The 64,381-nt window shown below is 29.4% G+C and overlaps 1 protein-coding gene across 1 annotated transcript; it reads left to right on the top strand.

The window, feature by feature from the left end:
- Positions 1-9,095: 9,095 nt before the first annotated feature.
- On the top strand, positions 9,096-27,992 carry LOC113515419 (myrosinase 1-like). The gene is made up of 10 exons (XM_026899613.3): positions 9,096-9,252; positions 14,682-14,815; positions 16,342-16,510; positions 17,523-17,793; positions 20,053-20,188; positions 20,537-20,634; positions 21,145-21,276; positions 24,255-24,428; positions 25,070-25,311; positions 27,763-27,992. The coding sequence occupies exons 1-10, from the start codon at positions 9,200-9,202 to the stop codon at positions 27,938-27,940; spliced, it is 1,587 nt and encodes a 528-aa protein (XP_026755414.1). The 5' UTR covers positions 9,096-9,199; the 3' UTR covers positions 27,941-27,992.
- The last annotated feature ends 36,389 nt before the right edge of the window (positions 27,993-64,381 follow it).

The raw sequence follows: 64,381 nt of genomic DNA, 5'->3' as shown, positions 1-64,381 counted from the left end.
GATTTAAATTTCTATGAGATTAATCTGTAAGTATTACCTTTCAAATAAAAAAATAATTTTCCAAATCGGTTTTGAACTAACCGAGTTATGAGGTAACAAACAAAAAAAGATATGAGAGAATTGAAAACTATTTTAAATATTTTGAAGTCTGTTAAAAACGTCCATTAATACCTATAATTTAATTCCGATTACACGGAACAAAACCAAAGGTTATGTGCAGTTATGTTGAACTCGAAAACGCATTTATCAATAGAGATTTAGAATATCGGTTGACTGTGAAACCCATAAATCTTGTTCGAGTTTTCGCTAACACAGATCTGTGTTGTCCTAGTAAGTTTATTTCCGGAGGACGATTGATGTACTAAAAGCGATAGAAATCTGCTACAGCGAGCTTTTAGTTGCATTTTGCTTGACATTGTATCCTTAATGGAAGAGTGGAATTAAGAAACTGAACTGTTTTCTGTTCCATATTAAATACGTATTCATTAGAAGTATATTGTTTTATATTAGATGTATTCCACGATTTGTTTGCATTAAATAAGATAAAGGATATCCTATATTATGGTCTGTAGTACTCAGATTATGGTCTATCCCAGAATCAAATTTTGTTCAAAACATTTCAGCGATTTCAGTGTGATTGAGTAGGCAATAAATATATTCAAATCAAATTTTTCAATTTTTATTTTTTAATAATACATACATAATAAAAATTATACATTAGCAGTATGTTAAAAATGTATATTTGTTAAAAATTATGTATTATTAGTATTTAAAACAATCTTATCTGCATTATTTCTTGGGGAAATAAAAATATTTCCATTTTATTTGTACATGTGTATGTATAAACTAGTACACATTTTATAACAACAATTATAAAACTGAATCGCTGAGCAAATTATCACAACAATTTAAGACTGTATTATATAACTATATTATTATCACCCAACTTTGTTTATTTGCTATATAACAAACTTATCTGTTACATTTTATATGTACTTGCATATCGAGTGAATCTATCTTTTTGCATAATTGTTTTTTTTTCTTAAACAATAATTAACCTAGGTTATAATAAAAAAAATAAAGTATCTAAATAATTTATTTTATTAGTGAGCTTTACAGATTTACCAATGTACTCACCAAAAATCAATAATTTAACATTAATAGAAATAATCATAATAAAAATCCTAATTATACTATAAAAATAAACATTAAAAGCGCAATTTTGCATACTTTGTTTAATATGTAGCATAGAAACAATATGCATATAAAAATCTCATCATAACTCCTCTGAATGACAAACCGTCTATAGCTATTTCTTAGCAACCAAATCGTAAGCTACATCTGATACCGATTCACCAGCTATATTAAAACGAGGGACAAATTCAATCTTGTAGAAAAACTTTGTGTTAAAAGTGTCTCATCTCCCAATAAAATTGAAAAGCTTACCAGCTCAAGTCTGTAACTTATAGCCAGATTACCATAACTTACTTTTGCAACCGATGCAAATCTCTGCAAAATTCTCGGCCCATCTGCATGTCTGCCATCGGACTGAAGTGCAAAATTGGAATTTAAAATATCCTCATTTCAAAGCGTTGTGGAAAAAATATTAATTCTTTCATAAGTTTTATTTGTCTTTCTTAAGTTATAACGTTGCTTTTGAATTCAAAGTTCTGCTAATTAAAATTGTGCCTCCTAATTTTGCATTCCGAATAGGTGATAGAATCGTAAAATATGTTTATTTAAAATGCCTAAATTTAAATTACTTAAATAAAAATAATATCTTTCTTTCTTAATAAATAAAACTTGAAATAGTAGCACCATAATTTCATGAAACTAATTACATAATAATGCAATTTTCTAATATATTAAATGTAATTTAATTTTTTTTAACTATGCATATCATTAGACGAATTGACCTATGGATATGAATGAGTTAAATTAAGGCAGATTTTTAACTAAAAATTATAATATAAACATTTTGAAAACGGGTTATATTGATTTTATTTATAATATAACAAACTAGTTCATCAGTTCTCCTAATGGTTACCACTCCATATGTTGCTGTTGCCAAGGACTAAGATATTATGCCTTCCTTTCCTATATTTTTTCTGCCATGTACATATATTATAAATATATTTATATATCCATAAATAAATTTCCCAATATATATCCATATATTGAGAAAACATTATGATGACAGAAAGTTCGGCTTGCCACAGAAACCATATAACATGTGTCTTATATGTCATTGCATGTTTTATGTTATAAACCATACAACTGTAGTAACTGAACTGTAATAAACTTAAATTAAAACCTCACCTAAACCGCTTGGGCAGAAAAATATTAATCGTTTGATATTGTTTTCAAACAGAAAGAGTTTTTTGCCCAACAGTGCAGCATTAATAAGTTGAGTACTTTTAGTCCATCAATTTTGGAACTACATACCTAAATTATATTTGACTTTAATTTTACGATCATTAAAATAATTATTATCAAAATGTCAACAGCATTATTATAATGTTATTGAGTGGAGTATAATATCTGGAAACAGACACAAGTTCACGCCATAAACAGTATTGGACCGATTCCAAGATAAGAAAACAGACTGAATAGTTTTAAAGTATTATTGAAACGTATCAGTTTATAATACTTTTTGGATCGACCTCACAAAAAAGGAGGAATCCCTATATGATTGTATATTTTTTTAATTATTTTATTTTTGTTTTATTTTGAATAAAATATGCGCAGTGATATTTCTGTATTCATAATAGCATCGAAGTGTTTACTATTTAAATAATACAGTGCATTTACCGTACATTTTATCTTGAGTATTATGCGAATTCATTTATTTTTTATGAATTAATTACTTGGACGAAAACAAAAAAATTCGGCCCCGTAGTTAATTTTAGATTACTTTTCGATTAATTAATTCGCCATTCAATTACGTGTTCATTTATTTATTTATTAATACATTTTTTTCATTCTATCATTCATTCATTCATTCATCTATGTTGTACGTATGTTTACTTTTAGAGTTTCGTGTTACATAACTTGTGGTCTATAAGAGTTAAAAATTAGCATTTTATTCCTTATATCCAATGGAATCATGCTTAAAACTGTTTTCATCGATTAGGTCTGTATAGTCTGCGAAGTTCAAAGTGTCGATTTCCATTGTCACGCTCGTGATCTTGGCAAACTTTGTCCGAACCGGTTTCATTTCTTCCGACATACTCGTATTTGTTCCTTATTCGATACAAGCGTACTAGCTTTGCATGCAAAAGTTGTTTCATTCGGAAGTAAATGTGTATTATTATTTATTTTAATTATACCTTAACAGTTGGACATGCAACCGATACGTTTGTACCACATTTTTATTATGAAGTCATATATGATCTTTTTTTATACTCGTAAAATAAACGTATCTCAAGTATATGGTCCATTTGAATAGTAAACGGTTAGCATACTCTATGGACGCTTGCAATATCAGAGTTATCACGTGAGGCGTTGTCGACTCCTAAGAAAGATTTTACGCTCTTTTAGAAAAACCCATGATAAACTCTTTAGGAAAATTCTTGGCTTTAATAATACTACTATTAAAACATTATTTAAAATACAATTTCCTTACTAACTGCAATCTGTAGCCCCATTAACTATAATTTGTAATTAATTGTTTATTTTATTTGCACATTAAAAACCTGTATGATATGCGTTGAAAAAAAAAATAAAAGACAATGCTGCAATATAATTACATATATCAGGTGTATAATATGAACATCAGTCCTACATAATGACGAATGTCTACTATAATTACCTACTGTAAATCTAAATCTATATTATCACCACTCACCGAAACGCTAAAGTAATGAATTAGATATACTTTTTTTTTTTATTAAAATAGTATTATATTCAATGCCAATCTAAATCTCTCAAAGTACGTATCCCGACATTGGTCTCAACAGACTTTCTTTAGTTTATTTTCTTGATTAGCATTTTTTCTACGTCAATGGATCTCATTTTTATGGCTTTAAGAAAATAAATCTTTCCAATCAAGATTTGTTTAGGTTTCACTCAACTGTGTACAAAAGAACGTGGCCTGAATTCTTTTAAAAATACTGTAATCATTTAGTTCGAAGCTTTTGTAATAAGAATTCATAAATTTGTATGATAAACTTACTTATAGATTTATCGATCGCTATTGATAATTTGCTAATCCTTCTTATATTATAAATGTGAAAGTTTGTAATGTTTGGGTATTTATTTGAATGTTTGTTTGTTTATAACACTTTATTGTACAGTCTTAAATTATAGAATACCTATGTATTCTCAATAACATAATAAGTACAATGGCGGATTTATCTCACAAAACGGATTTCTACCAGTCAACGTAAAAATGTCTGATAGAATTGGTAAATTGATAGAGACAAAAAAATAGCTAATTATGTTTGTTACTCAATTACAAATAAATAATTAAGCACTTGATATAATTTACTTTACGAGCTATTCCTCAGATCTCAAGTCTATTTATTAATTTATATACATACTTTAATTCACACTATAATAATACATTAATGAAGTTTTTAAATGATTTTTTAAAAGTACATAAAGTGTCTGAGGCTTTGTTTTTAGATTACAATACTAAACAATAGTAGATAAAAAAAAATTATGAATAGTTTTTACTCAAGTTAATTAAAATAATTTTTGATAGTATTTTTTTACGATTTTGCTGCCCTTTTCTTTTTCAATTTAGAAGAAACTTTCAATAACTCTTAACTGATAACAAATGTACGTAAGCGCCTGTGAAAAATATCTGACTCCAATACCATTACTTGTGAGTGCACAACTGTTTCAGTAATTCTAATAATATCGATATATATTGATGAATATACATATATTATATATTTACACACCCACACACACACACACACATACATATATATGAAATATATATAAAATTTTCTTTATTTTAACGATTTCAAAACTACCAACTTCTATTCTCCAGTACTAATAAGCGAAAAAATACTCACTGACTTGTTAAATATCAAATTATCTACTGGTGACTCGTAACTTCGTCCACATAACCAAGTCATATTACTTGACCAGGATAAAAAACATCCTATATCCTTTTACATAATACGTATACGTATGTGCCTGACGATATCATTGATTGAGCCTTTAAAGTAGCTAGAAATAAAAGACAAACAAACAGATAATCTAACATTCGCATATACATAGGATTATCACACTAAGAAAAGTTTTCTGAAATCTGCTACAGGAACAAAAGATAAGGGGTTCCATTCCACGCAGATAAAACACTATAGTAATATATAAAGTAAAAGTAAAGTAAAGTATAGTAACACACGGTAGTTCGTAAAATGAGTATCTATTTGAGTTTTTAAATAAAAATACTCACTAAAGTAATGAAGAATAAGATCCGATTTCCGCAAAGCGGTGGAGTTGAATATAAATCATTACATCAACGCCTTCTCTGATTTATTTGCATGCCACGTGAGGGAGTGTCAGACACACCTACTGGATGTCTATGGGTTATTTATAACGCTTATTTTTCTCGTCTCATAGAAAAAACATTTTATCTAAACCACGTTGATCATTAATACATTAAACTGACTTAAGACGAATGTATTTCAGTATAGCATACGATATGTGTGCATATTTCAATAATGATCTGGTTCTAAGGATTAGGTTTATCTATTATATTTGCTTTATCTTTTGTTGCTGGTAAGTATTTTTGATATTATAATCAGTTAAGCTATGTTATATAATAACTATTACAGTTATATAAAGTAACAATTATAATTATCTATGTTTGTTTTATAATATGTCAGTAATGCCCGTGACTTGATCCGCATACTATTCGAAATAAAATACACTTGTTTTACAAATTAGTTATATTTTATAAGATCTTATTTTACTACTATACAATAAAAATGTAACTAGACGATGTCTGCACATGAGAGATATTTAAGGAAAATTAATAAGCGAAATCCTATTAAGATCAATAGATATCAATGATTTTTTTATTTATTTTTTTTTATTTTGTCTATCTATCCGTATCTTTATTCTGGCACAAAAACAACTGCATCAAATTGTATCTTTACAGTTGTATTTATGAATGTCTAATTTAAAAATTGCTTATATTTTTCATGTTGTTATCCCAGCTAGAAGCAATCTTATTTTTTTTATTATATATCATTATATCGCCTATTTTTGAAATCCGCGCATACGAATTAGTGAGCAAAAAATTAGTAAATTATAAATATACTTATTTTAAAACAATATCTATTTAGATTATTTTATAGAGTATTATATCTTAAAAAATCTGTGTGAGAGATTAATCTCAAATCAAGAATAATTACAACATAAACAATGAGAATTCAAAACCGATAGGTTAGTATGAATATGCATATATAAATTATTATAAGTTAAATTAATGATAATTATCAATGAGTTTATTTTACTTTATATAGATAGAATATATATTTATATGAATATAAGACGGTCTGCGGTATTACTGAAAGGAATCTTTTTAAAACATACTAAGTATAACGGATTTAATTATTGCACAAGTAGGTATGCAAATAAATGGATATAATAATTAATTAAAATAAGAAAAATGAATATAATTATATGTTAATGAAAGAATTTAAATTATGTATATTATTATGTCTCCAACAAATGCAAGTTTAATCACCTCCATGTTTTTTTTTTTTTATAAATTTAATATTGCCTAGAACAGGTCTCAATTTAGCGATAAGACCGCCCATTCGTGCCTCTTTATTTTGTAATGCTATATATTTTATATAACTACAATTTTCTTTAGTAGAATAATAAATGATATTAGTTCTGTCGGAAAGTAAATATTTTCAATGATAATGAATAATTATAATACATCGTTAACACTTGTGTTATAAATAAATAGTGTATTTTATTGTTTAATATTTTGTAGTAGTACATATTACATTTTGATTGTAAAAAATAACTAGACTAGCTGACATATCGTCATAGTCATAGAATACTGACGGATCTGACGAATGTTACGTATATAGATCCGTCAGTATTCTACGACTATGACGATATATGAGTATTGTTGTTGGAAATGCTTAAGTCCATATACTTAAACTATTAAGAGTTAGAAAATGTACCTTGTAAGAATATGATCTGACAGGATTTAAATACACATCTCTGTAGTATCCGGAATAAGTATGAACTTAGTTACACAGCAGAAAGAAGCTCATCAATCAATAAATATTTCAACTACTTTTTTTAGTTGTCTCCACACCTGCTAGATGTACCTTCGAATCCCATTAGATCGAGTTGTCACAAAGTAAAATTTTTATTATAATTTGACAATAATTTCGGCCTCTCAAATTTAGAAATGCGCATTTAAAACATATTTCGATATACCTAATCTTACTCGTATCTTTAATCCAATCTATAATAAATAATCACGAGAAACGAAAACATATTGTAATCTCATTTCTTGTGTCTACCTTTTCTAGACTTTTCGATACTAATAATTTTCATTTTCAAACTTCAATATACGAATAGATATATTAAATCTCTTTTCAGACCCTTAGGTTTAATTAATTTAATGTAGCAAGAATTAATCCATTAAATTCTTGTCATCACTCAAGAGAAAATTAGAAGATTTTTTTCCATTTAAATGACTTTTTTGTCATTAAACATTAATTAAATATAATACTAGTTATACTTAGTTCTTTCTTTGTATTATTACTACAATTAGTTGAACAAAAGTCAAGAGCAGCCTTGAGGTAGTAACCAAACATGCAAACTCACTTTTACATTTGTATTATCATCTCATTTATATTTGTGTATTTATGTAGTACGTTAACATTTATTAAATACATTTTATTGTTATTTTTATTTATTACTTTTGACGTAGACAAATTTCAAATTTCGTAAATTTTATATCTGATATGAAGTTATTGAAATTCATCAACTCTATTTGAATTTAAACTCCCTACATAATTATATTAATATTATTTAAAATGTTAACAATACACAAAATAAATATGAAAGAAAATGTATTTACAATAAATATTTTTCATTTGTGAATGGTTGATCAAAAGCACCGTTCAAATGGCTATAGTTGTGTCGTCATTCATCATATTGAATCATATCCAAGGAAGTTTTTAAAGAATTTTTATATTTGTTCAATTTATTGATGCCCTGCTTCAAAAAACTCATTACAAATAGAGAATGATCTATGTGAATGAAAAACTCCGTTAAACCAACTAACGTGACTTCTTTTCCAATTATCTATCATAACCTCACTGAAACAACATATGCCATTACTGTAAGTTGAGTGAGGGAATTATCAGTAACAGAATCTAATAGTCACATTGCTAGCAATAAACCTTTTTAGCTCAAGTTTAATGCGGTTCCGCCTGGAAACCATAATGGTCATTTCTGTAATGGTCACGATGAGCTAACTGGCCTTCATCCTATCCTACTAACACCCAGTGGCACAGACGAGGTTATCTCTATTCCATTCTCATGTCTTGAAAAATACTATCAAGTAGATTTTTTGTTGTTTAAGGGAAAATAATGTCTCATGGTCGTGTGGCACTCTCATAAAATGAGTAACCCTTTCCTTTCACGTGGGTGTCATAAGAGGCGACTAAGAGAACTTAATGAATAGTCAGAAGCGTCCCTCTTATAAGCATAACTGCTGTTGCTATTCCACCTGCCAAGCGTGGTAAAATCCCCTCCAAAGGGGAAGGTTATGTTCAGCAGTAAAAAATTCACAACTATCAATATCCCATTGTTATCTTCTATTTAGCATACCTAACTAAGAAATTGTTCCTATTTAAGAAATTTACTTTCACACTTCCTATGCAAATTAAATGCAGATAAAGACTTAATGAACAACAAAATGTATTAATTTTAACAAGCCGACTATAGAAACCGGTAAATTCAACAGGTTTTGATTGTAAATTCCATAACAAAGTAGGCGGAAATAACTACGAAATGTCTCTAGTTGTCTCAGCTCTCGGAAATGTGACGTCATTAATCAAAATTATCTATAAGCAAAGTGCGAGCAAACCATATTCCTAGATAGGGAAACCCAAGAAGGTTATACCGTAATTTAAAAACACTAATTAACCTTAACGAACGATTAATCGGTAACAAATGCACCTGAGTCAAGTTAGTTCATAAAATGCGGAGCTCGAGTAAAGTCGCCAAGATCGGAGCAGTTCTTGTGAGCTTTAGGTGAGAATTTATCGACACAACAATACTGTTACGATAAGTGAAAACGATATTGGAAATCACAAAATGTTTTACTAGCGTTATTATTTGTTCACTACGTTTAGTGTTTTGTAATTTTAAAATATAATTGCAAAAATAGTAACTATTTTTTTATGCTAATTTATTACACTATATTATATTTACTGGAACACGCATTTTTTTTTTTTCAAATAAATATGTTCATGTGAATGTAATATGATTTAATTATCTCTCGAGTTATTGTGCTTTTGTTTCGTATTTAGTTTGACTTTTTTATTATATTGTGTACTATATATAATTGCTACTTTTTGGCTATATGGTCCTATATAGTTTTATTTGAATAATACTACCAGTATATTAGCTATTTTTTTCTGTTTAATTTACATTTTAGGTGATTGTGCGCTTATAGTATATTTATGTGGCATAAAGACAACAATTCACATATTGTGCTTCTCCTCACTTCATATTAGTCATAGCCGTGAAAATATTTATTTTTACATTATGTAATTCACTAAGTATAAATTTGACTATACGTAGGTATTAGACAGATTACTTTTTCTACCTTTTATAAAAATAAAAATACCCATAAATTACTCAAAAAATCAATAATAAAAGCAATAAAAAAATAAAATTTGACATGATTAATTTTTTTCTGTTTCATTTTTTATTTCATTATTTACTACTTTTTACCTTCGACTTCATTGGTATGATTGGGATATTATTAATTGTCCGAAATAAAAAAGTAGCCTATATTGTTCTTCATCTCAAATAATACAATGTTAAATTTCATGAATTTTAAATATCATTAGTTGAGCTATTAAGGCACTAATAACAACAAATATAACACAATAATATCAATAAGTATAAACATAGGTTCTTTGTTGTAGGTAAACGTATTCATATTTATTTTTATATTATAAAAGTACATTTGTATAAGCACAAAGTTTAATATTGATCCCTACACTAGGCTGAGTCCGTCCTGTAGGAAACAAGAATCGTATTGTCAAATACATGCTTACAGAAATTATATTTATATATAATTTCTGTAACCATGTATAATATATTTACTATACTAAACTTTATAATCCAATTATTGTTCAACACGGCGTATTTTTATATCTTATATTTGATTTATTATCCATTTGATTGTTTTATTACCAGTCCCTATACTGATCTATTTAATTTATCTTCTAGGCAAGTGCCTTCACACTTTATGCAGCTATATTGCTGTATTCAACAACTAAATTGAATGAAATAATTAAACAACAATAAAACGACTTTAAATACCATTTTGTAAGTTACAAACCATTTAAATACTAAACAACCAACTAAATAGAATATCTAGATTTCTCAATAACATTGTGTCAAAATCGTTACAGTTGTTTAGTTTTGAAATCAACTGGTTTTGCCTCAAATTTATATTATATATATATATATATATATATATATATATATATATATATATATATATATATATATATATATATATATATAATCTTTTCTATTATTAGTTAAAAAAGACTTCAAGGTTTTGATTACCAGAGGGCCTACCATTAAAATATTTTCCGAAATTTCGGGCACGAACGATATATATATATATATATATATATATATATATATATATATATATATATATATATATATATATATTCCTCTGGACTATTAGGATAGGATTTATGATGAACGTAACGTTAAGCTCCATTTACTGGGTCGATTTAGGTACGAACAAAAACACGAAATTGAGCCCGAAAATTCGGATTTTTATTTCATGGTAGACTACCAGTATCCTGCACAATGAAAAAAACAAAAGTTTTGTTTTTTTTTTCATTATTTTTCTTACGGAACAGTAGAGTTTATATTTTATAGTTATGAACCAAACAAACCCTTGCTATCTTACATGAAGATCACACGGGAAATACTCTCAATGACTGTTTTTTCTTAACACGCAATATTATATACGCAACATAATATAATATAATAGGAATTATGACAGTGAAATTACAGGGTACGAAGTATCTTAGTCTACAAGAAAGGTAACACATGAAAAGGTAACATTTTGTAATTCATAATTTTTGTCATATCTATATATGATGGTTATCATTTTTCATTAAGTGAAAATAAGATTTAAAACAAGCCGTCGGCTTGTTTTCCTAATATGTTATAAAATGGCAGTGCATTTTTTATGACAGTCTCACTGTCATAAAAAATGCACTGCAGATGTTTCGAATAAGATTAAAACTATTAAAATTGTATTTATTATTAGCTTTTTGCCCGCTACTTCGTACGCATGGATTTCAGAAGTAGGAAAACCACTAAAATAAACTACTTCTAAATGGTGTATCATACCAGATTTTGAGTTAGACCTTCGAGAACACAAGTGTGATAACAGCATCCAATTTGGTGCAATAGTTTCTGTGTGATGCTGGAACAAAGATAGAAATAGGTAAAGAGACATACAGATAAAATTTTTAAAAATTATTGTTTTGAAATCTATTAGTACAACCATCGGCTAGTGAAAATTTTAATAATTTATTATTATTATTATAATAGATAATTTTGAATAAACTGATGAATATGTAGCGAAATAGTTATGTTTAAGTCGAAGTATTATGGTTTCCATTATTTTCGCATATATTATGAGAGGCAGGCATGATATACATGTATATATGTATACATGTATATGTATGTGCGCGCTTAGATCCCGCTGGCTTTGAAATTTTTTCTTTAAAATATGTTACATTTATTTATATAAATATATTTCATTAATATTTCTATAATAAAAAATTTGGATGCGTTTTACTCGCAAACAACAACGGATTTAAAACTTTATAAATTTGTTACACTAAAAAAACACCTAAACGAATAAGCTTGTTATTAATATTCCGTATACCTATACTACCTACAGTTCAGTACAATAAAAAAAATCAGTATAGCTGTGTACGCAAAGTAAATATACCTACACAAAATGTTTAGATACCATGATCTAGAGTTTATGTTAGTAATTACAGTAACTTAATAATAATAATAACAATATACATATCGAAATAATAAATAAACGAAATCATCCCAATCGTTATATCGGTCAATGATATTTTCCCAACCAGTCTAGAACAACATCTCAGACGGTTGGGATTCCGAGGCAGTTCACATCACTAGAAGTGTTTTTTTTATACAACTTAGAATGGCAAAATAGCTGACGGCCCACCTGGTGGAAAGTGGTAATCGTCGCCTATAGACATGAGCAGTACCATGGACATAACAGAGTGCAAAAAGCGGTGCTCTTAGGAACTGCCCGTATAATACGCCGGTTTCTCTCCATGAGGCCCTGAACCCCGTTTGACTGTGATAATTTACTACCTCCTCGCCTTAAGAGAGGAAATTTGAATTTTTTTCAAAAAAAAACTTTTATTTATAATACATTCAATAATAATCATTTTTGAATAGTCATTTCTTAAGAATGTTTATGGCTGGGCAGCAATTGCTTTTATTACATATATAAAGTTATTTAAATAATTTTCCTTTTGTAACCTATAGATACTACTTTAAAAGATTTCTATTTCAAAAGATAAAAATAAATTCTATAAAGTACTACATTATTATCCGCCTACACCTGTCTAGACCGGTTTCAAGATTTTCTGTGAAATCCAATAGCATTTCCTGAGAAATATCAGACTCAGTTAAAGATACGAATCTTGGAGTAAATAAATCTTATTATTATATATAAATACTTTGTAGGCCATGCAGACATTAAGTCTATGATAGTACACGTATTGAATGATTGATTATAAAACTTAGACATAGGTTAATATGCCCGTGATATAATGCCCGTTGATATAGTGTGATAGAAAATGTGTATGGGAAAAGATTTCGTACACTACGATAGAACTTTTTTTATATAATTAAGTAAATGTTTGCCAAAATTAAATAGAAATGACACCACTAAGATGTTTATGCTAATATTTTATAATTGGGCGTTTGTTAACTCTTAACGCTTTAATAGCTCGACCAATTGTCATTGTTTAACAAAAAGATATATTATATTACTAATTTTAGCACCTGTCAGGTGACACTAACTGCAATAGTCGGAAACGAAAACTAAATATGCATTGGAATACTGAAATACTCAATATCCTGATCGTCCATTAAAAAATGCTCGACATTGTTCAATCTCATTAATCAACATCAAAATATGGATGTTAATAGAGTATGAGCGCCAAAAATCACAGCTGATAATCATATTATTATCGCTATTATTTCTCGTCCTAAGCTCTGTAAGCAAAAAGATACTTTGTCGCGGTAGAAAACTATTGTACAATCTTCTGCCTGACCTGGTTCTCCGCAATATGGTAGTACGTATAAAGGCATCTGTTGGAGCCATCTATCTGTACAAAGGTTTTAATGTCACCTACGAATGTCTGTTCTGTTCCAACCTTCTATAAGTATCACAGCCTGACCAACAAATATCTATTTTAAAATGATTATTTGAGTAATCATCAACTCCCACAGTTTTGAATATCTTTGAATAATTATCACAGAAAAATACTATCGCTATTAAGGAAAACGGAGAAGGAAACCCTCGCTCTAGTTAACATTTTAGTTAGCCCTTGACTTTTATCGTAGGTTATATTATTTATTACTAGGGAAATATAAAATCAAAGTTATGAAATCCAGATAAAATAAAACGATTAAGCAAAACACTGTAAACAATATGAAAATCATATTAGGGTATATTTTTATTCGAGTAATAACATTTCTACACGGGTCTTTTGATACTTGTATTTATTTTATATTATAGGAGATAAACTAGCAAGTGACTCACCTGATTGTAAGTGATCACTGCTGTCCACAGGAACTCGCTACATCAGAGAAATTGCAAATATATTGCCGGCCTTAAAAGGTCTTTTAACTTTTTGTTATACTAAGGACATTATTAAAATCAGTAAATGACTTTTTAATGTTCATAATATTTTCTATTAAAAATTATGCTTGATGAATAGGTTATTAACTATCTAATTATTAATAATTATTAGTTGAGCATAATTTTTAATACAAAATATTATGATATATTATAATTTTTATATTGTAAAATAATAAAATCATATTTTAAAGTCTCTCATTTGACTAAAATATCTTCTTTATTCTCTAATTGAGTCAAGAAAAAGACAAAACAGATACGAGTTTGTATTTTGCCTAAAAATTTGTCTAAATAGATTTACATTAAATTATGCATATCTGTAAATCGGTGCATTTATCTATTATAATTGTTCTTGAGTGCATTATTACTTATATAGTATATTGTTGGTTTGCAATTTAAATTAATAAATAATGTTTTCTATAGCAATTATGTGCAACTAATAGATAATTGCTATGTGTTTAACGATGATAAATGTAAAATGATTATGTTATCATTCTAGCTTATTGTGCTTGGCACATAGAGCTATAGCCATTGAAGGCTTCGGTAATAAGGAAGACTACGAGTTTCCAGAAAACTTTAAATTTGGTGTTTCGACGGCCGCATTTCAAATAGAGGGAGCATGGAATGAAGGAGGTAAATTATACTCAGTAATATTTTTTATAATTAATTTTAATACGATGTTATTTCTTTACCTTATATATACAACCATCTATAATACCATTATTTATGAAGAGAATAATACATTTTACTTGTAGGTAGTCTAACTTATGTAAAATTACATTATAAAATAAATATTAAATTTACAAATTTATCCGATGTTATTAATGTACATAAGACAACCCATGATAACTGTTGTAGGCCTCAGAAATTTTATTTTTAAATACTTATATAGGTACATACATAAAAACCCACTTAACAAGTTTAGTTTTTTATTTAACAAGTTTTTGTATATTATTATTTTACATACCACAATTACAAGTGTACTTCCACATTGGCATAATTAAAAAAAGGTAATTTAAATAAATCTTATCGTTCTTATGTGTTATCTGTGCTCTATATTTGTTAAAGATAAACAATGTTAAGTGTCCTACTATCTATTTACAGATTATAGTAATATTTTAATTTTCATCTGAATAAACCATAAAACATATAAACTATACATGATTATAATACTCGTATGTAATAGTCGATGATCCCAAGCTCACAGGTGGTGTCAAACCCTTAAGTCTAAGACGAGACTTTTCCTTCCTTTGTGTGTTCTACTACTTGTGTAACAGATTGTGTTCTGAGGAATTGTTTGAAATGATGCCCACTTTTTATCATCGCACCGCTCGTTTTCAAAAGGATTTTATCCTCATACGCTTGAACCTAAATGGTCACGAATAATGCAAAATTTCAAAGAATTGTTCTCCCGCAAACGCTCAGGCTGTGGAAAGAGCTTCCTGCCTAGGTTTCTTCTAGAGGCTACAGTATAGGGTTCTTCAAAAAGGATATGTTAAGGGTCGACAACGCGCATGTTACACTCCTAATGTTGCAGGCGGCCATAGGCTACAGTAACCGTTTACCATCAGACGACCTGTGTCTTTGTTTATCACCTTCATGGTATAAAAAAAATCTGTCAAGTGCGAGTTGAACTCACACTCTGAGGGTTCCACACATAAAATAAAATCTGTACAAAAACTGGTTTTGTTACACCTCGTTGAGTTTTTATGAAAATTCTTTTTCTTCCATTTAAATATTTAAGGACTTTTTCAAAATTCCCGCAGGAACGAAAGATGACAAATTCGCGAATATATTACCGCTGTTATAATTTATTACAATTAATTGAAATTAGGGGCAACTACATTTTAAAATAAAACATTAACTCTTTTAATTATAAAAATCACTTTATTCATTAATCAATAACTAATTATAAAATCCATACAAGAAATAGTATATGAATACCATACCATAGAAAAAACAAATTTCTTTTGCAATTTCGATACATAAATACCATGCAATTCTGCTTTGTTTATTTTTCTTCATTCCGATTTTTTCAATACTCATATTTCTGGTTCGTGCATGTTCAAAAAAAGGTTATTGACCGTTTTGGTATTCAGTAAGATATTTTATTATGAACATATATGTAAATATGAGAATAATTCTTATATTGTTTACAGGTAAAGGAGAAAGTATGTGGGACACTTATCTCCATCAACACCCAGAATATACTCTAGATCATTCTAATGGTGACATCGCAGCTGATTCATACCACAAATATGCTGAAGATGTTAAATTAGTTAAAGATCTTGGAGTACAATACTATAGATTCTCATTTTCATGGCCACGGTAAGTTATTTCAATTTTGTTACATTTATGTTAATTACGTATACCATATGTATGAAAAAGGTATGTGAACTAAATAAATAATACTGAATAGCAAATATCTTGAAATATTACTCCAAAATATATATTGACCAATTAGCTATAAAATTGGCAGCAAAAACTCATATTGTTTAAAATCTAATTTGAAAAAAGAGACTAAATTGGTAAATATATCTAAAATTATTTTTATTAATTACTTTTTAAAAAAATTTACTTAGCAGCAAATAAACATTTTTTCTTGTCGCTAAGCTGAAATCTTACTCTTAAATACTCAGTACTATTATTGTTCTAATGCATAATGTTACTGCCTATAATAAAGTATTCAATGTTACCGTGCTAAGGTCAATAATATTTAATAGTGGAATGCTAAGAATCGTTTTTAAATATTATTTGTTGTTAACTAAAATAGTATGAGTTTTATTAATATTTTATTTCTTTATAAATGTACTGTGCAAATTCATTTCGGTCAAAAAAAAATAAGCGACATATTTTTTTCTTAACATACGAACGGGAGCAAACGAGATTTGGAGTCACCTGATGGTGATCAATCTCTGGCACAAAGAACAAAAAAATATGTCTGTATTCCTATAAACAAGAACAGATGATTAGAGATCCCATGTAAAATCAAAATACTTTTCGGACATAAAAAAATAGAGCGAAAATTACAAAAAAAAATTGTTTTTCATCAAGTTCACTGTCAATTTTGCTACCGTTTCTAATACATAGTATAAAATACTTAAATACATAAATATATTAAAGTCTAGTTTTAAATTTAAAAGCCCATATGAATCTATCTTATCTATATTGGAAGATTGTCAAGGATAAAATGTACAATTCAGAACGAATTTAATAATGTACCTCTTACATTATGAATTCTTATCTGATATAATCTAAATACATATAGATAAGCTTTTCATCTTATTTGTGACATTAGATTAGTAATTAAATATTTTTGTTTTATTCTCTTTTTACACAGTTTACTACCTAAAGGGACTGACAATAAAAAAAATAAAGATGGCATAGACTACTACCATAGACTATTAAAAGAACTCAGAAAAGCTAATCTAACCGCAATGGTCACTTTATTTCATTGGGATATGCCTACTCCATTAATGGATCTTGGAGGATGGAGCAATCCAAAAATGGTTGATTACTTCTTGGACTACGCAAGATTTGTATTTACGGAATTTGGTGATGAAGTCAAAATCTGGACTACTATGAATGAACCACAGCAACATTGTTATAATGTACGTATTAAAAAAAACTGATAAATTCTGCATCAGTTGTTGTATCTTGGCTTTTTAGAAAAAAATATTCTAAATGAGTTAGCGGGCTGTAGTTTTTCATTGCCCTAAAACTAGTTTAGCTAGCTGAAGACCCATATCTTAGAGCATTTATGAATAAGACACCAAAAGTAAAATATATATTAAATTATTAATCATGCTAAAATAGATGACAAACATAATGTCCGTAAACAAAAGAACAGAAAGTAAAATAAAGTTTAAAGTATTAGAACAATACAGAAAAAGAATTCTGCGGCCTTCTAACTTGGCATGGTTGTTTATTATTGCTACACCAAAACAATATTATTTTGAAATAACGTATATTTGTACTGATATCACGCAAAAACTATTGCACTAAATTGAATTCCTTTTTTAAAGTTGTATTTCTGAATGTATACCTTAAAAACTGGTGTACGTTTGATCTTAATACATCAAGTGTATTAATGACTTATTTCCTTGGTTTTCCTATTTCTAAAATCCACGCGTACTAAATAGTGGGCAAAAAACTAACTATACTCGTATATAGATATAGTCAGTCAAAAAATATTTTTTATCCTTATAATGTGAACTTATAATTATGAATATTGTATGTTAATATCTAAGGTATACATATATATAAATTAATCTTAACATAAAGTATAAAATATATATAAACGAGTAAGACTGACTGCGTAATTGGTAAAAAGTAGACACGTTTTTCAGTTACACAATAAATTGAGTTATATCAAAAAATATATTACATTCTAAAAAAGTAAAAAATAAAAATATAGAAAATGTTGCCATTAGCAATAATAGTGATGTTATCATGTAGCACATTTGTTTGTGATACAATGCAAATTTTATGGTGCACGTTTTAGCCTTGTGAACTGGTAATACAAGAAATCCAATACTCCGGAGACTAGTTGACGCTATCTTTTTTACCTGATTATCGACTTATTTAAAAATCTAATTTCAATCCGCTGTTGCAATGTACAAATATAAGTATACATATATTATTAACTGTTTACCATGAATCTGAGGTGTCTTGTTCTTCTTGGAGTTTCTATAGTTTCTTTCTTATCAAATTTAGGAATAATCAGATAAAAAAAATATTATATAGTAATATATATTTTGAAATATGTTCTAATTATGAAATACCTAGTAGAATGGCTATATCATAAAAAAACTGTATTCAAAATTTCCATTTTCTAACCAAAACGGTTCTGGTATACATTCATAGATTAATCAGTCGATCAGAACAAACCTATACATTTAAGAAATTACCATTCACAGTATTTCAACCACTTTCTTATATCTATTTGAGGTCGACGTAACATATTTTTCTTTTATATTTATTTTATGCAGATGATAGATTTTCAATATTTTTTACAGAAAAGATTAATTTTAATATTATAATATTATTTTACATACTAAATAAACATTAAAATTATAAACCTAACAAAAATATATCTTTTCTGTTATGCCATAATAATAGCATTCAATTAATAATGAACAATCATTAATTCTATGCATGACCAAAATATCAATTCCTCTCTGGAATTTTATGCTAAGCTAAATCAGTGTAAATTATAAAATATAATCTACCAACGATGTTTCTTACTGTAAATTCTCTAAGATGTATATCAATACAGATATTCCGGAACCAACTCTGACTAAAGTTCAAATCACAAATTTTAATAAGTTATAATTCAACATGCGATACCTTTTTGTATATTAAGGTGATTGGTCATTAAACAAAATTAAACAAGAAAAACTAGATGGCGTACCGAGACTTGTGGTTTTTATCGATTATTTTGTAATTAAAGATAATTTGAAATAAAATTTCTTAATTGGCGAGTGATTTTTATTATTATTCATATTGATATAACAGATAATACGCGATCTTTTCCTAAATAAATTATAACCCACATAATCTCAATGTTTCTTGCTAGTATATGTTTTTTTTAAGAAGTTAAAGAATAAAGACAAAAATTATGATAATTTTTGTCTTTACTATTTGTGGGTAAAAAAATAACGCAACTACACGCCAATTTAAAAAGATTGCCTTAAATTGTTTTAAATTATAAAATAATCAACAAAAACTACAAGTCCCGATTCTAGCACCGTCTAGTACTTTGTATCCAATTTTAACCAACCTTAAAGTATTTTATCGCTATTATTCGTATCTAAATTATAATTATTTTTTATAAATTTATATTTTAATTATTATAATTAATTCAACAGGGTTACGGGACCAATTATTTCGTCCCAGCATTAGAGTCAGGTGGTATTGGAGACTATTTATGTTCACACTACATGATATTAGCTCATGCAAAAGCATACCGCCTGTATGAGAAAGAATTCAAACCTTATCAAAATGGTAAAATATTTTTATTTGTACTCACAATTATTTGTTCTTAAAATTTCAACTATTTCTTACTAATGTTATAAATATGAATGTTTATAAAGGTATTTAATATTTAGATGTTTACTATTCAATCAAAATAACAATCCAAATCCATCACAATGAAATAGCTAGACAGATTTGAATTAAATTTGTGAGTACACAACAGGACTTATATTAAAATAAAGCAGAATATTTTATCATAATTACTGTGGGTATAACCATAGATTATTAAACAAAAAAAAATCAAAATTATATCTATATGCTTACAGCATGACATTATTTAAATATGATATCTGTACAATTTCTTATTTTGTCTAATAGGTAGAGTTGGCATAACTCTAGATGCTTTTTGGGCGGAACCAAAAAACAGTATCGACCCTATAGACATAGAAGCCGCTGAACGGTACCGCCAGATGCGCGTAAGTATCTATAATGATTACACCACTTCACAAAATCAAACTACTCTGTGTTGCAGCGAACTACATAATATGTTTTGCATAGATCTGACAGTTAAATATCTAGAAAGCATTATAAAATCAATCAATCAAAATATTGAAAAATAACTTTCCTCAGTTCAGATATAAAAGACCTTTATAAACCGTTGATATATAAAAGCCCCAAGATTCAGAGTTGCATACACAAGTAACTAGAAACCGTTTCGAATGTAAATTACAAAATCAGTAGTTTTCTTAGGGTAAGGTGTGACAAGAGTCAAGTAATTTTTACTGTAAAAAGGAATCTACATATTAAGATATTTTGTAATAAAATTTTTACATAATTTAATGAATTTCTTAACATATTTGAATTCAATCGTTCTGGATTGTTAAAATGAATATAAAAATAAAGTGCATTTAGTTCAAAATTAAATACACTTTAGTTTCTCTGTTATTATAATTAAAATCAAATTCAATTATAAATATTATTTTCAGGTGGGTATATATGCACATCCAATTTTTTCAAAAGTTGGTGACTATCCTCCATTAGTTCGTAACATAATCGACGGCAATAGTAGACAACAAAATTTCACTAGATCTCGGCTACCAGTGTTCTCACAAGACGAAGTAAGTTATTTTAATGTTTATTGTTTTTTGCATTTTAAAATATAAATATTAAAGTAAGAAAAGCCCCAAACATCTCTACCTAGTTTGAATCTGACAGACGCTAAAACTTTGCGCATCACTTTAAATTTCCAACTAAATCTTCGGTATTAGAAAACGTCAATAACAATCCAAGCTGTTCTGAGTGACGGCAGTGAACTCAACCCCTACCATGTTGGATTCTAATATTATGCTCCGCTGAATATCAACATCAACTGCAACAATCATCAAATGACACTGACTACCCTATTTCTCTGTAATGTATGATAATGGAATAGTAACATCGCCTGCGCTAGCGGTATATGCTGACAGAGCACCAGTGAAGGATGATAGGTGAGAACGAAAAGACAAGTCAGCTTATCGTGATGAATTCTCTTGAAATAGAACACGATAGTTTTCAGGAGGAACCGCGAGAAGGTCGATCTGACAGGGTGTAGTGTTGCAAGGGGGCTACTAAACCTCGTTCTTAATAATCCCTTCTCCCCCTGATTATCATATTAGGTATTACAATTGAGTGATCTATATTTATTTTATGTTTTATAAATAATTCTATATAATCTGTTTCATTCAAGTCGAAGTTTGGCGCAAATAATTCAGGATATTGCGTCATCCAATGTCTACGCAAAAAATAAGTAACAGTATTAGTTACTATTTTTAAAAAGAGTTAAAATAGAATCAGTATCTACAAAGTTAAAAAAGATAATGTTAAATAATATAGTATAGTGACTGTTATTATGTTAAACTAACGAAATTAAAATATGAATTATAATTAATTACTTTTAACAACAAAATTAACAGATATAGTTTTATAACCAATAAGCAAATAAATCATTAAAGTATCAAAATCGATTATGAAGCGAAGTTATCACATAAAAACCTTAAAATTGCTTAAAAGTGGGAAATAATCCAAGAATAAAAAAAAAATTAATTATTTTTTATGGCTTAAGGTACTGATGTATGTATGTTACTACTCAAAATATTTATATGCACTATGTTGTTGTTGTTAGTGGTTTCTTCGCTGACGTATATAGTTAAGACCAGGGTTAGGTAGGGTTCCTAAACTTATTTTGTCTACCACTTTGAGAATAAATTATTTTTTAGCGCCCCCATTTTTTTACCTACTTAAAAACCACTATAACTTCAAGATCAACAAATCACCCCCCCCCCCCGAGCCTCTACACAACGCCATAATTTTTTTCTGGTTCTCTTACCGACCCCCTTTAGGCTTGCAGTGCCCACAAGGGGACGTTATCCACCCACCTTGGGAAAGGCTAGTTTAAACCATTCTGTCTGAGTTTCGATTGCCTATTCATATCACTCTCACTCTTTTCATTTAAGAATTCCCTCCTGTTGGTGCAACTAATTCATTCATTCATATCACTATAATTTTGATATTAATATCTGGATCATTTGAATACAATTTCAAAATCATTATCATCACATATTTTGTGGCGATTTTGGCACCCATTGATATCAAAGAATACAGTTCTTTTACATTAATTGAACGTAATACCAACTTTTCTGCTTACTTTTGCGTTATAATTCTATTCAAGCAGACTTTAATCAACATACCGTTTTCTTAAGCTATATTCAACACTGAGTAAAGATAAGTCTACGAGCTAAAGACATTTTCTTAATCTACGGATTTCAGTACCCAATTATTACCCTAGAGATACAAAGAAGATGCTTGGATCAGGTATTCATTGTATCTATTTAGTTAATGTCAAAGTAACCCTATTACGCTAAAGAAAAACTTTGCATGCCCGTCATCCTGCTACCGTAATACAGTCAGTAACTGAAACTTGAGAGAGAAAAGTTAACTAAAGTAATTATAGGCAGGCGCACAAAAGCGTTTTCGATCTAATTATATCAACATGTCACTGACTATATTTGAGGTTATTATCGTGACCACGTATCTTTATTTGGTTTTAGGGCTTCTTCAATAGACAATTTAGAAAGAAGATAAAAAAAATCTAAAAAATCTATTGTGAAATGGGATTTCAAAGTACAGATGCTGTTAGTAATCTATAAATACCTCAACAGGAGAGTAAAAGCGGAAAACAGTGTTAACGGTGCACTGCTCTCGATTATGTCAAGTAAAAATGTATCGAGCAAAGCTCGCCTTGCTATAATTCAAGGAGTACTGACACCAACACTCATGTATGGAAGCGAATCGTGGGTATGGCAGAAGAAGCATGAAAGTAAGATAAATGCTGTACAGATGAGAGCTTTGAGAAGTATGTGTGGTATTACTTTAAAAGATAGAGTAAGAAACAGTGTGATTAGAGAGAAGTGTGGACTGAAAGACGATGTAGTGACAAAAATCGAAAAAGGAATGTTGCGTTGGTTTGGTCATTTGGAGAGGATGGATGAAAGAAGAATTACGAAAGAAATTTATCGAGCAAGAATGAATGGAGATGTCGGTAGGGGCCGCCCTAGACGGACGTATGTCGACCAAATAGGCGACGTGCTGAAGAAGGGCCAAATTAAAAGTACCCGTAACCGACGAGCGTGTATGACAAGATTGATGAATGTGGAAGAAGCGAAAGAGGTTTGTTTGAATCGAAGCATTTGGCGTTCCATTGTTTCTGCCTACCCTAATAGGAGACAGGCGTGACAGATATGTATGTATGTATGTAAATACCTCAACAAAATGCACTGTTACTAAGCGGTTTTTTGTAGAACAGGACGGCTTTAGAACTGGGTTGTTTTTAATTTTCCGCAAAATGATGTAATCCAGTTACATTTCAGCAAAAAAAAACTGTTCTAAGAACTGGTTATTGAAAGAACCTATTTCTTCTTATATTAATAAAATCAGTAAGAATTTCCAATATTAAAAAATATCCAGTATTTAAAGAATTTAATTTTTAGAGAAATACGTCTTTTTTTCTCTTTACAGTATCTTTAATATTACTCATTATAAAGCAGAGATATGGTTTCAGATCCAAGAAATAAAAGGAAGTTCAGACTTCTTCGGTTTAAATCATTACACAACCTATTTGATGTCACAACCTACTGTCAATGACACGTGGACTATTCCATCGTGGGACCATGACACATTTGTAAGAATGGAACAAAATCCAGCGTGGCCGATTCCAGGTGCGGATTGGCTTTCGGTACGTATGTAAACTTTTTATACTAGAAACGTAAACAAGTCAATGATCCACGTGATAGACTCTTCTACAATACTTAGAAATAAGAAACGCCATAGACCTCAGATAATATAGGTACTTTAACCAATTGAGGAGTCTCTTTTTGGCGATATAAACGATATCCTGACGAGACATAATATATCACGAATAATACTCGTGGATTTGAAAATTGACTTATAATTGATTATTTTTCAACCTTAGTAATGAAATTCAAACATGTTTTGCTGCTTTATGATAACGAACTGTAATTAAAACTGAATACTTATTTTAATATCTGCTCTGTTTTTTATAGATATTATATCCTGATATAATTTGTATTAAATAATATCATTCTTTAGTAGGTACTATATATGTTATATAATAGGCTATGCCATAATTAAAAAGGTAGAATTGGCTTAAATTTAATACATAATCTATGTATATTGCCACAAGGACACTTCATATCCTTAAATATTCGGAAAAAAAAAACACGGATACAATTAAAATCACAAATTATAATACCTGATCAAATTCTAAATCTATGCTAATTTACTGATCTAGATTTATATTTAGAGCTTTATTAAAATATACGTATTTAATTAAATTGTACATTAACTTTTCATCAGATCTACCCACCAGGCATTAGAAAACTTTTGAACTGGATCAAAAATAATTATGGGGATATGCCAATTATTATTACCGAAAATGGAATGTGCGATTTTGGTGGACTCATGGACTACACTAGAGTACAATACTACAACGATTATCTTTACCAAACGTTATTGGCAATGAAAAAAGACTATGTCAATGTTGAGGGATACTTTGCTTGGACTCTGTTGGACGACTTCGAATGGACGGATGGATATGCGTGAGTAATTTTTATTTAATAAATTATTAATTTTCTTTTAAGTTCAGAGCAATTTATTAATTATAAAAAAAAGCAAATGACATTCATATGTAAGAGAGAAGCAATAAAGTCTCTTAAGATCAGAAAATTCACAGTGACTCTAATAGTACAAAGCTATTATAAATTAGCTAGTATTATAAGGAACATCATAGCGCTACGATATTGGATTTTTTTTTCTTTATAGTTATAAAAGTCTAAAAATAACTTAAAACAATTTTTTTGAAAAAAATCAGTGCTCAAACACTTATTTCTTCATTTTGTCTTTGACTTTTCGTTTATCTTTTTCTTAATGAAATCCTCCCTTCGACCCCCTTACTTCTCGTTTCACCATACTATTACTTGTAAGCTTACTCTTAAACCTAATTTGAACTTAGGTATAAACTATATAATTTATTACAATATTGATAACCCTTAATAATAAAAAACAAGACATGTTCTACGTGAAGAATCCTTTAAAATAACGCATTAAAGATAAATTATCTAAAAAAATCGTCCTTGTTATAGCATACGAATATTAATTAAATTCTGATGTATAATAATATGTAATTATGTTAATACTACACGCGGTACCTAACTACAGGCAATTGTAATGCTAATAGGATACAATAAAGTGACCAAACTCGATAATTAAATACTCGCTACTAATTATGAGCCACTGATTTAATTACATTGATACCTAATTATTCACGTTCAATAATTTTCTACTACGTTAAATTTAAACAATAAAATATCAAATGTATAGTAGTATAATTTGATTTACAAACCAACTTGTGAAAATCATATAATTTAAATCATTTATTTATCATCAATATGTGTGACAAATTATTTATATAAAAATGAATGTAATAGCTTGAAATTTTTTATCATACTTAATTGAAATAAATAGAGAATATATACGTATGTATACATATATAAATTATTCCTGATTATTATATAAAATACTTACCCATAATGTTGCTTTTTATGAGTCATAGTATATTTGAATCCAACGTGGTAGGGAGCATGTTTACTGCCGTCACTTGGATTAATTAGATTTGTTATCGGTATTTCCCATCATCGTACACTTAGTCGGAAATTTAAAATGACACAAAGTTTTTAGTGTCAGATTCAAATTCACGACCTTTTAAATGAGAATAATAAATGAGAAATGATAAATTAATAATATCGATTATGTTCGTGTAATAAACAGAGTTCCCCTGTCACGAATCACTAATTAATAAAACAAAGCTTACTTAATCTATAATTGAAGCCATTCGATTATTATTAATCGATACAATCATGACAATCGTTTAACAGATTATTAATAATTGCTGTAAATAATGATCGTGTCTCACGATCATGCACCTCATCTTCAATTCAGAACAATAAAATTTTATGATACCTACTTTACAGTATTGTTCGTTACAAAATCATTTGGTTCTACATTTCTCATTAGGAAAGAATATATATTTATTCCATGTATATTTATTCCCAAATTAATGACAATAAATGGTGGATTTAAAAATAAAATCAGCTGTTTGTGTACTAATTATATATGTAAACTAAGAACCTCTTACGACCTTGTGCATGGCTATATTAAACTAACTATTCTCTATATATCATGTACTATGTGACTCAATATTGTTATAGCTTTCATTATGCTTTAACTATTAATGTATTTCTAGTCAACAATATATTACTATTCTTATTAGTCATAAATAAAAAAAAAATCGTTTATATATATAAGAGATTTTTAGTCACTTATAGAGATGATATATTTTTAACACTATCGTCCAGTTCAGATTTATGACTTCATTTAATTTCGCTCTTTTCTTTTAATCGCTATTCAAGAAATAAAAAGCATGTTAAAAAATCTGTTTTTATTCATATGTACCTAAATGTCCTATACGTTCAAGCCCTAAAATCAGGAACTTAGTCCAAGAATGGATGGAAAGATCCTTAAATATGATCTAGAATAACAAATCATTAAGAAATAAGTAGGTAGGTATCTACTTTAGTATCTACAAACCTTGTTCGAGTATCTAAACTATTTATGACGTTACATTGCCGAATTATTGCATCAGCTAGAACATTGCACCAAAAGAACAAACGACGGTGATCACCATAATTATCTTAATATAATCTTTATAATAACATACTTTTATTTATATTACATGCTTTTATATCAGTCAACTATCAAACATGTTTTTATCCTAATCTGCCGTCTTTTTATCTCATTAAAATTATTTAATAAAAAACAGTCATATTATACATAAACCACAAAAACACATGCAATATACAGTATTATTCTAAACACTTCTTGTATCTTTTATCTTAGATTAATATTTTTTTTCCTTTTTATCTTCTTATTCAACCTGTATAAACTATTAATCAGTTATCTCTAGTTTCAAATATCTATTATTTTCCTTGCAGAACAAAGTTTGGGTTATATGAAGTGGACTTTAACAGCCCTGAAAGGACTCGAAGGAAAAAGTTATCTGCTGATAACTACAGAAACATAGTAATGACGAGGAAAATCGACTTTGACTATATAAAACAACCTAGAATGAAAAAGTTACCATACCAAAGGAATGAAGAAAATATTGTGTGATCATACCCTATTTCTGTGATATATACTTAGATTATATTTACTTATTATTGAACATTATTGACTTTTTCTTTTTTTTTATTCAATTTATAATTATATAATTATGACTAAATGACCTACATTACTGATGACTACATTATAAGATACTTCAAAAAGGGTATATTAAGGTTTCTCTAGGGTCAACAATGCACACGTGACACCCAGTTCTCACCCACTTAGTAGCCACTACAGTAACCATTTATCATTAAACGGGCAATAATATACAAAATAAAAAATAAAAATATGGTACTCACTTACCTTGTTTAAGAATGGAAAACTTTCTTATCGTTTTCAAGCTGTTAAGTATGTATTCGATTTCCCCTATTCCGTGAATTTATTATACACATAAATTTTCATATAGTTCACTTGTCAGAGCTGCGGAGCCTATAAACTTAACAGCCGTGGCTTATTAGGCTTACATGCCACTAAATGTCATCTTTGATCCTTGCTGAGTTGCGAAAATAAGAGAGGAAGCCATCTTCCATATATATGCATAGTTAGTAGGGATTCTTAGTAACCGAATGACTTGTAGATAGGGGATAAATCGCATAATAATGAGCTTAGTTTTGGACCTTGCCAAAGAGTTACTAGAGATAGATTTAGTAAAAATATGGAAGCATTTTTTGGTTTTCAGCAAATGTATACTGACTAATGATGATTATAATATTTCTATTATTACCCATCAGGTATAAGGATTGAATAAATTGAATAAAATAATTAAAAGAAATTCCTATTTATAATTATTTTCCGAGGTTTCCCTAAGAGATTACAGCGTGGGATTCTTAAAAAGGGGGGTAAAAAGGTTTCTTCAGGGTTGCCAACGCGCGTATAATACCCCTGGTATTGCAGGCATTCATAATCTACGGTAACCGCTTGCTATCAGGTGGGCCGTATGCTTGTTTTGCACTTCAGCGATATAAAAAAATAAATACCTTCATAGAAAAGTAGCAATAAATAAGTAAACGATATTTCTTACACCTGCATATAATAGAACGGGACAATAATATCTGGCTTCTTTTTCTTTCTTATACGTGCGCTGTGATAACAGAATCCTATCTGTTAAAAGAATCGTTTGCCAATATATATTTAAAATTTTACAGCTATATTAAGATAATTTATTTGCTTGCTATCTTGCTTGAATATTCATATAACTTCTTCAGCTTGACAACAAAGTAAAGAATCTCTTTGTTGATGGGTATTTAGTCGATTCTCCTTCTACAGTTTACTTCTCTTGTATTGGAAATGGAGAGTCATTTACCAATCTTAGTGGAAAAAAGATACCTCATGTGACTTAAATATAAGCAAATAAATACATAGTGGCTACTTCACATTGTACATTGTAACTTGATAATGTATTGATTTAACACACTAATCCAGCTACCATGATCGCTGGTTTGATATTAAATGTATTACATGTATATGTGTACATATATCTATTAGTTATCTAGTTTCAATAGTACAAACCCCGCTTAATTAAGACTAATTCTTTTTTTATTTGAATTATTCAAAATAAAACGTCTTCGCGTTTGTAAATTCATGAATAAAGTAGGTTATAAAACGGAGTCAGTGCAATCTATTTGTAGGTACTGAATTTCAATTTGCAGAACAACCATCTCGACTGAATAGAGAACGCCAAGTTTAGAATAGCTGACCCAGCGAAACCGACTTCGGCACTTTACGCTTATTCTGAACAAATCCCCTTTGCAATTCCAAGATGTATTTTATTGCAAAATCGTGATAGGTGTATTTTCTTTTCAGTCTGGTTTATTTTTGCTAATTGTTCACAGCTTTTTGTAAGAAATATTGGTCGAATAAACATTTTTTTTATTTTTTGCTTGAAGAGAATTCCTCATGGAAACCCACCTACCTCGGAGGAGGTGAGTGGGCACTGAGAGACTCTTACTAGCTAATAACTTCAAAATATTAATAGCTGGGGAATGTCTAATTGATAGAATCTTCATCCACTAGCTCCCTGCAACACAGATCATTGCTCTGCCATAAGAATAAATTATATGGTTACGACTCTAGTGATGGGTTGTTCTACAATACATCAATGCTGTTATATTTTATTAATTTATTAAAAACTTAATTTTATATAACAAAATTAAAATTCTTAGACTTCTGAATCTAAGAATTCTTCCAGTCTTCCATAAAGGTCTAGTCAGATACTTATATATAATCTTCGTTTTATATCTTCTAGAACTCAAAAATTTTGCTCTTGTGCAAATATGTAATTATATTATTACTACAAAAGTGCAATGCCACTATTACCGCATTAATTCAATGATGGCGTATTTCTCAGATACCTACCTGTCTCATATCATGTGTTCGATTCATATAATTGTCTTTATTTATAAATATAATAGTTCTCATATCTAATATCTGTTATGTGTCATAAAATAAGCATAAACTTGGTAATTCCTATATCACATTTTTCTGTCTTTAAGTGCATTACTTAATGAAGGTCAAAAGCGAGATAAAACTATACACACACATATATACATATGTGTGTGTGTATAGTTTATAAACTATAATATATAAACTATAGATATAAACTATAACCTGCCATCACATTCAAGACTTCAAGGACATAATGGCGAAAAAATTACCCAATGTCCTTTTCTATGACAATTGGCTGAGCTGGCAAGAGGTGGCAAGAATTAACAAAAAAATAATTCAATTTTATACATTTAATATTAACAAGGGTTTAAAATTAAATTCTTTTAAGAATTCTCTCACGTCCCCGAAAGATACGGCAGGTTATGGAATTACCCCAATCACTGTGAGGGATAAAACGTCCTGAATGGGTTGGTCGATTTTATGACACAGTTTACGTACCTATGCCATTATCAACAGCACACACGACTTCACCTTTAAAATATCTCTTTAACGAGGAACCATTTAATGAGATCTCGTGATTTTATTTTTCTCTTTTCCGAACGCTTAATGAATTGTAAAAATCTTTAAAAAAGTTAAAGTTATTACATTTATAATTAAATGACACAAGGATAGTCATATCGAATATACTTATTTATATAAAAATAATAAATAAACAGAAGCAATTATACTCGTAATTATATTTATACAAATAATAATATTTATACAAATCGAATAACCTAATCTTACTATAACACTAAGAACGTATATTTCTAACTTCGATAATACCGTTAAGACAATAATACTCGGCAACTTCCAAGGAAGTATTCACATAAGTACTTATCTTACTAGAGGATCAACCATTAAACTTCACATAAGCCGAATTGAGTCAGCAACAGTCGCTTAACAGCTCCATTTAAAGGCGATAATGAGGTAATAATAGGCAAGAACTTGTATAAGTTAATAATTCGACTAACTAGAGAAGCAATACATGGAACACGTTTGGTACTTACTACAATATCTATTGTTGTTACAAAACCACGCGCCATGACGGTGGTTTACTGTTAAATTTAAGTTAATAATTATATTCTAAAACTATTTTGAAATATATTCTTGTATGTAGATTACGTATTAAAACTTCACACCCTTGATACTATTTACAATTTCAGATTTCTAATGAAATTAAAATATAAATAAATGAAAACAAGCTGACCTACATTGTTTGATCAGATAAACAAAAAAGTATTTTTACTCTATATGAAACTACAAGTCAAATTGTAATGAATTGCAAACAACTTATTTCAAATTAGACTTGACGGGCCACTTGATTTTTTTTTATACAACTTAGAACCGTCGCCAATATGACGGTCCACCGATTTAAAGACATTACCGTTGGACAGTACCATGGACATAACAGAGTATACTGTTTCGTCCATGATACCCCCTATGCGTTACCATTCCTGAGGACTCAGGTGTTATTCCTCCGTACCCAGTAAATTCACGCCAAATCCCACCCTTCAAACCGAAACACAGCCATGCAAACAAAACTGCTTTACGGTTGAAACACGAATGAGACAGAGCTACCCAAGCAATCAACTTCATATAAATGTACATATGAGTACAAAAATGCCAAAAAATATAAGCTACCCGTTCTGGTTATATTTATTGTCAATTTTCGACTAATATTTTCTAAGAAAAAATGTTCAGTTTCACTATATAAATAACTTCTTATTTATTTGGAGTAATAAATAGTTACACATTAAAAATAATACTTACACAGGGTTACATACAATACATAATATTGAATATGTAATCTACAATGTTTTTCCTTTACTTTTAATTCTAAAAGTATTATAAGTAATACAATGGTAATTGGTAAGGCATATAAAACTCAATTGCAACTAATTCTTACTAATACTATAAATGTAAAAGTGAGTTTGTTTGTTTGTTACCTCTTGATACTTTAACGACTTCATCAATAACTATGAAATTTGATATACTTGTACTATATGGAAAAGAAAAAAAAATAAAAAAAAAATAAGAAGGACATAGGTGATTTACCACTCGTATTTATCCCAATGAATCAACATATCCCAGTCATGCGGACGAAGACTCGCGTAAAAGCTAGTAATAACTATAGCAACTACTAGATGAAGATTCTCTGTAATGCAAGGGTTAACTGTCCCATTACAGAGCCAGTAGCTTTTGCTTATCACAGACGCCCTCGCTTTTCGCCTTATATTTTATAACTATCATAACTACTTTTACGTCTTACCGGTTTATTACTAGTTACGGACTCGAGCGGCGAATTGCCTGCACTACCTTCGATGAGACAAGTGGTTGATTTATTGAATTGATAAATACTAAAGAAATTTAATAAATAATTAATAATTAATTAATAATTTTCAGATTGCGATTTATTGAATAGAATTTAGTATTTTTATACTCATTACTTGATATACAAAATTATTATAAGATGATAAGAAAAATTGCGTTAACTTTTTTTTTATTATTATTAGGAAAGTAAACGAGCTGATAATCCAATTGATGGAAAACGACTACCATCACCCATTAATACTGGCATCATGATAGGAGTTTTTTTTTATGCAACTAAGAAAGGCAAACAAGCTGACGGCCCATTTGATGGAAAGTGTAACCGTTACCTATAGACGTAAGCAGTACCATGGACATAACTGAGTATATTCTATCGCCCACGATACCCCCCAAGTGTTCGCATTCCTGAGGACTCATGTGTTATTCTTCTATACCCTGTAAATTTACTGCCATATCCTACCCTTCAAACCGAAACATAGCCATGCAAACATGAGTGCTTCGCAGTAGAAACACGAATGGGACAGAGGTGCCTAAGCAAACGATTTTTGTACAAAGTCACTCTCTGATAAGTTGTTTTTGGAGAATTGCTTTTGCCTTGCCGGCCTCTTAAGTGTTTATAGACATGTTTGTTGAAATGTCCCATATTATATTGTAAAAGGAAAACTGAAGACTGTAAGAACAAAAGCATTTATGCTATGAACCATCATAATTGTAAGTATGGAGTATAGATATTAATACTGCAGTAATACCACTGCAATATTTATGTCTATACGTACGAATAAGTGGTACTAAGATTTTTATTCGCTAATTTAAAAAAAAAAAACACTTATGAATAATACTTTTTAATATGGTGATTTTATCTGCTATATACACATACTTGTAAAAATTTAACTTGAATATTAATGTAATTTGATCTTTATTATAAAATTTGAAGATTAAACTGGTATTTTAGAATATAACATTTCCACGAATGGCTGCTCGAGTCAATCAAATTCATCAATCAAAAATTACGCCTACTTTTTCCAAACCCTCTTGGTACATAGATTAATTTGATATTAAAAATGTAAGATACGAGTATATTAATTCTTTTGTAAGAATAAATTCTGATAATAAGAGTAACTCTGACATAGCACAATAATGAAACAGATACATCAATTACAGACCCTAAACTTACCGTCTAACACTTAATTACGTATTAGGTGGTAGGTATTAGGTACAGAAACAATCCTAAACATATGTTCGAGAATCTGGAAATTTACGAAAACTTAATAATAACTTTGTATTAAAACAATACAACTACAACGAATTTCTGCTTGTTGATTTGTATCAGTGAGTATCTACTTAGTTAATCTTGGATAATTAATGTATTATTAATATAAAAGAAAAAACATAGTAGCAGTGAAATACATGAAAATATTACCTGAAGTACACGATATGTAAAAATAGTAATCAATTAGTGGGAGTTATAAACAAAATAAACAGATTTTTCTGTTTCGAAGTATAATTTACTTAAACTTAAATTGTTGAGATTACGTGTTGTTTAGATATATAACAATTTAAATAAAACATAAACATAAATATTATACGACTATGTGTGATTTAAAAAAAATAGTTTTTAACCATTATGAAAGTAATAAAGTAATTCATTTCATTTATTCTTATTGTCTATTTTTGTTTATTTATAAACTAGAAAAATTAGTTCATTTTTTTCTTTTCAGCTCTCTTGCAATTTCTACGCACTAAGTCTAATTATAAGGTTTTGACTCTTTCAATATATTTCTAGTCTATATATGTACTTACTTACGCAGTGTAAGATAACCTCACCTAGATAGAGTGACAACTTCAAAAGCATTGCAGGGACTTAGTGGATGCAAATAGCTCAGGACCGTTCCTTACAGTAGTCTAGAAGAGAGGCCTATGTTCAGCAGTGAATAAATAACGGCTGATATGATGATGATGTTGATGATTTACTTAGTTGCATGTTATAATAAAATAAATTATTAATTAAACAAATAAAAACAGATATTGACCTTCAGAGGCCTAAAGGTTATCAAATCTACAAGTACACAATTAAGAAATCTCGTTTTAAATATGACAAAACATTTTGCACTTAACAATTATCTGACATTGAAATATTTTAAACCGACGTCACGGTGAAGGTCAGATGATGTAAATCTATTGATACGAATATCGAATCTTAGATATATAATTGATTGATCTAAGAATAAGTTATAATCTTTAAACCAAAAAAGAAAGCATTATTAATTAAAATTAATCTTGTTTATATGATCAGAACCTTAAACATAGTGCTACCAGTAACAGGCAAACCCACTAACGTACGTACATACATTAGTCAGGAAACTGGCGTTAGTTATATGAATAGTCATAAAATAGCTAATACTGTCGTCTACTGATGACGTAAATAACATCAATTATCAACCAATATAGGAAAATTATAAGGAAACCCCATGTTTATTAAAATGTATAAAAATATTACTAAACCACAAATATATAAATTATATTTAACATATTAAAATTACGCGGGAAATAAAAAATACTATTTAAGTACCTAATATACCTACAGTGGTCAAAGTAAATGACGGAATTTCGCCGAATATAATATTGGATTCGGTAAAAAATATAAACATACGCATAGCTACTTAGTTTAAAACCAACATAAATGTATTTTTAGGTAACCACCTGTGGTTTACTATTTGAGGAAAAATCTTTTTAAAAACTAAAACAAATTTTGTGTGTTCGTACCTCGCTCGGTAAAAATAGTAATCCACATAAAAGTGCAATGGCACAAATACAAAATCTAGATGCTGTTGTACTGTAGGTACTAACAGCTACCTATCCGTATAATCCCACCTACCCCCTCTTATTGAAAGGAAAGGTTCGCCATGAATCACAGCTATTTTTCCGGCTTATAAATCACAAATTCGTTGGCTTATTCCATTTTAACATGAGACTTTATGTGATATACGACTGTGGTACCTTTCAAATTGTGGTATCTGTAGGCAAATTGCCGTTCTACCTTGTGTTTTATTCATCAAATTGTTTTTCACTGCCCATTTAGCTTGATATTAAGATGATTTCTGGAATTTGGTAAATTTATTTCTAAGAATAACCTTATAAATAAATTTTAACAAGAGCATAGATACTTATAGACACTTATATACATATATATATATAAGAGTAAAATAATTTGTGCTTTCATACATATATATATACAAAAGTAGGTATTCGTCAATTTTTAAAATTAATCATCAACCAATGAACAAGCACTTAAACTATAAAAGTGCCTTTTTATACCTAAATGAGATGAGCTACAACTCTACTACTAAAAAATAAGAATTTACCCTTAAGTTCACGGTGTAGATATACAAACTGTGAACTTAGGAGTATTTCATCGCCTTTTCTTCTTGTATACGTCTCTTGCTTGCTCCACTGGTTCTGTACCACCTGACTTATTCTTCACATAATATACAATCTATTTCCGTCACTAAAATTTTAATACAATCTATTTGTATATGTGATTGATTTTTAAATGTAACGTCATATAGTAACCAATAAATTTTACAATAGAATTATCAATTATAGTCCTCCCTTCGATAGGCCCTATGACTTTAAATAATAAATGTAAATGTAATTTTATATTATTATATCCAAGGTACTTAAGTGAGTTCCATAGACAAACAGGTTTTTTTTAATTTAAATACAAAGGTACATATTACATATCTATTACACCTGTCTCCTTTTGGCGTAGATAGAAGCAACATAACGCCAATACTCCAATATAAACAGCCCTCTTTTGCTTCCTCCACTTTATTAATCCATCATAGACGGTCGCCGGTTGCGGGTACTTCTTCAGCACATTACCCATTTATTCGAAATACATCCATTCAGTACAGACCCTAATGACGTCTCTATTCATTCATGCTCGATAAATCTCTTTCGTAATTCTTCTGTCATCCGTTTTCTCCAAATGGCCAAACTAACGCAATATCCCCTTTTTCATTTATATTACAGACGACAAAGAAATGAATTCGATTTCATTTTATACATATAGATCGTGATAGGTCGACCTCCACGCGGTCCCTTCCAGAAACCATTGTAATTAATTTCTTCGTCATTCGTCACAGTGGGCCAACTAACTTGACTTCATCGTCACCTACCACTCCTCACTGATATCCCACCGAACAGCAGCGCAAGCGGAGTTTCCATTATCACTCATAAATGAAAAAATTGATGTTAAATCAAGGTAAATAGCATATGCTTTCTGACAGCCCCAAAGCGAATAGAGGGTACGTTTATAATAATTATTAATTTATAATAATAATTAATTATATAGCGGTTCCTTGGCATCTAAAAACAATGAAGACAGCTATTGTACATAATTTAGTGTAGCGTTCGCGGCCGTGTTTCTAAGTATAATAACTTGTTCAAACTTTATCGAGCAAAGTAGCAAGCATTAATTAAGCTTTGTTTGTTGATAATGATCGATGCATTGTTGTTTGTGTCAGCTCCATATTATGCAGAGATAAACAGAGTTGTAGGAAAGTACCTTTGTAGCGACTTTGATTTATTATTCTCATTACCGCCCTAGAGTGGAACGAACGATTTATTCTACATGAACTGTTTTAGAGCCAACTAATACTTATTATAAACTAGCTGTGCTAACTATCTCGTTCGGGAGGAGAAAGATTGTTACTAATGGGAACGTTAATCCTAATTGCTAGCAATATATTTATTTGTTTAAACTTCAATACACAATTATATAAGTGTACACAAAGTGGATTTAACACTTAATGGCGTTCTCTACGAGTCACCAATGAGACCAGCAGAAAATTAAGTAAGCGATGCATTTACTACTAAAATATAAATAAATAATATTACTACATTTTACATACATATACTTCCCTTCACAAATATATCCTGTCAGATCGATCTCCACGCGGTTCCCCGTGGAAACCATCGTGATTTATTATTGTCAAATTCATCGCGATGGGTGAACTGACCTGACTTCATCCTCACCTATCATCCCTCACTGGTGCCCCGCCAGTGTACACCGATTGCGCGGGCAGGGTTACCATTTCATTATCATCCATTAAAAAAACTACCTTGTTTGTATGTATTATCTATTTTATATCTATATAAGTTACATTAATTTTGTATAATATTTTTACACACCTTTTTTTAACGTCTTCTATTATTGAACAGCGTCAATGGCCTACTTGATAATAAATGCGTATTAATTTTTTTTTAATCCCCTTACGGGGTATTTTTGTAAGAACTCTATAACTTATATATTAACTCATAAGAAAAAATAAAATTACAAACCATAAGAATAGTATATGGATTAACGAGCTTTTACTCGCAACTTCATCTATGTGACAAGAATATATTCATTAAACCGAAATAAAAAGTAGCTTATATCTTTCTTCATCGCATATAGAATTTACGTCTATACAAAATTTCATAGTGATTGGTTAAGTCGTTAAAACGCTATGAGATAACAAACAAACAAACACACATTTATAATATTAGTAAGGTTAGTAGATACTCATTTGCTATTCTCATGCGGTATGCCGCAATCATCGGAAATTGAGCCAGTATGCTAACCAACCAAGCTCGTCAAATTATTCCATTTTACAATATTAAGGAACTTCCATATAAACCATTAAAATTATACATTATAATCATTCTTTATAAGAAATAGAGTTTGTTTATTTATTTGTTACCTTTGGACACATTAATGTAAATTGTCATTAAATTTATATAGAACAGATGAACATATTGGCTATGTTCATCCCGGTGATACAGACGAAGTCGTAGATAAAAACTAATTAAAAATATGATGCAATGTTATGTTGGAATATATATAACATAATGTAATTAAGAAAATAATAGATTTTACAAAACAATATAACGGTAAGTATATACTTTCATCTTTCAAAACAATGCAAAAAGTTTACGGAAATCAAAAAACAGCGGGATGAAATTTCTGAGAAAATCCATTATTAACCTGGAGAAGTTTTATAAAAATCTATTTAACTTTTTTTAATTTTCCAATTCCATAAAGAAAAGGTCAAAAGAAATTAGGCCAATTCACCCTAATCTTGTCAGATCAACGTAATAATATTATTTGGGTAATTGCACGCCATAACGGAAATTCGTTTTAAAAGCTTTGATTCCAATTTCAAATTCTTTTAAGTAAAAAATTTAAATTTAAATTAAGTACACAAATTGTTTTTTGCTTTCCTCGGAAAAAAATACGATTACAACAATAGATTCCAACTCGTGTGATTTGAAGCCGTCGCCTTTATAACTTCGATTCGAATATCTAAATTATTTTTAAAACCAAGTAGATGTTTATATATATTGATACTATATACTTACTTTTATATTACATTTATTACACAAATGGTCCAATTTTCACACTTGTCCCTCCGCTGTATCTTAAAATACCTACATTTTAAGACAAAGAGAAGTGACTTTTTATAAAATCCGATTATTCTATCACTGGAAAGTTAGTTGAAAAATTGAAGAAAATCTGTCTTATTATTATTTGAAATTTACTTTGTTGTATCACTTACATAAAAAAAAAATATTTGAACGATAATTAATAAAAATAATAGTTATGTGATTAGAGACAAAGATGAAAGTAAATCACTCTAAGTGAGAGACAACTACAGTCACAGTGATGATTGATTATAGCTATTTAGATTTAACTAATTATAACGAACGCCCTCTAGGGGTAGTTATGATAATTTAATTTGGTAGACATTAGACACGCGGTTCTATTATTTGTTATAAGGACTTATAAATATCATTAATAATCTTATTATCTTACTAGATAATGTTAACAATGATAAGTACAATACTAGTATATAAGGAGATACTATATTTGAATTATTTACATCGGTTTTACTCAGATTTCTAAATTCGGTAATACCCGACTAGTTTTGAACTCAATAGGAGCCCTCTTCATGAGCGCGGTTTTATTCAACAAGAGAATAAATTTGTTGCTTAAATCACGGTTAATTAAATAAATGGATTTGACTAGAAGTTTCATATAAAAATTCGTACATTATGTTATACACAGATTTAACTATAATTAAACCTATTTAATAATTATTATACGTATATATTTTCATAAATAAATTATTCAAGATACGTCAGATACATCCACTCATCTGCAACATCATGTTCTGCTGTTAAACCTTCAATAAATAATAATAATACCTATATAATATGTATACTTTATTAACCTAATAAATCACTTATATATTCTTTATTTACGACTTCCAATAAAGAAATCTAAACAAACCAGGGGAAAGTGACTTTAAAAAATTGAGGTAAAACGACTGTAAACTGTCATCTTACATTTTACACATATATGCATCGTACATGATTATACACATTTTTTATTTATTTTATTTATTTAAACTTTAATGTACAGTAAAATTCTATGTACATTTGGCAAACTTAATATCGGACGGTGTTCTCTACTAATTAACCATTGGGCAAACCGAAAAATAAGTAGGCGGTGTATTATTGAATAGAGGGAAAATTAAGCAATACTTGATATTCATATATATTAAACATATAATTACACATAATATATTAAAAATATATAAATAATAAATAAATATAATAAATAAAACTTGTCAACTCAAATTTTGTTTAAGGAAAGCAACGATTACTTTCTTTCTCGCTCTTTTTAGCTAACATTGCATTTCAAAAATAAAAAAATAAACTATTTAAAAATTCTTATAATTGCGTTTACTTGAATAAAAACAATTATTTATTTATTTAATAAATTGCAATTGTTATTATTACACCGTAAATGTTTATTTTTATCACAACTTTAAACTGTTCATCTCTTTATTGCACACTTCGTTGTTAATGACACCTGCCGAATATTCTAATGTGCCTCAAATAATATTTGCGTGCCACCAAATTTCCCTCCGCATAATAAACAACCTACAGTCCTTCACATTAGCTTCATTTTATGTTTTCTCATTAAGAGACCGGTTAATTTAGTACACCCAACCACTAACGCTTACTAATTAAGAGGGAAAAGTGGAATTAAACATCTCACTTGAAAGACAAACATTTTGTACTGATACTGTCACTGTACAAGCACCGTCCGGACCGTCAACAAAGAATCTTGTTTCAAATGATTAGTTTAAATTGCGACCTGTTGTTAGTAAACTCGACCCGTCATTTTATCAAGTCCAATGTTAATATTTGCTACTTAGATATAATCTATGAGCACATTGAGGTTGTCCCTACGAAGGCTTCGAATAAAACAGCTTAACGTTGTTTTAAAATAGTGTGTTTTTAAAATAAATATTGTAATTGTCATTTTCATTTTTATAACAATACTAAGTTTTGCCTGCAGCTTTGATCGCTCTTAATTTTCATCCTTTTAGTGATGATCTTTTCAGAAATCAATAAAGATACCATGTAAATTACCTACTTTTACACATAACTTTGCTCATGTGTAGTATTCGATTTTTCGCGGATTTTGTTTTGAACCATGAGCCTAAATCTAAAACTTTACGTGATTTTAATTATTTATAATTAATATTTTAATAATAATTAATTTCTAAACTGATGAAATTCTATATAAACTTTCAACTTCCGTTTTATGAAAACATATCAAAAATTAATTTCTTATTGTACAACGACGCTACATAAAGAATCTATTTGCAGATGTGCGTTGATATACGAATCAGTCAGTCGCTCACACGGCATCTTCTTTTATATATATAGATTGAGTAGGTTCATAGTAAGAACTACTTTTTACCTTCATCTTCAATTATATAACTTATATTTATTAACCAGAACAAATTTATATAGTAAGAATCGAACCCGGAATCTCATTAAACAATATTCTATATTTCTTACTTGGATATAGTAGACCACAATACATTGTCAAAATATATATAAAATTCAAAATGTTACGTAATAAATTCTAAAAGAGCCCTCACTCGTGATTAATATTACAAGTACACTCATGAAAGAAAACCCTACGGATTTATAAAAGAACATTAAAATCTTTTTGGTCCTGACGAAGTTCTCCTGTTATATGTAACACACAAAAAATAATGTCGAGTTCATTACTTCCTTAATATTTAAATGAATATCTGACAAATACATGCGTACGTAAATATGTATATACACAACAAAGACTTATTTAACATGTTTTTATTATCTTTATCTCTGTTTTATTTGTAATATGTACTTATATAATAACAGGTATAATAGCATTTTAGCATATTAATCAGATATTCTTATATAACAATGTTGGCCTAAAAACTTTTGATACCAAAGTATGCCACCTTTAAACAAGAACCACTTCTCGTATAAAGGTACTGCCTTTTAAATAATTTCTTGTATTAAATACAACATTTTTTATGTTTCTTATATTGCTGACCGTATTTATGTTATACCTATTACGCTGTCATAAAGTGTCGGAGCCCTTAATTAAGATTAAAATTTCAAATTATTTTAGTACCTACATTATAACTTTTACAGGTGACTTCATTAGCTTGATAATTTAACTAATGAATCTCGTAGACATTTATACTCATTATATAATTAATTTACTTATTATACAAATACAAATTCAGTTAATAAATATACTTAAAAAAGAAACAATTAGATAATGGACTACTATAGTGAGAAGATGGATTTGTTTTTGATAATATTATAGATATAAATTTTATACTAACAGTTACCTGCGACTTTGGCATCACGAATTAATATATAAAGTATGTTCTAAGTTAAGATACAATCTATCTGTATTCATTCAAAGCTGTTATATATTTTTATAATACGATTAACACATCTGTCTATCTATCCATCTTTACAAACTTTCTAATTTATAATACTAATTATAAGAATTATCTCTATACTGTAGCGTTCCCGGCAGACATTTAAAGTATCCCATAGATTAAAACAGGTAGTAGGCTAACTGTGTACTTATAACATTTCATTGAAATCTCTTCAGCCATAACAATTAGCATGTACACAATTCATTGGAATATTTTTCATTTATGTTACTTTGCAACTTATTATGTGATTATTATTGGATTTTTAATTATTTTTAAATTAATAGGGTTTATTCCTGTATTAGACATAATAATTTTGTGATATTAAATATGCTTATTATGGATCAAAAAAGCTTGCGCCGAGCAAAATCCATACCTAAATACAAAATTCTGTATTCTAAAAAAATCTAAATATTTACACTTAATTTTTAATTGAAGTAACCTACTTATAACAAGCAAAATATTCTTGTTATTTTAATTGTTCAGTAACTATTTTATATTGGAATATTGTTAACCATACAAAGCAAGATATAGTTAACTCTACTTATCCTGTGGTTATTATTATTATTGCTTGATAATGATGATACAGCTATTAACTACTACAGCTGAATATAGACTACCACCTTGAGAGGTTATGCCAGTAGTTGCCACGCAGGCGGATTGGCAACCGAAGATAAGCTTTGGTAATGTTTTATGGGGGACGCTACTACCTATCCCATGTCCATTAAGTTTCCTTAGTTGCCTCTTACGACACTCACGGAAAAGAATAGATCACCCCTTCGGTAGTCTATTCTATGCCGGAACCACGCGGCCACGTGCCATATGGCATTAATAATATATGCTAATAATAACTGTAAAAATGACAATCATTATCTAATAACTATAAATAAATTTAATTTTTTTATAACACAAGGAATAAACAAGCATGCGAGTCTGGTGGTGGTGAAGTGACTACCGCCGCCCATGATCACCCGCAACACTAGAGGCATTGCAGGTGTATTAAATATTTGATTATATTAAAGGCATAATCTTCGTTCGATTATTGAATCCGATTTATTATTATTATGCATTGCATGCATATGCATTGTATATTTATTATTGTTTCGTTATAGTTTCCAATATCGTGCACCGGAAATGTCGTGGTGGAAAATGGGATAGTGATTGCACATCGATTGCTCTCCAGGGAGTATAATCATTGGAACGTGTCTGTCTGACACAGTTTTAATTATTAGCAATGCATAGTAAGGCAATTATTGTCAATACATTAATTTAGTTGTTAACAACTAAATTAATCAATATGTACAAACATAATTATGTCAATATAAATATAATTAAAATATAAAAATTGTATTCCAATAATTATTGTGTAATTATAAATTATAAAATAATTACAGATATCGTATGATATCTGTAATTATTGTAATAAAAATTGTAAATAATTGTAGAAATATGATTTTCATAATTTAATTTTTCTATAATAATTTACTATAAATAAATTATCAAGTGTTATAATATAATAAAATTATAATTAGACGATATTTATACTTGGAAAATTTTTAAATATATTATACATATAATATTGATACGAAACAAATAAAGAGCAATAGAAGCCTAAAAAATAATATTTATAAATGTTTTTATGTTCGTCCCGATATCATAAAAAATCCACTGCTAAAAAATACATGCAGTTTTCACAGTTGTAATCACGACGGTCTATCTTAAATCTAATTATAAATCTAATTAATCTAAGTATTTTTTTTTATACCACTGAGGTAGCATACAATAATACGACCTACCTGATGGTACACGGTTACCGTAGCCAATGAACGCCTGCAATACCAGGGATATTTCGCGTGCGAGCCGACCTTGAAGAAACCTTTTTACCTCCCTTTTGAAGAATCCCTGATGCTGTAGTCTTTGGGAAAACCATGGCAAGGAGCTCGTTCCATAACCTGAGTGTTCGTGGGAGAAAACATGTCTGATACTGCATTGTATGCGACTATTTAGGCTGTAGGATATGAGAGTAAACTCCCAGTCAATGGCGAGCCGTAACATGGTAGACAGTGGCTGTGAACAATTCCTCTGAGCACAATCACAATATGGTCTATTTCATTGATTATTCTACTTCTAAAATTCGCGCGTACGAAGTAGCAGGATATAATAGATGAAGTTGTTGAAATCCTTATTATCTTACGACAGTGTACTACTGGTATTAGCGCCAGAATGCAAAAATCAGTTCCGCATTATGCTCAATCTCCTTCCAAAATTTTTAAAAATATGTTTGCCGTCGTATGGTGAAAAAAATCAGGTTTCACTCCCTAGGATCCTGTATCTAGATAGCGTACACTCCTTAAATTCCCCTGTTAAAACGGGCCTAATTAGAACCCTTCAAAGTAACGTCATCGGTGCTTTGAAGAAATCTAAGTCAGATATAATAACACTATAATATACCTAATAACACTCAACTTGAAATTCCTTTTCATTAGTATATCGTCGAATAAGCTTGTTAATTTTTTAATAAGTCCCACTAATTTTGTACTTTAAAAATACCATTAATTTAACATAAGTAATAAATTATCTTGTTTTTTTGTAATTTACTCTGCTACTGTTGGTATTTGACTCATTCTAGTAGCACTTATATTATGAGGCATTTTTATTTTACTTAATTAGATATTTCTATAGGAAACTAATTAATATATTGTACATTATAGTATTACAATCTATACAATGTAATAAACCCTTGTTGAGAACGATGTGTTAACAAGACCTGTTCTCGTTAAACTCCCCCAGGAACTTGATGACGTTTCATTAATCACAAAGTTTCTCGGGTGACTAATTCTGCGACTTTATGGTTCGTTTAGCCTGCATTTATATGTAACTGCATTACTAATTGTGATTTTTACTTTGAAAAATTTCATGGTTCTGTTTTTAAAAATAAATTCACCAATTTGAACTATAAATTCAAGTATTTTGTTAACATGTAATTTATCAAGCTTTTTGTTTTATCTTGGATCAGGGAAAAGCCGTTTTTTATTCGACAGAATTGGGTTTTCCCATTATGCTGTAGTCATAAATATTCAAGCATTAACATATATTTATATAAAATTTGCATGGGTTTAAAATGAGAAAAATAATTAATTATTCTTCAGAAAAAATTCACAACCAAACTCTCTTATAAAATCTGTGTGAAAATCCCAATCCAATACTACTGACAGGGACGAGCCCATTAAATGGCGCCCACTTAAAAATTTACGAAAGCCCTGATGAACGATGACACATCGGTACGCACAACGCACTCACAGTGCCACTTGAGCGTCATTTTAACGGAGAAAATTGCTATCGAAACACGTTATACATTGGAAATTGCTACAATTTGTTAACGTTATGTGTCCCCAGAGGGCTCTCCATTTACTGGCATTTTTTAAAATTTGTTGCTCAAAAATTTTATATGGATGCCGTGCAATTTCTAGAGAGATTGGTTAAATGTAACTTTAGTTGAAGCTGCATTGAAATACAATTTTCATGTATATTTCAAATTTTAACTGCTGATCCTTTAAATTTCTCACTTAAGATACTTGACTTTTTTATGCAACTTAGTATGGCAAACATGCTGACGGCTCACTTAATGAAAAGTGGGCCGTCAGCATGTTTATATAACAATAGCATGGACATAACAGAGTATACTGTTTCACATATGATATCCCCATGTGTTGCCATTCTTGAGGACTCAGGTGTTATTCCTCTCATTGATCCCTTATAAAATAATTAATCTCTTACATTTGAAACATTGCATTTCATATTAAAAGTAGACTGTGCTTGTTTCTTAATATCTTTTGCCCGTGTTCGTTGCCTTGTTTCTAATACCGCAATGTGTTCTGATATATATAGTCCATCATTACACTAAATTTCCTACGAAAGAAAAAATAACCGATTGACAACTGCCAATCTGTCTTCGTCCACTTTCATACAGTAAACTGTTATCTATGAATCACTTAATATTATACTAACTTTTATTTATATTTAATAAAAAATAAGCCTTCTTTAGAAACTACAGTATGACTACTCATATGAAATTCTTTAAAAATAACATAATAAAATTTCTTCAAAGACAGCAACGTGCATGCAATAGATGAGATATGAGTATTGTGACTTAGAAATAAATTTAGAAATAAATGAAAACTACTAGTGGAATTCTACATAAAGTCACACTAAAATTTCCCTATGCCCAATAAATATCTGTTAACTTCGCGACTAAATTCAAACGGTCTGCTGATGGCTGGTGAAGCTTCTTAGTCACGTTTTTGCTTCATCGGCAACCACTAGAGACACTACAAATTGTGCTTGGTGTCACTGGAACAGCGCCAACTGTTTATGAATGCAGTATCCCGGCTCTAACGAGCAAATTATTCTGTATCGCTATTGTATTTTTAATTTCAGCAATATTTATTATTCAACTACGGGCTATCGAAAGAAGAAATAAAAAAAAAATCGGTTCGTATTTACGTAAAACGATACTCTGTTATGTTAATGTTCAATGAAATTTTATAGCCTTTTTAATTTTGTCAAGGGATGAAAAAATATAATAGATAATAAATTAAAAGTAGTTCTCTTCGAAAACTCATCGATATCGATGTGTTTTTATCACGTTTGAAGCAGCTGTTTTTTTTTTTTTTGCAATGCGCAATATACTTTTCCATATAATATTCAGTATATAATTCTAGCATAACTGTTAAACAACATGTTAAAAATTCAATTAAGCACGCGACAAGTGGGCACTTAATTTAAAACAGAAATTTAATTATAAAAAGGAAACATTTTACAGGTACACTCATGACAAAGTAGGAAAGCGAGTACACGATTTCGGTACATTTGTAGCCGATTCCAACGCCCAACACGTAACAGGGTCGCAGTGCAACGTTCATACAGTTTTTATTTCCATGCCCATTCCAACGACAAGGTTTGCATTCTGTTGTGTGTACGTTTGTATCACAAATAGTGTATATATTATTAAAAATGTTTGCCTTTGCATCACGCACGTTGAATTTTATGTTATGTAGGTACGCAGCTTGAAATGCTATATGTTCTAAAAATGGCTACAATATTTCTTTGACTTCAACTTTTGCTGTTACATAATTTTGCCTTTGTGAATTTTTCATTGTCTTTTTTACTTTCTTTTCTTTTATGCTAACAAGCACATAAATATAAACAATTGTCAATAATTATTGTTACACATATTCCTTATAAGCCGTATGGTATCGGCATAGAATTTTCTCGTAGATATCTTAAGAGGCGACTAAGGGAGGACGAGGGATGGGCAGCAGCGTCTCTCTTAAAAAGTCTCCAAAACCTAACTGCGGTTACCAACCCGCCTGCCAAGCATAGCATCATCATCATCATTTCAGCCATTATTCGTCCACTGCTAGACATAGACCTACCCCATAGACAGCCATAAGGAGCGGTCCTAAGCCACCTGCATCCACTGACTCCCTACAATGCATTTGAGGTCATCACTCCATCTAGTAGCGGGTCATTCTACACTGCGTTTACCCGTACGAGATCGCCACTCAAGAAATTCTCTTTCCCATCGGTTGTCGGTTGTTCGAGCTATGTGACCAGCCCATTGCCACTTCAACTTGCTTATCCTTTGGACTACGTCAGTTACTTTGCTTCTTTTGCGCATATCCTCGTTTCGGATTCTATCATGCAAAGAGACTCTGATCATAGCCCTGTCCATAGCCCACTGTGTTGCCATAGCAACTACTGGCAAACTATGTTAAACGATGAATAGTTAACGGCTGATATCATCATGTTCCTTATAAGGTCAGGAAAAAGACAAAGTTCCTATCGCGTATATGACTTAATGCACTTTAGCATTTATAGATATGACCATCTGTTTGACTGAACGCATCAACAAAAATTCTAATTAAATTTCTTACATTAACGTAATAGTCATCCATCAAACAAGATTTGCATAAATAAATAATAGCGCAAAGTGCCAGTAACACGATTCTAATACAAACAGATTATCTAATTGTGTAAATATATTTGTTCTGGAGCATAGTTTGAATTTGTAGTGAAGCTGATGTCTGCAGACATTTAAATGAAAGACTGACGTAAAACGAGAATAGCATACGGTGAGAATAACAGTTGTGGAGAGCAGGCACCGGAAACAGGACATGGTTGTGACGTTTGGCTGACTATACAATACAGCCTCCAGTGAAACAACTCGACTACAATAGTATCGTTCAGATACGCGGTACACTTAACCACTGCACAAGTACAACTTTTACGGAGAACAACAGCGGCTAATGAATAAAATATTTTGAGTATATAAGTTTCCTTCTTAGTTCTTCTAAAGTATCATGTTTGTTTTGAGAACAGTCCAGTGATTTAATTATAATACAGAATAAGACAGAATAACTATTAAAAATTACACTGTGTTTTATGAATGAAACTGAAATTGTAATGGTATCATTAGTGTTATTGGTTTTTTATGCTCAATAAGTGGTCAGCAACTAAACCGCATGTTAGTGTGCTAAATTTCAATTTATATGGTTGCACTAATAGATTATAAATATATAAACCAAAAGATTTAACAATATATTTGACTGTTTAATATTTATATATAATAGTTATTCTATAGTGTATATATGTATATTAAATTATAATATGTATTACAGCTATTAATAATATAGTTTATATTTTATCATATTTGTTTGTACAAAACCATTTCAATAAAAAATAAATAGACAAAATTAAGGTTATTATAATTTTCGTAATAGTCAATAGATTCTCATAAGTATTGAATATTAACCTGTTTTACATTGTAAAACTATTGTACAATATAGAATACATTGTTTCTTTATTGTATTTTGTCGCGAAACAATTTCACGAAATATGACTTCATAAAATAAGAAAATAAAATCGAATACGAAGTAATAATAACTATTGGTAATAAAATAAAATATTATTGATGTTTTTTTTCTATAGTATAAAAAATTATAAATAGTTAAAATAATACTTATATCCTATTAATATTATAAATTCTAAGGTTTGTAATGATAGATGAATAAATGGATGGAAACATGTTTTCTGTTACATGTTAGTCTTTTACATGGAATACGACTAGTAAATTATAAATCAGCTTATTTGCTTATTCTTTTTTCAATATTTACTATTCTATTCTCTATATTTTTTCTTAGGCTGGTTTGCTTTTCTGTGAACTGCATTAACGCCGTGATTGGCGCTGGTTAAATAATAATACAAAAAATATAAAGTCCCTAGCTTATTTTTCTAGATCACCGATCAAAGTCACGCTATGTATCAAAGATTCGAATGACACACTTGCCTATATAGGTCATTCTGCAGTTGTTAATCAACTTGGAATAGCAAACTAGCAAACTGCCTATCTGATGATGAGAGAAAGAGATAGAAAACACTCTTACAGAAATCTTATCGAATCAACTTTGGATAGTGAAATGGTAAAAATGTAACCTTTATTGGAGCAAAAACATCGATGTGAAGAAAAAAATACATTACTCATATAAATAGTACATCTCTTTTAAGGTTTCGCATTGGTTTATCAATAAGTACTTTTATTCCACCTTACATATAAAAATATGCAAATTAGAAATTAGATCAAAATAGAATAGAATATAGTTAAAATTATTCTTATTATAAGATGCGATCTTTAGAGGAATATTTTTAGCCAACCTTCAACTATCACATTTCCAAATGAAATGTTGTTATACTGCAACAGAATTATTCTGCTCTAATTGCAAATAACACAATTTCGCGTACACTGTCGCTATATTTACATAGATTAGTGAATCACAACTGCACTGATGTTTCACGCAATATATTCACACGCCGCTGTTTTCGCTGGCTTCATTTCCATCATTTCAATTAATATTGAAATGAGATTTTTCATTGGACAGTTATCCTGCATATCGATGAATTTATAAGCTGTGAATCGGCAAGGTTCTATCTATTCTGGTGTACAGTTTATTTAGACTTTAGACAACTGATCACATTTTGAAGTTACTCGTACCTGTCTCTAATTTACTAATATAACTAAATGTTAAAACATTCAGCACTATTGTCGCGAGAGGTTACAAAAACAAAATGTAACTTTAAATGGCAAATAAACTGATGGTCCACCCAATAAAAAGTGGCAACCTTCGTGCCGCCAGTAGACATTAACATCTCCTAAATATTACAAAATATAATTTACCCACTCATGTATTGCCAAATAATAAGGAATAATATGTTATGCTTCCTTACTTTATAAGTTGATTTATAATTCCTCAAACATAAATATGTGAGCATAGCAACCACTATATCTTGCATTTTTGGACTAGGAGGAAGCCTTTGATTGGGTCGAGACGTGGGCGGTACTGCACTCCCTCCAGTGACACCAGATTGACTAAAAGTATATAGAAATACTGAAGTAAATGTAGAGTAAGGCTACGATATCTGTCAGAGTACAGAGTTAGAGTACAAAACCCATTAAAGTACAGAAAATAATAAAACAGGGTGACGTTATTATCCCCAATACTCTTCATAGCTACATTGGAAGATATTTTAAAATTTCTAGACTGGAAAAGATATGGTATAAAAATCAATGGCAAATACATCACTCACCTTCGATTTACCAATAATATAATAATAATAGCAGATTCCCTGGAAAACTTGAAAACTATACTCAATGATCTCAATAGTGTTTCTCAACAGGTAGGTCTTAAGATGAGCACAGATAAGACTAAAATCATGTCTAAAGGTTACGATTGAGAACACTACCGCTCGAAGTTGTCGACGAATATGTATACCTAGGACAACTTATAAAACTAAGTAAACCTAACTTCGACCGAGAGGTCAACCGATGAATTCAACTCGACTAGGCAGCAATCGAAAGACTAAACCACATCTTCCCATCCAAAATGCCTCATAATCTGAAGACGAATGTCTTTACTCAGTGTGTACTCTTTGCCAGTTATAACTTACGGAATCAAAACATGGTCTTACACAGTTGCCTGTATGCAAAAGCTTCAAGTTACTCAGCGAGCTATAAAAAGGCTTTGTTATGTCAGAGTTTATTTGTGTGATAGAATCCAAAATGAGGATATCCTCAAAAGATCTAAATTGGCCGACATGGTCCAAAAAATAAGCAATAGCAGTGGGCTGGTTACATAGATCGAAAAATCGACAACCGATGGGGAAGACAAATAACTACCGTATAATACCTAGCTATCGTTTGATTTTTAATAAGTAATTATTTTTTTTTCAATCTGTGAAAATGGTATGGTAACCCCGCCTGCACTAACGGGATACGCTGGCGGAGCACCAGTGAAGGGTGATAGATGGGAATGAAAACGGGCCAGTTAACCCATCATGATGAATTCATCAGGAATTAACCATGATAGTTTTCAGGGAGAACCGCGGGGAGGTCGACCTGGTTGGGTATATTGCTAGCAATGGGATTCTCAGTCTCTATTACTAACAATCACTTTCCCCCCGATAAGTAACTATTTGGAGTCACCCAAAAATAGAAGCGTACGCAAAGCAAGACAAAAAATATTTCTGATGCTTACACTTGCGTGTTTTGCTTATGTCTCGTGTCATCTGTGTCTCGTTTTAACTACTACTACCATTATGTATCATACATATTAGGACTGCAGATACTATCATAGATTAACTATGGCTGGCTGGCTAAATATTTATACAAAACGTCACTGTTTTGCAATTGAATGTTTTGTCAAAATAAGGAGCAAAGTAGATACGTGACTACATTAGCTATTTAGAGGCTTGCGTCGGTGGCAAAATGCACAGCGATGTAGACAGAATCCACTGAGATAAAGCAACACTGTAATCACATTGCCATGTGGTGCTGCATATAAACTATATAATAAACTTTACATGACACTGTGCCCTTACACTGTAGTAAAATATGGGGGACGCGTTTTATTCCAATCTGATTTATTTGTAGCGAAACAATATATCAACAACACTAAGCGAATATTATTGTAAAAAAATATTTATTCAATAGATATTTTTCCATTTCTATAATAGTGACTGTTACAACTTGATCTAAAACCAATGTCAAGTAGAAAAATGGAGAAAAATCCTTTACCTCACTTAATGTTTAATAAATTTATAAAAGATCATATCTAATAATGTATGCATAACATTTGAGATTTTACTGAATGTTGTATTCCATAACAGAAACTTTTGTATGATGTCTTTTGTACAAAGTATTCCTGTGTTGATTGATAATAGAATAATAAAATTTATAATGATTCCTCTATATAATTCTGCTTTGTGGCCCTGCGAGTATTTGTATAACTGACGCCGTTTTGCAGCAAATGGCAAATACTTACTAGATACCTACGTTCTGTTCCAGCATTCAGTACATATGAGCGCCAGATTATTTCAGAAATTTACTTAATAATATCTTTTGTTTAAATCTATTTTGAAGGCAAATAACTTTAAATTTAGTTAAGATATTTACTCGGGAATTTCATTATCTTAGAGAATTTTATTAAAATAAACTCTATGTATTATTATACACATAAGTTTTTTTTTATTGCGATACCTATATCTGTTTGTTAGCTAATTTTAGCTATACATACGAATGATATAATTTTATTATAGTGTGACCTGTTTATAGAAATATACCTACGTATATATGTATACAGCCTCAATGGAGAATCATCATCATTTCAGCCATTATCCGTCCACTGCTGGACATAAGCCTCCCCCATAGAGAATAATCGTATAAAATTGAGAAATTATATCAAATAATACTTTCCTTTTTAAGGAAAGCAAATAAGAATAAAATGATAAGTGAAGTAACCACTGAGAGGCAGATAAAGTAAGATCAGTAGGCTCATAATAGAGAATTTACCAGAAATTAATCGTGATAGTTTTCATCGCACTGGGGCCGCTAGTCCCCATTACTTACAATCCAATAATACTTTTTAGCTAACTACAACTTTGGATAGTAGTAGATATCTAATTAAAGTATTATTTATATTCCTTTTGAGTCTTGTTGTTTCAAATAATATAACTTTACAAAGCCTTTGTGTAGATGTCTTTCTGTCGTGACAGAATTTTATTAACATTCTGTTATTTATAAAGTTTTATAAACCAGTTTCCTTTTGTTTTTAAACGTCAATAAAATATTTTTATTTAAAATTGGTTGAATTTGTTAGTGAATTAAAATAAAAACGTGAGTGTTACTCGACTAGTTTCAGACTCAATAGAAGCTTTTATTATTACAACAAATGAATAAAAAAATTCTAAGTAGGTAATAAACAAAGCTATAGACGATAAATGGTTTATAATATATATCTATAACATACACTTTATCGCAGTTAATATCTTGATATGTCGTAAAAATCATGCTGATTTTCGCAACTGTTCAACCGATTTAAATGATGTCAAAAATTATCTTATCAATTTTTTTTATAAGAAAAATATGAATAGCCTCAGTAGGAGTCGGCAAAAGAAAAAAAATGGGTCATCTACTACTACTACTACTACTGGCAGTATTAAAGATTTGCGCCGACTTCTAACCAACATATATATGTCGTATTTTCTCCTACTTAGATATTGCAAATTAAAAGTACTTACTCAGGTTGCGAATGCTATTTCTATAAGCATGACCCGGTTTCCTCGAGGTTAAAGTAAGAATATATTAATATCCTCAATTTCGGGACATCACAAGTATGACAAGAAATATAATATAACGACCCGTCTATCAATTTTAATAGACCTTCCACTTTTCCTTACATATTCACTAATTTGACAACTTGAAGATTGTGTTATATCATTATATTAATATCTTTACGTATTATTATTATTATTTTAAAAAAAAGTTTAATTTATTATTTCAAATTTTCCCAAAAATCCTGGCTTTAATCGTAATTAAATAGGACAAATAATGAATAAACTGTACTGAAAAAAAAAAAGAAATAATATTCATACACGAAAAAGTATATGCAAATTCAGAATTTCTTTCTTCGTGATATTGATAAAATATGAATAAAATATACAATTACTATGAATATGAATACATATCAATGTTTGCTCTTTACTATAATCCCAGTTCCCGACTATTTAAGTTTACTAATTAAGTACTGACATGCATCTCTTATAAGATACGTAATTAGTTAATGCTATTTTTTTATTTAAATTTGTAATATTATAAACTTGATTTTTTTTTTGTTTATAATGGATAAACTCAAAAAATACTTAAGCGATTTTAAAAATTATTACACCTATAGAAAGCTAATAACGAATATCAGCGTGTAACGCGGGATATATTTTGTTTAAAAAAATAATGATTATTTATTTATCTATCAGTATTTTGTAAATGAATACACCTATATCATTAGTTTCTTACCAATGAACACGTATATCAGAACTTCCAATGAATGTAAGGAATTGATTTAATGTTGTTTTGTTCTTGTAGTAGGTAGGTATTATCAGAGTTTCCGAATTTATGGGACAAGTTGAAGCACTGGACGTAATATATTCCTGGTTGATATTACATGCCTTATTCATTAATATGATCCATTTGATATTTCGTATGCGGTTTATGCATTTGATACAAATCTATTTATCATAAGTTTCACCGTAACTTATATGGCGTGCAATTTTGTATTCCTGTTTTTTAACATAAATATAAGAATTGTTAGATTATATTATATTTCTTTCTTTTGCTATGTGATTCCTATATAGAATTGGCCATCCCCTTTCTTCCCGTAGGTATCGTAAAAGACGTCTAAGAGAATTTATTGGTCAAGGGATAGGCAGCAGTATCTCTCTTAAAACATCACCAAAGCCTAAATGCGATTGCCAATCCCCTGCCAATCGTGTCGTCTATTGGCAAAACCCCCCTATAGAGGGAGGCCTATGTTCAGTAGTAAACAGGTAATGACTGATATGATGACGATAATTATATTTCTTATAACGATCTTATTATAAAAATGTTAAATGAATATCTAGTGATAAGTAACCAGATTTTGTAAAATTATATTTTTTTTTAATTAAAGCTTTTTATTTTATCACATATCTGTATTTCTTCTACATACTGAGCATAAGACGAATTTATATAATTATAATCATGGTCATCTACCTTTTAGGATAGAATTAACGGACAACTTCTTATCTTTTAATGGAATTAAATATTTCAGAACATTTTTTTTATTTTATACAACTTAGAATGGCAAACAAGCTGACGGCCCACCTGATGGAAAGTGGTAACCGTCGCCTATAGACATGAGCAGTACCACGGACATAACAGAGTATACTGTTTCGCCCATGATACCCCCCATGCGTTGCCATTTCTGAGGATTTAGATGGGTATTTTGCCTTCAAGAACTGCATACTGACGATTATGCAATATGCATTATAATTATTTGAAATAATGCAGAATTTTACCATATTTTCCACCATAACACTTACGAGTACATACAATATGTTATGAACTCACTGACACCTGTGACATCATATTTTACCTATGTCCACACTCTAGTTTCAAATTAACGTCTCTGACAGTTTTCATTCGGATTCGGTAGTTTAGCCATAGAAACGTAACAAAGAGACGGACAGATTCGTTTTACTTTATACACATATAAACAAAGGTAGGGAAATAGCTTTTTATCTGACTGCTAAAAGAGGGTTCTATTTTATAATGTAAAGTATATTTAGTTTTTGAGCGTAACATATTTATTTATTTAAACTTTAATGCACAGTAAAATTCTATGAGTACGTACATTTGGCAGACTTAACACTAGACAGTGTTCTCTACCAATTAATATTTACATATAGTATTAAATGGTATCTCAGTCAATCTTAATCGGTTTTTTTTTTTACAATCGATTATCAGATTATTTGCTGCCTTAATCTAACTATCGAGCAATAATCGATACCCAAAGATTACTACGCAACATTATGATGAGCATAACATGCATTGTTCGATCATTTTTCTATGATTTACTATTGAAATTACGTGTCAACAACCTAAACACAGGTCAATGCGTCCGGATGGTTATCGACGCTCGCTTTTCATTTCCGTATGACTGACACATGGAAATTGCATCTCGATCCTATGTAAACTTGTTTTTAGATCTAGTTTTATGTACTCACTTTCAGCAACAATGTTATCATTTTTTTTAAATGACTCTAAAATAAAGAAGATTATTATACTAGATTTCTTTTAAGGTAGGGTCACGTTTAATTTGTTTTCAGGAATAAATATAAAAGTTTGCATGTGTTAGTGTCGTGTATATTTATATATATATATTATATTGTATATTTATAGATCAAAACATAACAATATTATAGAGCCCCCTTAAAGATAAAACTATAGGAAAATGTAAACCAACAGAAATTTGTAGAATATCCAGTATGTGTGTAAAAGATAGCTTTTAGCGATAAGACCTCTGCCTTTGTAATTACACATTCTGAAACAATATTCTATTCATAATAAAGAGTTGGTTATATTATGTTAACATTAATGAAATGAATATGCATTCTGAAGCGGAAACATGTAGGATTCCGGGCTGAATATTATATTTAAATACATGGTCCACGTTAACATCTCACTGCTGGCAACAAAAGGATTTAAAGAGTGATAAAAATTTTTACTACCATAGCATTAAATGTACTTGCATATATTATATATAGTTATATAATATATCCCTGTAATCCGACCGATTCAATGGGTTCAAATTGGTGGTTCTAATTTTTTTTACACCAAATTTTTCAGTTTGTTACCATAGTTCTATTCTAGTTTTATATTAAAAAAGTTTTTGTGTCCTACACAGAGTTGAACTGTAAAACTTTCAACGAGCGAGTGCATTTCCCTGATGCCCTGTTATGTGTGGAAGCTTTTCTCTTGGGGTTCGCCCTTTCTCTTACCTAATCATATTGTCGCTCTTTGTTATAGAACTACCATTACAAAGAGAACAAATGTATTTGAACGAAGGTTTTATACACTATTTTGCGTCACAGAGAAAGAGCCTTTAATTGAATGTTATAACAAGCCTAAAAAAATATAGTGTTGTCACTTACACAAGACACCCATTTATTCATAAAAATGCTTTTGTTATTTATAAAGCTTTCCACTGTATAGAAATATTGTATTTTTATGTGAAATAAAGACAAAGCTTAAATGAAACTAAAAATAAAAGAAAATACTCGTAGGTATTCAATACAAAACAATGTTACTGTTTCTTTAACAAATAAAAATTCACGACTATAATCACAAATGAAGTAGTCACTATAGAGGAGTTCGTAGACTGTATTATTGAATTGAATAAAACTCTTCACTATACATTTGTAGAGCATTTTCAATTAGATAACATTTGAAGAACTAACCAGAATTCAAACATATCAATATCTGATGTAACGATAGTAGTGGATAAGTAATGTATATACTTTACAATAGTTTTAAATAAAAAAAAAACTATTTAAAAATTCCATGATTTTGGGTTTGGAAAGTTATATTTATACTTTTGTTTGTATAAATAAAGTGAATGAATTTAAAATAAAAAAACTTATTTAATAGAAACAACATTAATTCCTCTATGATATTTTTGTGAGTCCTTCATGTGATATCATCGCATGCTGAACTGATTTTGATAATTGTTTATTTTTTACTAACAATAAGATTTTGTCTTGATTTAAGACTATTTTCATCAATAGATTGAAATCGAGTTACATTTTGTAATACAGAGTCTTAAAGTGTCCATCATTATTTGACGTTTTCTTTTTTTTACATTTATGTATGGGACGAGTGAGCCGTGCCCACCTCCAAAATCAATTGATGCCCACCTCTAAATCAGGAGCGGAGCTTTTGACTATGGGTAAAGGTATATCAAAGAGTTAATGCCTTTTTTAAGAAGCCAGGTCTACCTGGAAAATAATATTAAATACGCCAACGCTTACCCACGACGTCGCCCGCGTGACTGGGATAACAAATAACCTATATCCTTTCCCGTCCCATATATATGTAGTATCTGTATACCAAATATCATAGTGATTGGTGAAGCCATTTTTTTTTACTTTTTTTTTATTTTCTTCAGTTATATCGTACTTATGACTTTTAACTTTTTATAGGTGTTCCCTCTTATTAAAATGTTACACGCTTTAAAAAGCTATTCGCTATCAGTTTACGCTATTATATTTAGCACCATATATGTGATGTTTATAGTGATTTAGTACTAAAATGAATATGGCTTGTTATTTATATATTATACATGTATAACTGCATAACATTTTGTACACATAAGTTTACATACTATCTGATGAAGTTATTGATTTTTTCATGTAAATTTAATAGATGGAGTCGACTATAATGAATCCAGTTTCGGCGCGTACAAATAAGTAAAAAGTTATCATTGTAAAAACACCTCATTTATGCATTTCAAGTATAAAATGGTAATTTTAGATCCTTAGATAGTTGAAACGTACAAAATTCATCAAATAAATAAGCAATAAACAACCTAATCAGATTATTGATAAACTCAACAAGGTCCAAGAAAAACTCCTGTCCAAGCATTTCGAACGCGATTAAGCAATCACTTTGGTAATTTAATTCGAACATTTTGTTAACGTAGACGTCCAGCGGCGACTTTGATAAATTGCCACAAATAAAAAGATCTCGCCTTCTTAACTTCCAGCGTTCATCAACAATTTATAGCTTTTTATTCGTTCGCATTTAAATATTAATTAATCCTTTTAATAATCACCTTTTTTACATTGGTTCCTTTCCTGTAAATGTGTATTATAAAACATACTATGATAAGGATGTGCTTGCCAATTACCAGAATACAAAAAAAAAAAATTTTGCGTGGTAAAGAAATAATTATATTAATGAAAAAAATCAGTTAATAAACAGTGAAACGACTTAAAACTAACTCAAATTCTAGTAAACTTGTTTTTAATATTAAATGAATTTCGAAAACAATCTAATATTTCTAAACCAACCTTAACAAAAAAGGAGGTTCCTAACTCGGTTGTATTTTTTTTTTTTATTTTTGTTACCTTATAATTCCGTCGGTTATTAACTAATTTGCAAAGTACTTAAAAATTGGTCCTAATGACATTTCATCAAAATCGGTTCACTAGTTTAGTTTTTAGTTGGTCACAATTAGTCGGTTTTTTTTGTGGGACAGCATCTTTAATTATTGATGTTTCTGAATTATTATTTTAAAAAAGCTACTTGTTCAAAATAAAATGTTAATGGTGCAATAAGATTTTTATTAAACTGTGAAATTTTATATTTTTCTAGTAAAAAAATAAATATACTTGGAAACGTCAAAAGCGAAATGTAGAGTAGTTTCATAATTTCTAATGGTAGATGGAAGTGTAACTTTTTCAATGATTAACGTTTTAGTTTCCTATAAGGATACTTTTTTAAGTAACTATTTAGAAATAAATAGTTTAATTTTTATTAAAACTTAACAAATTAATTGCATATATACATATATATTTATTATTTAATGTATATATCTGTTGCGTATGTGTAAAAATATTATTGTAACTTTGCTTACCTATTTGATTTGTTTATTTTTCTGTTTTTCCTTTAACAATTGTCAACTACATAATCTACAGAATTTAATTTAGAAAAACCTGTTATTGGCCATACTACTTTGTTATAAAATGTTTGTTTATTTTGTTTGTAAACCGCTGTTGATTTTTTTTAAATAAATAAATAAATAAATAAATGGACATTTCAATCATATAACGAAGATAAACACACACATATATACAGATACACGTAGTACTGTATCAAAAGAATAGACAATGAATGCATGCGAGTATAATGAAATACTTTGTTTTACTGTAACAATAATTAAGTATTTAAGAAAGGTAATGAAAATAGATCAAATGTACGCATTGTGTAAAATTTACGAAGTAATATTAGCAAACAGTATTTATATATTTGAAAATTACTCACCACACTTACAGGCTCCCAAAACATGTAGTGAAAACTCTCGTCTCCCAAAACGAAAGCAGCTGGGTTTGAAAGATAGTGTGGGTATACTGTTTAGTTGATTAGAATAATTTTGTTGTAAATATGTATTTGACTACCAATATTTAATGCTGATGAGTGATCCCTATAAATAGAGACCCTTTGTCTTTCCCCATTAATCATCAATTTCTGACTGTTATTTAGACTATATTCATATTATTATTCCACTTTATAGGCGACCGGTAGATAGAAAGATTAAATTAGTGTTTTCTATTAACATAAATAGGCAAATTTTGATACATCGAATTACATTATTGCAATTTTCGTGAAATCTCTAATTTTTTTTAAAAATAATATAAGCCTATGTTACTCGCTGATAATTTTGTTTCCATTAGGTGAAAAAATTTTCAAATCGTTTTTAAGTTTATCCATTACAACAAACATACATAAAATCAAATATATTTCTTTGTACTCATAATATTAATATAGACAATATATCTTGAATTCTATCTAATAAGTTATTACCCTGATCCATGTTTAGTATTTCCAGTAAAAAAAAAGGTATTTATGTTTTTGTCTTTCATTTGCAAACTCCCAATTCTATATTGAAGACAGCTTAAGGTTCATGCGATCAAGTTTAATCAATTCACGTGGATAAATTGCCTTTCCACCTTTTTACCTAAGATCTTTTGAGCAGACTCAACGAATTGTATGTCTGAAATGTGTCCGCCTAGACGCCTACTTGTATTTGACTATTTTCAGTTACTAGCTATGCCCGCGGCTTCGTCCACGAGATTATCTAAATTAACAATACAATTTTTTTTTTCAGAAAGTCTATAAAACATAGGCATTATGCTCATCTCATGATGTGCCTACAGATCTGTTAAAAACTCATCACAAATCTTAAAATTGACCTAGTAATTACCTATTCGACTACAAAATACTTGTTGAAACTTATTCAGTTATTTTTTTATGACGTCTATAACAAATAGATAGACAGAGTTAGTTTTAGGTAATGATTCAAGATTTTGCTTTAAAAAAGCCAATTCTATCTTTATAAAATTACTATGAGACAAATACGGGAGGAAACCCATCTATTGGATAAAGAAATATAAAAATCCGACCATAATTAGCAAAGATATCTCGTAACATACGAATTCGGAACATTTCACTTTCAGAAATCATGTAAAAATGACTGAATTTCTTAAATCTTTTAAATTTTTACGAAAAAATTTAATGACTTAACCGACTGAATTACAAACTTTTCAACCGTTAGTATTTTATTAGAATAGAATATATAGAATAGATTTAGGTATGTAGTAGGGACCTGACATGAAGATAGATAGATGTAGTTATTTATGTATTGTATTATACCTAGCCTTATTTATTATCTGAACATTGTGGTTGAAAGATGTCACCAAATGTTTAGCATTCACTCTCTGCGTAGGTACTTAAGTACACGCGAGAGGAATACTATTGAGCGTGAATACTATGTGGGTTGATGATATGGAATACATGACAGTACAGGGAATCGGCACTGAAAGAAGTCCTTAAACCAATTAGTTACATTGTATACTATATTTATTATAATACATTTGTTAGTTAGTACAATAGACCAGTCTTTATTCATTCATGTAGTTTGAATAACATATATCGATACAACATATCATTAACACATAAAATTTCATAATTTTTAGCGTATTCTTAGTGAAACCAATACTTTAGAGAAGATACTAGACTGTTATTTTTGTGATTCCAATAAAAAAGTCACGATAAGATATTATTATATTATTATAAATATCTAAAAAATAATTATGTGCATCCATTTAATACGTCGTAATGTATGTATATATTTTTACAATTTTTATCTATAATGGAACATTTTTTTATAACATATCCCGCAATATCAGAGAAATTGCAGGTGTATTGGCGAACTTTTAATAAAAAATATTCTCTTTTCTTGAAGGTTTCAATGCGTTATCTATTCCGAAAAACTGCTACTGGGAATAGGTTCCATACTTTGGTTGTATGTGGAAGAAAATGTCTACATAAACACTTGGTGGAGGGCCACCACTCATCCAGACAGTCGGGATGAAACTTTAGCTTATAACGAGTCGTACGGATATGAAATTCAGTAGCTTTTATAAATAAACTTATAACTTATTATAACTAATTTACAAAAATTACATTAGAATTTTTTTGCAAAGAATTTAATATAATTCGGGTCTTTTCTTTGACTAGAAGACCCTAAAAATATCTTACTATTAACAAAATTCCAAACAATACGTATAAATAAATTCTTTGTTTATCAGACAATATTCCGGATTCTGTATCTGATAAGTAAATAGGCAAAAATAATAGCGTTGGTAATAACAAAACCGCTGAACAAAGACAATAACACTTCAGACATTATTTGATTCGTTTGAACGAATCACTTCATTCAGGGCCTGATATTTCTAAATAATATTTTCTTTCTGTTGTTTATTCCTTTTTCACATTATATCTATTATACTTAGGAGTATAGAAAAATGATAAATAACAGGAAATATAAGTTATCGTATTATTTATTTTTCTCACAATTTTTTCACAATTAATATTCATCATACCTTCAAATTGTTTTTTCGCATTTACTATCAATAAATATCTCAGTTTTGTAGGTATTTGTAGGTATACAGATTCGCACCTTTTGTTTCAATTCTGTAAAAAAAGCAATGACTTGAATTACATATGATATAACTAATGTTGATAAACCAAACACGGATTTAAGTCCTATAGATGGCAAACACATTCACCAAATTTAGTTCATAATTGTCAAAGATATTGTTTAACATAGGAGACTTTAAACCTCAGTATACTCTTTTACTTCCTACACGTCAAATCCATAATGTTAGATATATCATATATTAAACTACTTTGTATTGTGAAGTTCTAACTGTAATCAGTTACTAGCGGGTGTCTGTATATTATTGTGGATGGTAGAATGTTCAAGAGATCGTATTATCAAGGCGTCGTTAATCTTTGGGCATCGTTGAGCACAGTAACAATTTATATTACGGTATAGATCAATAACATCTGGATAGAGTGTCTCTAGAAAGGCTTCGAAAATATGACCTATTTAAAAATTAAATGGCGAGCTTTTTAAAGATACAACATTGTAGTAACCTTTTTAATTGGTAACAGTATTTTTAATTATAATATCAATAGTATACTTTTAAATTTTCGTAAAAAAAAAAACAATTCGTCAGCCTAGTAGCTGACCATTTTAGAGACATTTTTGGAGACTCGATGCTCCATCTTACCATATATGAACTAGTATGGTACAAATTGTCAAGAGTTAATGTGTAATAGACAATATTATAATCATTATCAAATCATCAAAATGACTATCTAATCACTATGATTTACGTGAATATAACAATCATATAAAAGTAACAGATTGTACATAAGTTTAACATGAAAATCCTTGTACTTATTTCAACAAATCCAATTGACCTCTGAACTGCCCATGCTAAATATTAAACGTTGAAACTAAGTACAGAATGAATTCAATTTGAAAACAAAAACATTGATAGATAATCACTTGTGCTACTATCTTAAGAACATTTTGTACACAATTAATAAAGAGTCACAATATCCAATGTACATGTATCTATAATAAAACAATTTATAGTGTGTAAACTTTTGCTTGATTTGGGCACTTCTTTACATCACTATATAGCAATAATCAATTTTATTCTAACTATAAAATTAACTAATTTTATTTGTGATAATGATATTGGCTACAGTAGTAATGATAGTGGCAATGGCTACATCATCTTCTTTAGTTTCATGATTTCATTGCTCCCTTTTTCCATAGAATATTGCAGA

Source organism: Galleria mellonella, unplaced genomic scaffold, assembly GCF_026898425.1.
Source record: "Galleria mellonella isolate WM207_F2 unplaced genomic scaffold, CSIRO_AGI_GalMel_v1 utg173, whole genome shotgun sequence".
Taxonomy (NCBI): domain Eukaryota; kingdom Metazoa; phylum Arthropoda; class Insecta; order Lepidoptera; family Pyralidae; genus Galleria; species Galleria mellonella.
The sequence above is the reverse complement of the archived record's forward strand: the minus strand, read 5'-3'. Positions and strand labels throughout refer to the sequence as shown.

Excerpts from the sequence above, each read along its gene's own strand:
- LOC113515419 (XM_026899613.3), top strand. The coding sequence starts at position 9,200 with ATGCGGAGCTCGAGTAAAGTCGCCAAGATCGGAGCAGTTCTTGTGAGC. Across the intron at positions 20,635-21,144 it reads AACGGTACCGCCAGATGCGC|GTGGGTATATATGCACATCC; the intron begins GTAAGTATCTAT and ends TATTATTTTCAG. Across the intron at positions 25,312-27,762 it reads GAATGGACGGATGGATATGC|AACAAAGTTTGGGTTATATG; the intron begins GTGAGTAATTTT and ends TTTTCCTTGCAG.